The 72,089-nt window shown below is 33.8% G+C and overlaps 2 protein-coding genes and 2 long non-coding RNA genes across 5 annotated transcripts in view; 2 read left to right on the forward strand and 2 right to left on the reverse strand.

Moving 5' to 3' along the window:
* Positions 1-14,628: 14,628 nt before the first annotated feature.
* LOC112777206 (uncharacterized) lies at positions 14,629-15,599 on the reverse strand. The gene is made up of 2 exons (XR_003190339.2): positions 15,096-15,599; positions 14,629-14,891 (listed from the first exon to the last, which is right to left on the reverse strand). It is a non-coding gene; the product is annotated as an uncharacterized lncRNA (long non-coding RNA).
* A 1,014-nt stretch (positions 15,600-16,613) lies between these two features.
* Positions 16,614-40,522, forward strand: LOC112778184 (uncharacterized). The gene is made up of 8 exons (XM_025822534.2): positions 16,614-16,740; positions 37,490-37,875; positions 38,099-38,152; positions 38,258-38,273; positions 38,607-38,794; positions 38,879-39,169; positions 39,257-39,531; positions 39,700-40,522. Exons 1-8 carry the CDS (start codon positions 16,614-16,616, stop codon positions 40,520-40,522), a joined length of 2,160 nt encoding a protein of 719 aa, XP_025678319.2.
* A 1,523-nt stretch (positions 40,523-42,045) lies between these two features.
* Positions 42,046-43,493, reverse strand: LOC140182222 (protein MAIN-LIKE 1-like). The gene is made up of 4 exons (XM_072228362.1): positions 42,787-43,493; positions 42,612-42,702; positions 42,356-42,492; positions 42,046-42,205 (listed from the first exon to the last, which is right to left on the reverse strand). The coding sequence occupies exons 1-4, from the start codon at positions 43,491-43,493 to the stop codon at positions 42,046-42,048; spliced, it is 1,095 nt and encodes a 364-aa protein (XP_072084463.1).
* Positions 43,494-68,350: 24,857 nt separating this feature from the next.
* LOC112779857 (uncharacterized) overlaps positions 68,351-72,089 on the forward strand; it is a 4,715-nt gene continuing 976 nt past the window's right edge. For both annotated transcript variants that reach the window (XR_011877736.1, XR_003190895.3), the window contains exon 1: positions 68,351-68,733. This is a non-coding gene — a long non-coding RNA (uncharacterized lncRNA). The remainder of the gene's footprint in view (positions 68,734-72,089) is intronic.

A 72,089-nucleotide genomic window follows, 5' to 3' on the forward strand; every position in this document is an offset into this window, starting at 1 on the left:
ACGCCAGGTTGCTGCCCATTTCTAACATTTAACGCCAGCTTTTCTCCCCTTTCTGGCGTTAAACGCCAACTTTTCTTCCCTTTCTGGCATTAAACGCCAGTCTGGTGCCCTTTTTCTGGCGTTGAATGCCCAGAATGGTGCCAGACTGGGCGTTTAACGCCCATTCTGCTACCCTTACTGGCGTTTAAATGCCAGTAAGCTCATCCTCCAGGGTGTGCTGTTTTCAATGCTGTTTTTGATTTTAGCTTTTATTTTTGTGACTCCACATGATCATCATCCTAAAGAAAACATAAAATAACAATAGAAATTTAACATAGATAAGTAAAAATTGGGTTGCCTCCCAATAAGCACTTCTTTAATGTCAATAGCTTGACAGTAGGCTCTCATGGAGCCTCACAGATACTCAGAGCATGATGATGGCCTCCCAACACCAAACTTAGAGTTTGAATGTGGAGGCTCTGTTTGACTCTGCATTGAGAGAAGCTTATCATGCTTCTTCTCCATGTGTACAGAAGGAGATTCTTTAGCTTTAAACACAAGGTAGTCCTCATTCACTTGAAGGACCAACTCTCCTCTGTCAACATCGGTCACAGCTTTTGCTGTGGCTAGGAAGGGTCTGCCAAGGATAATATATTCATCCTTATTCTTCCCAATGTCCAGGATTATGAAGTCAGCAGGGATGTAAAGGCCTTCAAATTTTACCAAGACATCCTCTACAAGTCCATAAGCCTGTTTCCTTGAATTGTCTGCCATCTCTAGTGAGATTCTTGCAGCTTGCACCTCAAGGATCCCTAGTTTCTCCATTACAAAGAGGGACATGAGGTTTATACTTGACCCTAGGTCACACAGAGCCTTCTCAAAGGTCATGGTGCCTATGGTACAAGGTATTAAGAAATTTTCAGGATCCTGTTTCTTCTGAGGTAATTTCAGTTGAACCAGATCATTTAGTTCATTGATGAGCAATGGGGGTTCATTCTCCCAAGTCTCATTACCAAATAACTTGGCATTCAGCTTCATGATTGCTCCCAGGTACTTAGCAACTTGTTCTTCAGTAATATTTTCATCCTCTTCAGAGGATGAATACTCATCAGAGCTCATGAATGGCAGAAGTAGGTTCAATAGAATCCCTATGGTCTCTATATGAGCCTCAGATTCCCTTGGTTCCTCAAAGGGGAACTTCTTTTCGTTCAAAGGACATCCCATGAGGTTTTTCTCACTGGGAATCACGTCCTCCTTACTCTCTCCAGATTCGGCCATGTTGGTCATGGTTATGGCCTTGCACTCTCTCTTGGGATTTTCTTCTGTGTTGATTGGGAGAGTGCTAGGAGGAGTTTCAGTAATTTTCTTACTCAGCTGACCCACTTGTGCCTCCAAATTTCTAATGGAGGATCTTGTTTTAGTCATGAAACTGAAAGTGGTCTTAGATAGATCAGAGACTACAGTTGCTAAGTCAGAGTGGCTCTGCTTAGAATTCTCTGTCTGTTGCTGAGAAGATGATGGAAAAGGTTTGCTATTGTAAAACCTGTTTCTTCCACCATTGTTATTATTGAAGCCTTGATTAGGCTTCTGTTGATCCTTCCATGAGAGATTAGGATGATTCTTCCATGAAGGATTGTAGGTGTTTCCATAGGATTCTCCCATGTAATTCACCTCTTCCATTCCAGGATTCTCAGGATCATAAGCTTCTTCTTCAGAGGAGGCTTCCTTAGTACTGCCTGAAATCATGCCAGAAGGACACCTTCTGATCAACTGCTTGTATTTTTCCCAAGCTTCATAGAGGGATTCGCCTTCCTTCTGTCTAAAGGTCTGGACTTCCACTCTAAGCTTACTCAATTTTTGAGGTGGAAAGAACTTTGCCAAGAAGGCATTGACCAACTTTTTCCAAGAGTTCAGGCTTTCTTTAGGTTGAGAGTCCAACCATGTCCTAGCTCTGTTTCTTACAGCAAAAGGAAAAAGCATAAGTCTGTAGACCTCAGGATTAACCCCATTGGTCTTAACAGTGTCACAGATTTGCAAGAATTCAATTAAAAACTGATGAGGATCTTCCAATGGAAGTCCATGAAACTTGCAATTTTGCTGCATTAGAGAAACTAATTGAAACTTAAGCTCAAAGTTGTTTGCTCCAATTGCAGGAATTGAGATGCTCCTTCCACAGAGTCAGAAGAGGGTGCAATAAAGTCACCAAGCATCTTCCTTGCATTGTTGGCATTGTTGTTATTTTCAACTGCCATGTCTTCTTCTTTTTCAAAAATTTTTGTTAGGTCCTCTCCAGAGAGTTGTGCTTTAGCTTCTCTTAGCTTCCTCTTCAAGGTCCTTTCAGGTTCAGGATCAGCTTCAACAAGAATTCCCTTGTCCTTGTTCCTGCTCATAAGAAAGAAAAGAGAACAAGAAAGTATGGAATCCTCTATGTCACAGTATAGAGATTCCTTGAGGTGTCAGAAGAAAACAGGAATAGAGGGATGAGGTAGGTAGATAAGAATTCGAACATATGAAGAGAGAGAGAGAGTCCGAATTGCTAATTGAGGAGGAGTGTTAGTCCTTAAATAGAAATAGATGAAAGAGGTAATTTTCAAAAATTTTAAAAAGAAACAAAATAAAATTAAAATTTAAAACAATCAGTTAATTAATTTTGAAAAATGGTTAATGTTTTTTCGAAAATTAAAAGTGAGAAAGTGGTTAGGTGATTTTGAAGAAGGTTTTGAAATCAGTAATCAAAAAGATATGATTGAAAATTATTTTGAAAAAGGTGTGGTTGAGAAGATATGATTGAAAAACAATTTAAAAAGATTTGAATGTTTTTTTTTTTTTGAAAATCAAAGTTGATTACTTGACTAATAAGAAACTAAAAGATATGATTTTAGAATTTAAAGATTGAACCTCTCTTAATATGCAAGTAACAACTTGAAATTTTTTGAATCAAAATATTAATTGTTAGCATTAGTTTTGAAAATTATGAAATAAAAATAAGAAAAAGATTTTGAAAATCAAATTTTAAAATTTTCAAAAATATTAAGAAGGAAATTGAAAAAGATATGATTTGAAAAAGATGTGATTTTGAAAAAGTATGAAGATTTGAAAAAGATTTGAATTAAAAACTAACTTACCTCCCTTGTGTTGTCTTGGCGTTAAACGCCCAGAATAGTATCCATTCTGGCGTTTAACGCCCAAAATACTACCCTTTTGGGCGTTTAACGCCCACGCCAGTTTTCCTTCCTCACTGGGCGTTTTGAACGCCCAGCTTTTTCTCTGTAATTCCTCTGCTGTATGTTCTGAATCTTTAATTCTCTGTATTATTGACTTGAAAAGACATAATTTTGAAATTTTTTTGAATTTTTAATGATGAGAGAGAGCAACAACAAAATGAAACTAATCATGAATAACTAAGATCAAATAAACAATGCATGCAGGAACACGTTGAATGTCAAGATGAACATCAACACACATTTTTAAGAAAAGAATGACATACAAGACACCAAACTTAGAAATTTTCATTCTATAGACACTAATAATTCAAAATGCATATGAAAAATAAGAAAAGACACCAAACAAGAGAATTTAAAGATCAGACCCAAAAAAATCATCAAGAACAACTTGAAGATCAATGAAGAACATAATGCATATATTTTAGAAAAATGCAAGAAAATTACAAATATACAAGACACCAAACTTAAAATGTGACACTAGACTCAAACAAGAAACATAAATTATTTTTTATTTTCATGGTTTTAAAATTTATTTTTTTGTATTTTTTTCAAAAATTATTTTGAAAAGGAAAATAAAGAAATTCAAAATTTTTAATACGAATTCCAGGAATCATGCAATGTTAGTCTAAAGCTTCAGTCTAAAAAGATTAGACATGGCTAGCCAAGCTTCAGCAGGACATTACATACAACAGCCAAATTGATGGGAATCAACCAGCTCCTGTGATGATAAAAGCATCATCTGAAACTCTAGAATTCATTCTTAAAAATTCTGAGGAACTAAGAATAATTTATTTATTTTATTTTATTTTTTTTGAAAAGATTTTTTTTGAATTTTCGAAAATAAAAAGCTTAAAAATAAAATAAAATTACCTAATCTGAGCAACAAGATGAACCGTCAGTTGTCCAAACTCGAACAATCCCCGGCAACGGCGCCAAAAACTTAGTGCACGAAATTGTGATATCAATGGCGCCAACAACTTGGTACGCACAATTGTAATCTCAACTCTATTTCACAACTTCGCACAACTAACCAGCAAGTGCACTGGGTCGTCCAAGTAATACCTTACGTGGGTAAGGTCGATCCCACGGAGATTGTCGGCTTGAAGCAAGCTATGGTCATCCTTGTAAATCTCAGTCAGACAGATTCAAATGGTTATGAGGTTTTGATAATTAAAATATAAATAAAATATAAAATAGGATAGAAATACTTATGTAATTCATAGGTAGGAATTTCAGATAAGCGTCTGGAGATGCTTTGTTGCTTCAGAACCTCTGCTTTCCTATTGCCTTCTTGCAACCATGCGTTACCTCATTCCATGGCAAGTTGTATGATCCTCTCGGATGAAAACAAATCCATATGCGCTGTCACCGTACGGCTAATCATCTGTCGGTTCCCGCTAGCGTCGGAATAGGACCATTGTCCTTTTGCGCACTATCACTTGCGCCCCACATTCGCAGGTTTGAAGCACGTCACAGTCATCCCTTCCTGGATCCTACTCGGAATACCACAGACAAGGTTTAGACTTTCTGGATCCCAGGAATGGCTACCAATAATTCTAGCCTATACCACGAAGGTTCTAATCTTATATTAGAAACCCAAGAGATACGCACTCAAGCTATTGCAGATAGAACGGAAGTGGTTGTCAGGCACGCGCTCATAGGTGAGAATGATGATGAGTGTCACGGATCATCACATTCATCAGGTTAAAGTGCGAGTGGATATCTTAGAGAAGAAGTAGGCGTGAATTGAAGAGAAAAATAATAGTACTTATATTAATTCATGAAGAACAGCAGAGCTCCACACCTTAATCTATGGGGTCTAGAAACTCTACCGTAGAAAATACATAAGTGAAAGAAGGTCTAGGCATGGCCGAATGGCCAGCCTCCCAAAGAGGTTTCAATCATCAAAACATGATTTAAAAGATGAAAATACAATAGTAAAAGGTCCTATTTATAATGAACTAGTAACCTAGGGTTTACAGAAATAAGTAAATGATGCAGAAATCCACTTCCGGGGGCCACTTGGTGTGTGCTTGGGCTGAACATTTAAGCTTTCACGTGCATAGGCTTTTCTTGGAGTTAAACGCCAGCTTTGGTGCCAATTTGAGCGTTTAACTCCAATTCTGGTGTCAGTTTGGGCATTTTACACCAAAATTCCTTGGGCTGACTTTGAACGCCAGTTTGGGCCATCAAATCTCAAGAAAAGTATAGACTATTATATATTGCTAGAAAGTCCAGAATGTCTACTTTTCAACGCAATTGAGAGCGCGCCAATTGGGTTTTTGTAGCTCTAGAAAATCCACTTCGAGTGCAGGGAGGTCAGAATCCAACAGCATCTGCAGTCCTTTTTCAGCCTCTGAATCAGATTTTTGCTCAGGTCCCTCAATTTCAGCCAGAAAATACCTGAAATCACAGAAAAATACAAAAACTCATAGTAAAGTCCAAAAATAGGATTTTTATTTAAAAACTAATAATTATATACTAAAAACTAACTAAATCATACTAAAAATTACCTAAAAACAATGCTAAAAAGCATATAAATTATCCGTTCATCACTTGGCTTTTCCCAAGTTTAGCATGGAGAAGGCAATGTGGTTTTATGCGCGTTCCTTTAGGTCCATGCTGAACTTGGCTTTTCCCATGTTCAGCGTGGGATGTGGCGTGTGCTTCCTCTGTGCGTTGGATTCCACGCTGAACTTGAGAAACTCAAGTTCAGCGTGGAGGAGGCAGAGTGAAATGGAAAAAAAGGGTATACTATTATATATCGTTGGAAAGATCTCGAAGTTAGCTTTCCAATGCTGCTAAAATCACGTCAATTGGACCTCTGTAGCTCAAGTTATTCTTGTTTGAGTGCAAGGAGGTCAGGGTTGACAACATCATTCGCTTTCTTCCTTTCTTGCTATAAAACTCCGTCAAATCCATCCAAATGCTACCTGAAATATACAAAAATTACAAAAAACTCAAAGTAGCATTCATAGTGGCTAAAGGTAATTAAATCTTGATTAAACTAAACAATTTGAATGCAAATTCACTAGGAAAAGATAGAGAAGATGCTCACGCATCAATACTCTCTCCTTCTTTGTATAATCTATTGCACTTAGGTAGCGTTTGTTTTTAGAGACAGGACAGAAGATGACACTGAGACAGAGACAATAGGACAGAGATATTAAAAGTTATTCTTTGTGTATTGTATTTGGATACAATGTACAAGACAGTAATGTAATATCCAGTATTATGTTTGGATACATAGACAAGACTAAAATATTATATAAAATGACTAAAATAGACATGTGATTTCAAATTTTCTAGTACAAATTAATTTAATAGAGAATAAGAGTACGTAGGAATACAGACAATGGGAACTTAAAAAAAATGTTTGAATGGGCCAAGAATTTTAATAAAAAAGTATATAATAGTATTTATATTAAAATAAAATTTATAAATATAATTATTTTATTTTTAAATTTATTATTAATATGTAGGAATACATATGGTTAATATTAACAAAAAATAAATCTGAGTTTGATTAATAAAAAATTTCATTTAGGATAATAAGCTAAATTAATTTTAAATACAAAATCAGTTTTAAAAAAGAATCCGTTTTTACATGAAAAAAATAATTAGTTTTTGCACATAGAAATCTATTTTTATTTAGAAAACCAATTTTTTATCTAAAAATTGATTTTTCTTTTCAAAAAATTGATTTTCCTTTAAATTATATAAAATCAATTACAACTTATAAATTATTTTTTAGCATTTTAAAAGATCAATTTTACCTTTATAATATTTATCTTTCAAAAGTCTCAAGACTAATTATTTTTGTTATTATTTTTATTAAAAATCAAATAATATAATACAAGGTTAAAATGGTATTGAAGTAAGAACGATAAGAAAAAAGAAATTATCCAACCCAATAAAAATTTCTACAAAAAGGAGAGAGTACCTGAGAAAAGAGGAAGAAGGAGAACGTAGAGATAGAGAAAGAGCATGGAGAAGAAAGTACCTTTCTGAGAACAACGCAAATTAGTTTGTTATTATTTTTATTAAAAATCAAATAATATAATACAAGGTTAAAATGGTATTGAAGTAAGAACGATAAGAAAAAAGAAATTATCCAACCCAATAAAAATTTCTACAAAAAGGAGAGAGTACCTGAGAAAAGAGGAAGAAGGAGAACGTAGAGATAGAGAAAGAGCATGGAGAAGAAAGTACCTTTCTGAGAACAACGCAAATTAGGAAAAATAAGAAGGGATAATAGTGGAATAATAAAAAATATCTATGGACAAAAAAGAAAAAAAATCATAAAAAAGGTCCGCGTCCCTCTTCCAAATCACGTGTCCATCATTGTCTTTCGTAAAAGAGTGGACACAAAAGTATACAAAATTGTCTCGGAGACAATATGTTCCGTGTCCATGTCTTTACTTCCAAATACTTTTTAAAGATGTGCTGTCCATGTCTCCGTGTCCTGTCTCCAAAAACAAACGCTACCTTAGAGTTTATCCCTCTCTATAATTTATTGTTATTTTTGTGTTTGTGTCCTAGTATAAATATTAATATGTGCTTCTCTGTGTAATCTCCTTCTCTGTATAAATCTTAATCTGTGCTTCTTAATCATTGTTCTATTTTAGGATGAACCTTTGTATCAATTCTAGTTTACTAGGTTTGCTGATTTATTATGTGTTCTTTTTTATTTGATTTAATCTTATTTTTGTTTGCTAAAATTTTCTATGTCTAAAGTTAAGAATTTAATTTAGTGTTTCTGTATAAAATGTTGCTGTTTTATGTATAATTGATAGTTTTAGCTTTATTCCTATGAAAAATAATGATCAGACAAATTTAACACTCATAAATTATTGATTGATATAATATATAAGTAAATAAGGGTGAAAAATTCCAAGTCCCATTGCCATCCCTAGGTATTTCACTGCATTGTTAAGTTTTGTTAATTTTGTTGATTCTGATTTCTAAGTTGTTGGTTATTGATTTTTCTGATTCTAAGTTATTGATGGTGTTATGGTGTTGATTTTTTTTATTCTAAACTCGGGCAGAATAATGATGTTGCTGCTTCTGTTATGTTAAGTTATTTGTTTTTATAATTTTTATAAAACTGGAATAACTGTTGATGGTTAATTTTAATAATTCTGAAATAATTTTATTGATGGTGCTTTACTGCTTTGTTAAATTTTGATGGTGTGTTGCTTTGGATCTTTCTCTTTTCAAGTTTGGATTTTCATTATGACAACTATTGTAATGTTTTTATCTTGTGTTTTGATATGAACATTTCTATGAAATTTTGTAAGTGCAAAAGCATAAAAAAAAATTAAGTATATTATATTTGTTATGAGAATTTTGGTAGAATATTTTTGTTTTGTAGTGATTGTTTGACAATTAATACTTATGCAAATTTAATAAATTTGTTCACTAAGTTGTGATTGAATTGTGATTAATTAACTCGAGTTAATATTGCATTCTTGATTGGCTAGTTTTGAATTTTTAGAATAGATTTTCAAAGAATTAGTTAATTTTAACTTGTATGTTCTAGCTTACTTTTTATTCTAATGAAGATAGTGTTATGTGTTGTTTTTTAATTTTGATTTTTATTGTTCATATTTGCAGGGGTACAAAATTATGGGAAACATGCTAGACTTTATATTGACTAAAACGTGTTAAAAGAGTCAAAAATTATAAATCCTACATAATACAAATTTTATGTTAGAAAAAAATTATGTTTAGTCGAATTTATAGAACTCATTTTATTGTAAAAGAATTTTAATTATATCTAAGATATTTTAATTATCTATATGATTATATATTATATAAATGTTAAGTTAGCGCATTTAAAAAATTAATTGATATATCAGTTATTTAATTAAATGTTGCAAAATGAACCAAATGTTGCAAAATGAACCTTTTATTTTTGTAACTAAAACAATAAAAAATGTTACAAAAGTAACTAGTATTTTGTAACAAAATATTATGACACAAAAATCTAAATTATTACAAAAACAAAAGGTATACTTATCAAATTTGTTATCAAGTTTGTAACAAATTTCAGTTTTTGTATTAAAAAATATTATTATAAAATATTATTTTGTATTGTAACAATTTTATTTTTTGTTACAAAAACATTTTTGTAACGAGACATGGTATAGTGCATGAGATAATCCCACCATATTCTCCTGAATGATGAATGCATTGTTTGTTAGTTCAGGACTACCTCATTTCATGTGGGGAGAAGCTATTCTATATGCATGCTATATACAAAATAGGGTACCTCACAAGAAGTTTAGCAAAACACTCTATGAAGAACTTTTGTTTGATTAAATGCTTAGTTTAAATCACTTAAAAATTTGGATTGTTTGGCTAAGGTTATATAATAGGTTCAAGAACATGTGATTGTGTATTTATTGGATATGCTCAAAATAGTAGTACATATAGATTTTTTGTTATTAAAAGTGATATACACATAATACTATAATTGAATCTTGTAATGCATTTTTCTTTGAGAATATATATCTTAATAAGTCTAAGGATAAAAATGTTTCTAGCATGCATGCTTTGTCTGACAATATTGTTGATAAACAAGATAATGAAATAAGAAGTAAAAGAGCTAGAAAAGAAAATAATTTTGGAGATTATTATGTTACTTATCTTGTTTCTAATAATCCTTTGTCATATAATGATGCTATGTCTTCTCCTTATACTCCTTTTTGAAAATATGTTGTAAATGCTGAAATTGAATCTATTATATCTAATCATACTCGGAAATTAGTTGATTTACCTTCTAATGAAAAATCTATTGGATGCAAACAGGTATTTAAGAAAAAATTAAAACCAGATGGTAGTATTGATAAGAATAAAGCTAGATTAGTAGCTAAAGGTTACGAACAACAGAAAGATATATATTATTTTGATATATATGCTCCAGTTGCAAGAATTACTTCTATTAGAGTTTTATTTGCTATTGCATCTATATTCAAACTTGTTACGCATCAATTGGATCTGAAAACTGCGTTTCTAAATGGAGATCTTGATGAAAAATTTACAAGGATCAATCCGAAGGTTGTGTGGTAAAAGATAAAGAGAATAAGGTATGTAAACTTGTCAAATTTTTTTATGGTTTAAAGCAAGCTCCAAAACAATGGCATGAAAAATTTGATAAAGTTATGCTTTCTAATGAATATGTGACTAATGGATCTGATAAATGCATATATAGCAAATTTAAAGATGGTGTTGGTGTTATTGTTTGCTTATATGTTGATGATTTATTAATTTTTTTAGAACGTGCTTAGAGAAAGTAAATAAAACTAAAAGATTTTTATCTTTTCAATTTGATATAAATTAAAGGATATGGGTGTTGCAAATGTTACTTTTGGAATAAAGATAACAAGAAAAAATGATAGTTTTATATTATCTCAATCTCGTTATGTTGAAAATATGCTTAAGAAATTTGGATATTATGATTGCAAATCTGTTTCTACACTATATGATTCAAGTTTACATCTATTTAAGCATAAAGGTGACAGTGTATCTCAAATTGAATATACTCGTATAATTAGTAGATTGATGTATTTGATGAATTGTACTAGACTTGATATTGCATATGCTGTAAATAGATTGAGTAGATATACTCATAATATTAATAAAGATCATTGGATTACTTTAACTAGAATTATGAGATATTTAAAAGGAACTAAGAATTTTGGTTTATTGTATTCTGGTTATCCTTCTATTTTAGAAGGATATACTGATGCAAATTGAATTTCTAATTCTGACAAAATAAAATCTACAAGTGATTTTGTGTTTATATTAGCAGGAGGTGCTTGAAAATTCACAAAGCAGACATGCATTGTCAGATTAACTATGGAATCAGAATTTATAGCATTAGAGAAGACAGCGACTGAAGCTGAATGGCTAAGAGATTTATTAGTGGATATCCCACTATAAAGTAAGACAAAAACATTTGTGACTACGCATTGTGATAGTCAGGTTGTTATTGCTAGAGCAAATAATAAGATTTACAATGGTAAAAGACGACATATAAGAATGCGGCACAACATTGTAAGACAACTTATTGAAAGTTGTGTATTATCCATGGATTTTGAAAAGTCTGAAAAGAATTTGACTGATCCTTTGATGAAGCCACTTGCTAGGACGCTAGTAAGTGAAACACAGAGGGGATGAGACTTGTGCTTATTGAGTAAAAATGTACGATTGATACCCAACCACTCTGATTAGATCTTCTATAAAGATGATTCATTATGGTCAACGAAGTCATGCGGATTTTAAGGATACTGTCGCTTCTTTGTTTTCCGCCATACATATGAAATGTTTAGCGATGAGTTCCTCCCTAGGGTGAATGACAGTACTAATGTAGTTATGGTGCTTTATTGTTATCGCCATTCGTATGAGATGATTGGTGATGAGGTCTATAGCACCAAAATGTAGGGGTGGGGATGTTACTACAGCATATCCTTGATGGATAAGCACAAAATTGAGTGGAGATGAGGCTGTCTCCTATGAGTTTGGGCATTTAATCTAGAGCTCTCACATTACCAGAATATGGTGCATGGCCATTAAAGCACAAACTTCCAGGAGAAACATTACCTAAGAGAATGTTTTATGGACTTGTAAATGTGTTTCAATCGTTATCTCAGAAGTATAAGGTTCAAAGAGTTTACTCTACCACGCTTCTACAAGGTTGTCACCCATTCGACCTAAGGTGAAGTTCAAATTCTTTTGGATATTCCACTAATACAAAATATTCTCAATCTCCTTTAGTTCTTCTAGATTTCTCTAAGTTTGAAATATGTGGGGGATTGTTGTGTTTCTAAAGTTTGTGTTTCAAATTTAGTCTCACATAAAAGGGAGTTGTAAAACTTTAAGTGTTCATATATTGGAGTTGAATACTTGTAGCCAAATAAAATTCAATCAAATTAATGGGATTTCACACATATGGACTAAACTTGCTTATTCTAGGATTTTAATTTTGTAAAATAAATAATTGATTATTAGACTCCAATTTGCAAGAATAGCATTCAAATTGTAATGTTAATTAGTTTTTTAACGTTGCAATTCTAATTAATTAGTTTATGAACGTTTCAATTCTAATAATCACAAATATTGCAATTCTAATTAATTAGTCTGTGAACATTTCAATTCTAATAATCATAAGCTCTCTGTATAAGGGAGCAACATACACACACCATATATACATACATTCATCAGTCTCTCTAGTGCTATTATTTTTATTCTTTCAAATTTTATTCAAAAAAATTTTCTTGCCAAAAATTTTTTTAATTAAGAAGAATGAGGTTGTGCTGCTCTAAATGTTCCAAGAATATTAGTGTGGACCGTGTTCTTGATGATCCACGTCAAGTTCTAGAAGATTTTTGTCGAGGCCATTCCACCTAAAGGTATGGCAGTAATAAATCCTTAAACACAGTGCCTAGCACGATTCATGATAAACTCATTTTAATATTTTTTAATTTATTTGTATTTAAAAATAGCTAAAATATTATTTTGGAAGTCTATTTTTTAACAGAAAGCGTTGCTTAGCTAGCCAAGAATAACTAACCCAAATACTATGCACATAGGTGGCAGCAGACCCCCAATTTCCATTGCAGTTTGAAATGTGAAATGCAACCTTATAAATACATGTTTTACATGATTAAGAATAGGAGTTGCCAAGATATCAAAATTTCAAAGACTACTATTCCACACATCCCAAATTTTGAAAACAAATGCTGAAATGTGGACATATGAAACATTCTCCCCAAACTTTTCAAACGGACTCCATCCATCATGCCACAAGGATTGGTCAAGACTACTAACACATCAATAAAAACCATCCTTCAACATATTATAAACTTTAGAAAAAACAGCCACATACCACCATCATCTTTGAGACACGAAAAAACAGCGCCCCAGACAACTCAAAATGCATTAATCACATACCACATAATGCATTCTAAAGATAAGATTAGTTTATTTTGAATTTAAATTCTAGAATTTAGGCTATAAATAAGTGAGCATAGCTCACAGAAAAGGGCATCAAGTCCATGGACTACTTCTCTTCTTTTTGTTTTTCTTACTTTCTAATTGGTAACTAATTCTCTGTCAAAGGATTAGGAGCTCTGTTTATATTTTCTATGGATAATTAATCAAAGTTTATTTCATTTTGAAGTCTTGCATTGATCTATTTTATGATTGAGTTATTTGTTCTTCATTTGGATTAGTGGTATTGAAAGGTACTCTAATCTCTTTTTGAATTCTTTTATTATAATTGAAAAATTTGATATTTGAATTATAGCTTGAAAACTCTCTCACATGACCATTTGAATTTGGCTAGAAATAGTGGTTCAATTAGTGTGTGACACATGCATGATGTTTAATCACTCTAATTTTGAATAAGTGATATATAATTCAAATTAGAACAACTTTTGAAAATCATGTTTTTTTTTTTTTAGATTTAACTAGACAGGACTAGTTTGAATACATGACATATAGTTCGACCTAAGGATTACTTTTAAATTTTATTTGAATCTAAAATCAGTTTTTGTACTTAATCTCTTGATTAATTAATTGACGCCTAATTAATGCTTGAGAAACTAAGGGGTTAAGGAATTAGAAATCAGTTACCAAAAGTTTTGTAGTGAAAGATCCTTGCAAACTTCAAGATAAAAACAAGCTTGGTTTTTCTAAGAGCATAAGCATCTCCAAAGACCTTGAATCTCATCATCATTGTCTTCTCTCAATCAATATTCAATATCCATTATCCGAAGCATTCAAGCATTCTCAAGATTCTAAGATTTTCTCTTGCCCTACTCTCCAATCATCAATCAGGTATCACTACAAGAAAATAAGCCTTCTGCCACGCTTTAAAAGCGTGCCGAAAAGTGCAAAAAAGCGTGTCGATAGCTTTTCGCCACGCTTTTTGAGCTATCGGCACGCTTTTGAAAGGGTCACATCTGCCAGCGTGCCAATTGCTCTATCGCCACGCTTTTATGGATCTATCGGCACGCTTTTCTTGTTGGCACGCTTTCATCTCTTGCCACGCTTAAAAAGCGTGGCCATAGGTCTTAACCTATAGGTACGCTTAAAAGCGTACCGAAAAGTGCACATATCGCCACGCTTTTAAAACGTCCCAGAATGTATGCTTTGGGTACTCTTTAAAAGCGTGCCAACAGATGAGTATATGGCTACGCTTTTAAAACGTGCCGGTTGCCAAATTATGGCCATGCTTATTAAGCGTGCTTGTTGATCCCAAGATTAAGATATAGCCACCCTTTTTAAGCGTGCCCATAAATTTGGTCAGAATTTTTTTTTTCATTAATCTTCCTAGTATTTCCTTAATCTTCCTAATATTTCTTGCAAAATTCATATATAATTTTAAAATCATAGACCAAAATAAAATTATATCATAGACCAAAATAAAATTATATATATTGAACTAATCCAACAAATATAAACTTTCCCATAAAAAAAAAAACATACATATAAAACTTGTCACCACAAAAGTAGATTTTGATGACAAAGTACCAAAAAGTAAAGTCATAACAAGTAAATAAGAATTGCAATTCCAACAAGTGTCACATATCTACTTTTATATACTTAGTTACAAAATATCAAATTTCATGAGTAGTATGATCATCCATTATGATGAGCTCCATTGTTTTTATCACTGCCCTGCAGAATTTTAAATAATCTGGTGTTAGTACATGTTATAAAAGGAACTTCAATTAAATCCAACAAATCCAATTCCAAATCCAAATTGATTAAACATGAAAATGGCAAGGCAACTTTTTTTTCTCTTGTTCTAATATTGCAAAATTGAGCTGCCTTTAGAAATAGAATAGGATTTAATTATATTATTTTCCAAAACCAAACCACCTTGCTAAGAAGGAAGTGTTTTTCCCGCGAAAATTGGATTCCTTTTCAACACGTGCTGGCGCTGGTGCTGATACTGGAGCAGGAGATCGTGAAGGTGGCGTAATAAGTTTGGCTGTTCTTGAAATTTATGCTCCGTGTTTCCTTCGCTGTTCTCGTCACTTATAAAAAAAATTACTAATCGTAAGGATAATAATGCTCTAATTCTTAAAGACCACCACAAAATAATCTTATATAAGTTAAAACTATATTTATAGAAAAAGTATCCTTTGAACATATATGTACATATACAGATATTACTTGGATATTCCGTTAACTCACATAGTCACATACATATATATCATCATATACTTTTGAAAATACAGAAACTTGCGGTTATCACCATTATTATATTAACGGGCAACTACTTTGTAGTCTTTGTTTATTCCATATTGAATTTGTTGATTAATCTTCGAGTTGCTTTAACAAAATTAAGGTTCTATATTATGATGATGTCTTCATATTAATCTTTATCCAGTTGTAAGGAAGAAGGAGAAATTAAATATTACACAAGTAGAAGATGATGTCTTCATATTAATCTTTATGATGATGTCTTCATATTAATCTATATTATGATGATGTCTTCATATTAATCATACACCTTTTTCTCTTTCTTCTTCTTCTGTTGCTGCTGTGAAGTAGAAGAAGCAGCAGCATATGAGACGTACAGAGAAAATAAGCTACTTATTTTTCTTACAACAATTATCTTCAGTTCTCACAATTTCATCACACACAGCACTACACATTCCCATATGCAATAACAATTTAAGCAGATTATACCAAAAAAATGTAATGAATCATAAATCATTCTCCTCTAGCATTGTGTGTTGGTCAAAATACATGCCTGGAAACCAAACATGGCTTTAAGCCAATCAAGCATGTCTAAGTCTCCTGTTCTCTGTCTTTGTTGCTCGAAAGAACTAGGCTAGTTCAAGCCTTGTGTGTTCCATAGCGCAGAAACAGCAGCTTTAATCTAATAAGGAAAGAAAGTCCAAGAACTCAACAAAATCAGGCATCATTGCATATTTGCATCATGTACTCCACCAGGATAAGCATCTAAGCAAGTCTTATTTAGGTTATCAAACCTTATATGTACCACATTAAGACTTCAAAATAAGTATATAAAACACAAGAGTAGGAACATGTAATAAGTTTTTCAAAATAAAAATCATGTTAGTAGTAAAACAGCACAACTGAGCACTAACCTTCGAGCAGCACGACGAGCAGAACCGCGAGACCTGGCGAGCAGAACCGCGAGACAGAGGCGTGCAGAACCGCGAGACAGAGGCGAGTAGCTTTCCGAGCAGAACGGCGAGAGGGACAACAAGCCAAACAGCAAGGACGAACCTGGTTGCGATCTTGAGGGCCAAGGGTGGCGACGGTGAGATAGATGGCGGCGTGATGGAGGTTAGGGTTTTCTGAACCTTTCAAGGAAAAGCCATTCAAAGCAGCGTCGAGGAAGACAACGACTGCTCGACGAACATGACGGCGACGGCAAGCTCGAGGAAGACCATGGTGATGGCGACGGCAAGCTCAAGACAACGACTGCTCGACGAAGATGACGATTACAGCGATGAAGGCTGGGTGCGACGAAGGCGATGCAGGCTGGGTGAGATGAAGGGCAGTGATGAACGCGATGAAGGCTGAACGATGAACGCAATAGGTTGAACGATTACAACGATGAAGGCTCGAGGAAGCTGCTGGGTTCGAGAGTGAAGATGAAGTGACGGCGCAATAGGGTTTGAAAGGAAATTTTAGGGTTAAAAAGATTTTAGGGTTTGAAAGGGAATTCTTTAACTCTGTTCTAACTTTTATCAAAACCAAAGAAACCAAGAAATTCAAATGATAACATTTAAAGTTTTAATTCATACTTTGATATCAAATTTAGTTTAAATATGAATATTGAGTTTACATTAAATACTTTTAATTTTAAATTATAATTTGTTATATTTTTTAAGAATATTAAATGACTAATTATTAATTCAATGTACAAACTGCAAAATTAATTAAATTATCTTAAATTAATTTTATTAAGTATAATTTAGTAACATAAGAATTAGGTGTACTCTAACAAAATTATGTGATTTAAAAATAAATAAATTATAAAAAAAATATACATTTTGTAATGAAAAAAATACTGAAAAAAGAAGAAAAAATATTGAATGGTGAAAAAAATAAAATCACAAGTCATCTTAAAATTTAGGGTTAAAAATAAGTTAAGTGTGAAAATTTGAAAACTTATCATTTAGGGTTAAAATTTGAAAACTTAGGAAAAAAAGTTAAGTGTGAAAAAGAATAAGTGGGAAACTAAATTTTAGGGGAGGGAACTCTATCGGCACGTTTTTTTACGGTGCCAAAATAAATACACTATAGCCACGCTTATAAAGCGTGCCGATTTCCTTCTATGGCCACGCTTTTTAAGCGTGCCAAAAAAAAGTGTGACCAAATTTCAAATCAGTGGCCACCCTCGTAAAAGCGTACCGATTTCCTTCTATGGCCACGCTTTTCAAGCGTGACAATAAAAAAGCGTGGCCAAATTTCAAATAAGTGGCCACCCTCGTAAAAGCGTGCCGATTTCTCTCTATGGCCACGCTTTTCAAGCGTGGCAAAAAAAAGCGTGGCCAAATCACAAATCAGTTGCCACTCTCGCAAAAACGTACCCATAGACCACTTTTGGGCACGCTTTAAAAGCGTGGCAAGAAAAAAGGGTGCCGATAGGCCTTTTTTCTTGTAGTGTATAATTAATCTAATTAGGCTTTTAATCTGATATTTGTTTGTCCAATTCTTTAATTTTTGTAGGAATGATATCCACTCACCATGGTATTACTTGAGCGATCCGGTGCACTTGCCGGTATCTTTGAGCTTCGATTTTGGCTCATCAAGTTTTTAGTGCCATTGCAAGGGATTAATTGAGATTGACAACAGACTTTCTGTTAAATCCTATTTTAGATCTTGTTTATTGTCTTTATTTTTCTTTCACGTTCTTTCTTTCTTTTCTTTTATTTATGATTCTTTTTCTTTCTTTTTTATTTTTTTTGTTTAATCTTTTCTAAAAATTAAGATCTTGACTTGCTTTCTTTTATTTTCTTTGAAATCCGTTGGTTTAAATTCCTTTTTCTTTAATTTCGTTATTCCACAATTTTAACATGCCTTTTTACTTTTTTTAGTTTCTTTATCTTGTTCAAATTCTTTTTCCTCTTTATTTCTCTTTTATTTTGCAAGGTATGTTACGCTTAAAAAAATAATAAATAAATAAATTTTTTTTCCAATTACGTTATTAGTTTCTCTAATATTCTATTTCACGTTCTTTTTGAGTTTCTCTTCCGTTCTACTTTCTTTTTCTTCTATAATTCTTATTTAAAATTAAATCTTTTTTTTTTCTTTCCTTAGTTGGCCTAAAATACTTCTTTCTCCTCTTTATTCCACATTTTTTCTCTCAGTCCTTATTTTCTTTTAACATTTTAGTTTTTTATTCTATTTAAATTACTTATTTCTCCCCTTTATTCCACAAGGTGTATTTAATTTTGCTTTAATTATTGTCTTGCATGCAAAAAGGAGGAGATTCCACACTCCACTACGATTCCAAGATAGAATTAATTCTATTTTAACTAAAAAAGAAAGCAAGAGCCAGGAGACAAGAAGAAGAAAGAATGGCAGACGATCAAAATAATAAAAGAAGGACCCTTGAAAATTACAATATACCTATCTCTGACAGCTGTGGAGACAGCATAGTAAGGCCTATAGTTCAAGCAAATAACTTTAAACTCAAGCATTCATTCATCCAACTAGTACAAAGAGATCAATTTGGACGCAGTCTTCAAAAAGATCCAAACATTCACATAGTAAATTTTCTGCAACTGTGTGACATTGTAAAAAATAACGGAGTTATCTCTGAAACTATCCCACTAAGACTATTCCCCTTTTCTCTGAGAGATAGAACCACACAATGGCTCCAATCATAATCGTTAGGCAGCATCACTTCATGGGAGGATCTAGTTAGTGAATTTCTAACTAAATACTTTTCACCTCAAAAGCTGGCCTGGTTAAAGAATGACATCAATTTATTCTCCCAAAAGGAAGGTGAGTCACTCTATGAAGTTTGAAAAAGATATCAAGAGATGCTTAAAAGATGTCCACATCACACTTTTTTCGAATGGCTTCAAATCTAGACTTTTTATGATGATGTTTCTCAAACCTCGAGGGCAATGATTGACTTATCGACTGAGGGTTCTCTTTATAGAAAAATATCTGAAGAAGCACTAGAATTAATAGGACAGTGACGGTCAACAATTTTATGTATTCATCTGAAAGAACCACTAAAAGAGGTGTAATGACACTAGATACTGTAGATGCTTTCATAGCACGGAGCAAGGCAATGACCAAACAAACACAGTCACTCACAAAACAAATCGAGCAGAATCAAGTAGCAGCCATCAAAAGCCAAGTTTCATGTGATATGTGTGGAGGAGAGCATCCAAGTGAACAATGTGATTTATACACTGGGGCCATTCAGTCTATGAGTAAGTAAACTTCATGGGACATTCTTCAAGGGAAGAGAACGATCCTTTTTCAAAAATTTATAATCCTGATTGGAGGAATCATCACAACTTTGACTGGAGTAACAAAGGATAAAAAAAACTTTAGCAATCCGTATCAACCAACAAACCATCAAAAATTACCTCTTGAGCTTACGGTGGAGAAACTATCTCAAGCCACTGAGGCTTTCATGCAAGAATCAAGGGAAATCTCCAAAAACTAAGAAGCTTCCATAAGAAATCTGTAAGGTCCCACATCGGTTAGGGAGGGGAACGAAGCATGCCTTATAAGGGTGTGGATACTTCTCCCTAGTATGACGCGTTTTGACGAGTGAGTGTGGGGGGTTTTGGCTATCATCCCTATCGTCAAAGACAAAATCGTGTGGCCTTGTGTGCCAAAGCGAATAATATCGTACTAGCGGGTGGTCTGGGCTGTTACAGATGGTATCAGAGGCGGAGCCCGGATCGATGTGCCAGCGAGGGCGCTGGGCTCCCTTAGGGGGTGGATTATAAGGTCCCACATTAGTTGGGGAGGGGAACAAAGCATGCCTTATAAGGGTGTGGATACCTATCCCTAGCATGACACGTTTTGACGAGTGAGTGAGGGGAGCTTCGGCTATCATCCCTATCGTCAAAGGAAAAATCGTGAGGCCTTGTGTGCCAAAGCGGACAATATCATGCTAGCGGGTGGTCTGAGCTGTTACAGATGGTATCAGAGCCGGAGCCCGGATCGATGTGCCAACGAGGGCGTTGGGCTCCCTTAGGGGGTGGATGGTAAGGTCCCACATTGGTTGGGGAGGGGAACGAAGCATGCCTTATAAGGGTGTGGATACCTTTCCCTAGCATGACGTGTTTTAACGAGTGAGTGTGGGGGGTTTTGGCTATCATCCCTATCGTCAAAGGCAAAACCGTGAGGCCTTGTGTGTCAAAGCGAACAATATCGTGCTAGCGGGTGGTCTGGGCTGTTACATATTTCATGATTGAGTTATTCGTTCTTTATTCGGATTAGTTGTATTGAAAGGTATTCTAATCTCTTTTTGAAGTCTTTTATTATAATTGAAAATTTTGATATTTGAATTATAGATTGAAACTCTCTCACATGACTATTTGAATTCAGCTAGGAATAGTGGTTCAATTAGTGTGCGACACATGCATGATTTTTTATCACTCTAATTTTAAATAAGTGACATATAATTCGGATTAGAACAATTTTTGAAAATCATGTTTTCTTTTAAGATTTAACTAGACAGGATTAACTTGAGTACGTGACATATAATTCGACCTAAAGACTACTTTTAAATCTTATTTGTGTAAAATCCGGTCAAACCGTAAATTAATTAAAAAATAAATTAAATATGGAAAAAAATGGTTAGAAAATGTAATAATCATGATTTGACAATTTTGATATGATATTTGGACTCAGTGGAATTTTCTGAGTCAAAAAAGATAATTTTCTGCATAAAAATACGAACCGAAAATTCAACCAGCAGTACCGGCTGAGATCTCTTCGGTACAGCAGCTTAGAGGTGGCAAACGGGCCTAAACCCGCTAGACCAACCCGCGTAACACGCTAAAAAAGACAGACCGGGCTGGAAAATTAGGACCGCCAACGAGCAAAAGCCCGCCTAACTCACACCGCTTAAATTGCGAGCTTTGGCGGGGCAGGGCGGGCTTCCCCATCGGGCTTAGTTTTTTTTTTTTTAGCAAGGGGGTATTTTTGTATTTTTTTTGCCAAAACCCAACTTCTCCCAACCCAACTTACAAGAGTATGATGATGAAAATTGAGTATTTTGGATTATGTTTATGTTGCTTTGGAGACAATATTTATAATTATGTTTTGGATTATATATATTTTGCTTTGGAGAGAATATTTATAATTATGTTTTGAATGAAAACTTGGTTTATAATTATGTTTATTAGATATTTATAATTACAAAAACTTTAATATTTGTGAATATAAAAAATATATTTTTTATGCCTTTAGAAATTAAAAATTTATTAATATAGTTGTGAAATTATATATATTATTTAGTAGTTAATAGTAAAAAAAAAAAAAAGAGGAGCTTTGGCGGGCTTAGCTTGCCAGCCCGCAGTTATGTGGGGTGGGGTGGAATTCTAGGACCGTCTCACTGGGCGGGGCGGGGTAGGGAGGGCTTCTGGCGGGGCGGACTTCCCCGCTTGCCACCCCTACTGTAGTTGAGAAAATTAATTTAGTGAGAAATGTTAAAAAGTTAAAATTTGTAATTGAGATGGTAAAAATAATTAAAAGGCACATTAAAATACTAATCTTAAAGGTTTTGGCTCAAAAGTAGGCCAAACGGGCCATATATGTGAACCGGGCCCAAGTTGGGCCCAAGTCCAGCATATATAAGCTATAACTAATGGCCATTTCAACACACACACACTTTATTTGATGAAATGTGCTGAAATGTGAAGAGACAGAAATAAGAGAGAAAATCCTAACTTTCACTTTAAACCACTATAACTTTCTCTATAGAGCTCCAATCGACGAGCCGTTTATGGTCACGCATCGTTCTCGACGAGCTCTTCAAGTTTATCTAGGTATTGTGGTAAGAAATTTCGAAACTCATGCCTAGTTTTTGTTTCTCTCTAAAATTCGAGTTTTGGCTTTAGATTTTAGAAAATTTTGTGATTTTGGTTCTTTAGGGGTGCTCTAGTATGAGTCGTTGGTGAATTTTATCAACTAACTTTGTGAGTTAAGGTAAAAAAATTCTCAAACCCTTGTGATTCATGAATTTGTAATGCCTAAGTTGAATTATGTATGAAATTGTGTGTATTAGATTGTTGAGTACACTTTTGGAACTTTGATGTTGCTTGTGGAAGTGTTGAGTGGAGCTTAGATCTAAGACTTGGTGAAACTCCACAAGTTGAGAGCTTGATTTTGACTTCTATGAAGTACGATTTTAGTTTCATTTAAGTACCGTATAATGTAGTATGAAATCCTAGACTAGATGCCCCTAGCATTATGTTTGAATTGTGTATTTTGATGGATTTGGTATGTGTAGAAGATATGTTTTGATAATTGATGATTTTGATTATGCATAGCTATTTTGTTGATTGTAATTGGTGTTGGATGGTAACATGTGCATTTATGAGTTACATATGTATTGATTTGATTAATATTGGGCCGGAGGCCATGAATTTCGGGCCAGAAACCGGAAAGAGGTAAGGACGGTAAGTGATGATTGAATTGTATGATAATGTATGAGATTGAATGAAGAATTAGTATGGAATGTATGAGAATTTAACTGATTGATGGAATAGTAGAAAATGAGGTTTCTGAAATGTTGAATTGATGTATTTGAGTTGGAATGTGTAGATGGAGTAGGTTTGGACTTGGTTGAGTGTAAATATATGGATTGAGTTAGTTTGGGTTCATTTTGTTGGATGAAAATGATTGAGGCTTGTGAATCGTTGAAAAACTGGTAAATGTGTATTTTTGGTAAAAACAAATTTTTGACCAACTTTGGTGGGTCATAACTCGGTCCTCGGAGTTGGAAAACTTTCAAAATTATATTTTTACGAAAATTCATTTATCGATCTTTCCAAATGTTCAAGAATTGTTGAAAAATGAATTTTCTACAAAAAGATATGAATGTTTAAATTTTGGGTTCAAAAACTGAAATTTTTCACTTATAAGTTTTTTGCTATTCTGCAACACTCGCGTATGTGGAAGGAGACGTGCATACACGGAAGTGTTAAAATTGCACACTCGCGTACGCGGACGTAGTATGCAATGCGAGGGAAAGCTCTTGTCTTCAACACTCGTGTACGCAACACCCAAATTTTCAACCTTGCATACGCGAGCCACATGCATGCCTACGCACAACCCCCAAAATTTGGAAAAGTGTGATTTTAAGTCTTTTAACAATTCTTTTGGCCCTCTAAACTTTTATAAACCTCGATACGAGTCTAGAGCTTATAGAATTGAGGATAGAAGAGTTAGGGATAAAGCCAAATGAATTGAGTTAGTAAAATTGAGAGAAATAAACAAGATGTTGAGTGATATATGATGAATATGAATGAGATGATTGATGATAAAAGTGAATGGATAATGATGAATGAACTTAATTAAGATTGAAGATGAATTGAGATGAGATTGATAATGAGAATGATGATGATTATGAGACTGATGATGAGAATGATAATGATTATGAGATTGTTATTGAACTTGATTCTGATTTTAATACACCTACCTGGGTAAATGCAGTGGCCTTGATCCACTTGCTCGGAGTTTGGTTCGAATCTCCTGGGGTAGATGCAGTGGTTTGCCCCCACTTCCTCCCAGTCGAGAATGATTTGAGATTTGAAATATTATCTAAGTTTCGGATTTCCTTGGGTAGATGCAGTGGGTTGTGTAATACCCGGTCTAATCGAAATTTAGTAAATAATAAGTTAAATAGGAGCGAATATGGTTGGAAGATTTGACAATCGGAATTTGATAATTTAAATATGATATTTGGATTCAGTGAATTTTTCCGAGTCGGAAAATATAGTTTTCTGCGTAAAAGTGCGCAGTGGAATTTTGACCGGCAGTACCGACTGAGATCTGTCTGGTACTACAACTGAGGAAATTGATTATGGGTAAATAAGATTAAGAAATGAGGAATTATAATTAGGGAAGGTAGAAATATTTAAAGTGCGATTTAGAGCGCTAATCTTAAAGGTTTTGGCCCAAAATTGGGCCAATGGGCAAAAATAAGTGAACCGGGCCTAAGTGGGCCCAAGACCCAACATATATAAACATTAGTTGTGAGCATTTCAGCTCATTTTACCCTAAAAAGAAGGGTTGGGGCGCTGATTTGAGAAGAGAGAAGAGAAGAGAGAAAACCTAACTCTCTTTGATCTTCAAACCACCATAACTTGAGCTACGGAGCTCCGATTGACGAGCCGTTTGCAGCCACGTGTTGCTCTTCTCATCCTCTACAATTCTATCTAAGTTTGGTGGTGAGTATTTCATTCATCTCTACCCAGTTTTCGAAATTCTCCACTGTTACACGTTTTTGGGTAGTTAGTGTTGAAATCTTGTGATTTTGGGTGTTTAGGGATACTCCAACATGGATTCTAAGTGGGTTCTATCCCTACTTCATATGGGCTGAGGTAAGAAGTGCTCAAACCCTTGTGATTTGTCATTTTTATGAGCCCTAGGTTGATGTATGTATGTGACATTGGTTATGTTAGTGTATTTGGTGATGTTGGTGCACAATTGGGAGATTGGTATTGCTTGAGGAGCTTTGGTAAGGCTTGGAGCTAAGGTTGGTGAAGAATTCCAAAGAAGAGGCTCAATTGGTTTGGCTACAAGAGGTACGGTTTAAGTTTCATTTAAATACCGTGTGTTGTGATGAGAATTCCTAGGCTAGATGCCCCTAGGATTAAGTTTGGATTGTGTAAATGGTTGGTGCTAATATGCATAGTTGATATGTAATGTGAATTAATGATTGGGTTGAGAATTGTGTGACCTTGTATGCTTGGTGTATTGAGAATTTGATGTATTGGGTAATGAGTATTGATTTGTGGTTTATGCATTTAAATTGTGAAAATTGGGCCGGAGGCCGTGAATTTTGGGCCGGAGGCCGGAAAGAGGTAAGAAAGGTAAGTCAATGTGTGCATTGTATGATGGCACAAGTGATTGGATGAATTTCAGATAATGAATATATGAATGATTAGGTTGGTTATTGAATAATAAGGTTTGAGAAGTTGAAGTGTGGAATTTGGTAATTTTGGGTGAAATTATGTAGACGAGGTATGTTTGGTTCGGTTGAGATATATTATGTGATCATATATGTGATTATGATTATTGATGCCTTGATGGTATGATGATGCATTAGAGATATGTATGTTGTGATATATGCTTGGGGAATGATTAAGGTTGATTTGTGGGTGAAATCACGTGATAGTGAGTATGATATTGATTACGTATAATGATGGTTGATTGGAAATGGTATTATTGGAAATTGGGATGAGGAAGGATGTATGACATGATATTGTGTTTGTCCTTTAGCCATTTGATTGAGAAGTGTTAAAATGGTTAGATGTGGTTTTGGGAATTTTTGGTAAAGTGTCAATGTGTGAGTTGAGGATGGCTTGATGTGGATTTTGGTACATTTTGATTGATTTCAAAAAGGGTTGAAATTGGCATGTTTTGGTTGATTTTGAAAAGAGTTGAAAATGGCTTGTTTTGAAAATGGCACCTAGTGGTTTTGTATGAAAACATGGTTTTTGGGCATACTTTGACGGGACATAACTTGGACTACGGATCTCTGTTTTGTACCAAATCTATTTAGAAATGAAATTGGATCCGGGATGTCCATGCCGTTTGAAGAACGGGTGAAAAATGATTTAAAATGAGAAAGTTATGTCCATCGGAAGATTGGGAGTTGAATTTGTAAATTCTGCAGCTTTTAACTTAGAAAATTTTTAGCTGAATGACCCTCCACGCGTAGGCGCACTTGGCGCGTACGCGTCGTTCTTCAAGAAGGCACTATCCACGCGTGCGCGTGGTGTGCACGGGCGCGTCGATGCGCTGCACCAAATGCCCAGCTATTTTCCCGAGAGTTGTGCCAGTGTTGTGCCAGTTTTGTGCCTAGGGCGCAAGAGCACCCACGCGTACGCGTGGCTGACGCTTGCGCGTCGTTTGGCTATTTTTCAACCCGCGCGTCCGCGCGTATGACGCTTGCACGTTGATGAGTTTTGTGGCCATCCACGTGTGCGCGTGGAGTGCGCGTACGCGTGGCCCTGTTTTCATGCCAAAGTTGATTTTTGAGTTTTAAAAGCCAAATCTCATACTTCTAAGCCTCCGATCTCACCTCTTATGTATTAAATCATTCTGATATGCCTAGCAATGAGCTAGGGGATGTGGTAACTTGCGAGTGAAGCAAGGGGAAAAGTTATGATCAATGATGATCAAAGATGATTATATGAGATATGGAGGATGACGGTGGAAGTACCGTGTATGCCATGAGCCGGAGGGCTATATTTATTGATAAATGGCCCGTTCTTGATTGGACCATGATCCGGATGGCTGAGTTATTGCCGGGTTACGGCAAAGCCATTATTGTTTATGGCTGAGTATAAATGCATATATGATTAATGAATGAATATGTTAAATGGATAATAATGAAAAAAATATTGAAATGTGATGTGCGACCCCGGGTAGTAGGCAGTGGCGTTGTCCACTTGCTCCGGGTATGAGACGGGAAATGAGGATTATGATAAACGAGTTTAATCGTGGGGTTTTGAATAAATGTGTATTTGTGATACCTGGGTAGTAGCAAGGGTCGTGGTTCGTCCCGCTTGCTCCGGGTCATTGTCTGAGGATTGATAATAATGAAGGGTGATTATGAATAAATGTTTATTTGTGATACTTGGGTAGTAGCAAGGGTTGTGGTTCGTCCCACTTGCTCCAAGTTAATGTTTAAGATTTGGTAACAATGAATGTTGATAATATGAATTGAGATTGAATGAATATATGTTTGAGATGCCTGGGCAGTAGCAAGGGTTGTGGTTCGTCCCACTTGCTCCGGGCCAATGCTTGAGATACCTGGGTAGTAGCAAGGGTTGTGGTTCGTCCCACTTGCTCCAGGTTAGAGATTGCGACGCCTGGGTAGTAGCGGCAGTAGTGGTGAATCCACTCGCTCCAGGTTGAGCTTTTAGACACCCGCCTGGGTAGTAGCCGCAGTAGTGATTATTTCACTAGCTCTGGGTTGAGCGGGCAGTAGCAAGGGGGTTGTAGCTCAAACCTACTTGCTCCGCAAGGGGTGTTTCTGTCCAATGGTTAGCTACCAGGACATGTCGGGTTGGCTATATAACCGACAGATGATATCATCAGCCATAGGGCAGGCATTCATCATTTGCATATGTTTGAATTGTTTGGGTTTGCCATTTGTCTTGGATTTCTACATCATATATGCCATGTTACCTGACTATATGCTACTTGTTCTACTTGTATCATGTTTGTGTATTACCTGCCTGTATTGCTTGTGTTTGTACAACTGAGAGGCCCCTCATGCTGGTGTCGGTGGGTGTGAGGGCTGTTCTTGATGGGATGAATTGATGATGCGATTGCATGATGATGTATTGATATAGAACTGCTGAGGCAGAACAACTGGTGATGGTTTTGCTTATGATTCTGAGTCTGATTCGTGGAAGAGTCAGCGAGTTGGGAAACATGTGAAACATGAATTGAATTTAGCACTCCCTTATGACAGTTGCCTATTCATGGATTAGCGAGAACCTAGGATGAATAATTGGTGAAGAAGTTTAGGATGCTTAGTGAGTTTTTGTTGCAGTACATTGAATTTATTTGGCACTTTTACCGTACTGGGAACCCATGGGCCCGGGGTTCTCATTCCGTATATATCTCTTGTTTTTCAGATACAGGTCCAGATGCTCAGAAGTGAGTTGTGGGTCGTCTGAGAGACGGCGAAGATCTTTATTTCCTCTACTTTGTGTTTTGATTAGAATCTCTCCACCTTTGTTTTGGAAAGTTTATCTTATGTATTGAACTCTTTGAATTTTCCTATAGAGGCTCTCATGTTTCCTTCGGGAGAGATTAGGATATACTGTTGTCAACTAATTTCATAATGTACTCTAGCCGACCTAAACTTCGCGGGTCGCGACTAGTAGCTATTTACTTATGTTATATATATCTATCTGTTATCTATCTCTTAATCTCCTCTACGCCTTGTCCGTATATCGTTTTCGGCTTCACGGTTTATCTTTTGTTGTCGAAACGTGAGAGATATGTCTTCGCGATTTTATTTCTACTCTTTTCAGGCTTCTCGATTAATACTCCTTTCGAAATTACCTATATTTATTTATTAAAAATCCACCTGAGAGTCGTACCACCGTAATATCATTGACTTATGACTCGAGCATAAGGATTTGAATATTAGGGTGTTACAGGTTGACTCCACTTGCTCCAGGTTGAGATCCGAGATTCTGTTGACCCTACGTCGTAAGTGTGGTCGGACACTTATACCTTTTCGGATGAGCTCTCCCCATGTGCGTGCGTGCGTGCGTGCGTGTGCGTGTCCAATGGTTAGCTACTAGGACTTATTTGGGTTTGTTTACTTGTTTTGGATTTCCTAATTGTATATGCTATGTTACATGACTATATGCTACTTACATTATTTGTATCTACCTGTGTATTACTTGTCTATTTTATTTGTGCTTGTACAACTGAGAGATTCTTCATGTTGGTGTTGGTTGACGCTGAGGGCTGGTGCTGTTTATGATTATGATTATGTTGAATGAAGAGTTGAGAAAAGGTGAAAAATGTTGACGTAGACTTAGAATCCCGTTATGTTAGTTGCTAAGATTATGGATTAGAAATAACTTAAGATGGACATAGTGATGTGTGGAGAATTAAGATTGCTTAGTGAGTTCAATTGCCTTATGCAGTATTTATTTGGCACTTTTACCGTATTGGAAACCCATGGGTTGGGGGTTCTCATTCCGTATATATCTCTTGTTTTTAAGATGCAGGTCCAGGTGCTCTGCAGTGAGTTGTGCTTTATCTGAGAGATGGCAAAAATCATTAGATTTCTGCTTTATTTTGTTTAAATTCCATCCGCTTTTGTTTTCAAAAATTTATGTTATGTATTTAAATCCTTTTGAAAACTTGCCTATAGAGGGCCTTATGTATCTTTTGGGAGAGATAGGAGATATTGTTGTCAAACTGCTTTTTTCTATGCCCTAGCCGGCCTAAACTCCGCAGGTTACGACTAGTGGTTATTTACTCATGTTATATATCTATATTCTATCTTTATTTTATTCTTCTTTATGGCTTTATCTTTATATCGCTTTTGATCACGTTTTATCCTCTGTTTTACTGATGCGTGAGCGTTACGATTCGTAATTTTATTTTACTATTTTTAGGCTTCTTGTTAGTACTTCCTTTCAAACACTTATATATGTATGTATTATAATCTACCTTGAGAGTTGTACCACCTTACTATCATTGATTTATGACTCGAGCGTAAGAATTTGAATATTAGGGTGTTATAATTTGAATCTAAAATCAGTTTTTGTACTTAATCTCGTGATTAAATATTTGACACCTAATTAATGCTTGAGAAACTGAGGAGTCAAGGAATTGAAAATCAGTTACTTAAGGTTTTATCGTGAAAGATCTTTGCAAACTTCAAGATAAATAAACAAGATTGATTTTCCTAAGAGTATAAGCATCTCCAAAGCGCTTGACTCTCATCATCACTGTCTTCTCTCAATTAATATTCAAAATCCACTATCTGAAGCATTCAAGCATTCTCAAGATTCTCAGCAAGATTCCAAGATTTTCTCTTGCCCTCTCCGATCTAAAAACTTGATGAGCAAAAATTGAAGTTCACGGATACCGAAAAGTGTACCGAATAGTTCAACTAATGCCATAGTGAGCGGATATCATTTCCATGAAGATTAAAGGATTGAACAAATAAATATCAGATTAAAAACTTAATTAGATTAATTATACCTGATTGATGATTGGAGAGGGCAAGAGAAAATCTTGGAATCTTGCTGAGAATCTTGAGAATGCTTGAATGCTTCAGATAGTAGATCTTGAATATTGATTGAGAGAATACATTGATGATGAGAGTCAAGGGCTTTGGAGGTGCTTAATTATGCTCTTAGGAAAACAAATTTTGTTTATTTATCTTGAAGTTTGTAAAGATCTTTCACGACAAAACCTTTAGTAACTGATTTCCAATTCCTTGACTCCTCAATTTCTCAAGTATTAATTAGGCATCAATTAATTAATCAAGAGACTAAGTATAAAAACTTATTTTAGATTCAAATAAGATTTAAAAGTCGTCCTTAGATTGAATTATATGTCGCTTATTCAAACTAGTCCTGTCCAGTTAAATTTTAAAAGAAAACATAATTTTCAAAAGTTGTTCTAATCTAAATTATATGTCACTTATTCAAAATTAGAGTGATTAAAAATCATGCATGTTTTGCACACTAATTGAACCAGTGACGGACCCAGAAAATTTTAGGAGTGGGGGCAAAAATATATACACTAAAATAAAATTTGTTAAACATTATTAATTATATATGGAGATATAAAAATTTAAAAAAGTTAGTGAACACTTTTATTCTTAAAATACTATTCATTATATATAATTTATAAAAAAAAATTTTTTATTTCTAAAACTTGAACTTAAAATATTTTAATTAAATTATAGAAAATTTGTTATCCTAACTAATTTTTTATACACATTTAATAATAAAAAATTGAATCAATTAGCACATTAACGACTAATGGTACACTAGTATTTATAATTTGAAACTAGAATTATATATAAATACTAGAAAAATTAAATTTGTTTATAAAAAGTATGTTTATATAAAATAATAAAAATATAATTTACAATTTTTTATTTCTTTCTTTTTAAAATAATTAAATTTATTATATATTTTTTAATTTAATTTTAATATAATGTTAGATAAAAAATTTTATTTCTTTCTTTTTAAAATAATTAAATTTATTATATATTTTTTAATTTAATTTTAATATAATGTTAGATAAAAAATTTTATGCATCTATTTAATTATGTATTGTAATTTAAATATTTTTTATTACTATATTTAAAAATAAAAAATATATTCTAAATTAGTAAATTAATTAATTCATTTTAAAATTTTATATGCAACATAGGTACATATAATAGAACAAAAAATATAAAACAAGTAATTAGGATGAATAAATTGAGAATAAAATAAAATATATAAATTCATGAAGAGAATAAAAAAATAGATTAATACCTAAACTATAATTGTTTGAATTAAAATTTGCAATTGAAAATATCAAAAAGAGAAATAATGAAATTGAAAGATATATAGAGTCATAGAGAGTTATATAAAACAAAATAGAGAATTTAAAATTTACCTTTTGATGAAGAGAAGATGACCACTAGACAAAGAATAGAAAAAGAAGGTTGAAAATATGAAACTAAGAAAGGGGTTTAAGAGAATAAATGAGTGACGGCGGGGATTTAAAAATAGAAGAAGACTAAATTTAATTAGGTTAATTAATAATTAAAATCATAAAAAGATAAAAATGGGCTTAAACTTTTAATAATTGGGTTTAATTTATTTGTAGTGGGATCATTTAAAATTTAAAATGAAAGCATATATATATATATATATTTGGTTTAAAAAAATCAAATGACACTGGGGCAAGTGCCCCCTCATTCATAAGCATGGGTCCGTGCCTGAATTGAACCACTATTGCTAGCCAAATTCAAATAGTCATGTGAGAGAATTTTCAAGTTATAATTCAAATATCAAATTTTTCAATTATAATAAAAGAAGTAAAAAAGAAATTAGAATACCTTTCAATACTACTAATCCGAATGAAGAATGAATAACTCAATCATGAAATAAATCAATACAAGACATCAAAATAAAATGAACTTCGATTAATTATCCATAGAAAACATAAACAGAGATCCTAATCCTTTGACAGAAAATTAGTTACCCATGAGAAAGTAAGAAAAACAAGAAGAGCAGTAGTCTGTGGACTTGATGCCTTCCTTTGTGAGCTATACTCACTTATTTATAGCCCAAATTCTAGAATTCAAATTCAAAACTAAACTAATATTACCTTTAGGAGAGATAAGATAATTACTTATATTTCGAAGAGAAAGATAAGCTATTGACTTTAATTCAAATTTAAAAACGATAATTCAAATCAAATCTTAACAACCAAATCTCTTATGCTTCTAGAGAGAATTAATAACTAATTTTCTAAATCTTCAACTCTTCTGAAAGTGATTAAGGCTTTTGATGATGTGGATAATTAAGCTTGGGCCTTAATTGTTGCATCCTGAGAATTGAAATACATCGGGCTTGCATTTTGAGTTGGTTGGGACGTTATTTTTTTCGTGTCCCAAAAATGATAGTGGTACGTGGCTGAAACTAAACGTTTACTATAAAAATATGCATATCATTCTGAAACTCTGGACATTAGCTTTTTAACGCAATTAAAACCAACCCATTTAGACTTCTGTAACTCAAATTATGACTGCTAAAGTACAAAAAGGTCAATGAACATGTACACCGGACATATGTATTTTGGGCTCCAGTTTTCCTTCCTTCGTTGTTTTTTTGGTCGCTCTAGCATGCCTCAGATTAACCCCAAATACCTCCCCAAATCTTGAGTGAATCGGATGCTGGACACCTTATAAGAACCTCTTTCCTTTTTTTGTGAAACATTTTTGGAATACTTAGCTTTAGACTTGTTAATATTAACTTTGAGACCAGAAGTTTTGGAGAAGTTGTTAAGAATATTCATTACCATCTCAATTTTTTGCTTTCTTGTTTTGCAAAATAAGAACAAATCGTTGACAAACATAAAATGAAAAATCTTAGAACCGTTCCGCAAAATAGTAACCAAAATCCAAAAATCAACGAAAACTATATGAAAAATAGAGCAAGCTAGCCTCTCCATTCAAATCACAAAAAAAATACAGTGATATTGAATCCCCTTGCTTCAGACCTCTCAAAAAGAATTAAAACCATCTAGCCTATTACCATATATTTATTGTCTCATAAATCATGTTTCACAATTTTTTTCCATAAAAATTAAGTACTGTTTTAATTTGTTCTTTCTAGTTGTGGTTAAAAATCGAATTCATACTTAATGTTTTTTTTTTCTTTACAAAATCGTCCTAAACTTCGTAATAAACTATTAAAATGACTCTTTAATTAAAAAACATTATTGGTTCAACAAATTTATCCCTAAAAAATAATAATCATAAAATAAAAAAAATCGTATCCCCATCTTCAGATCACATACCACTACTACCACTTCTGGAATCATCCTCTCACATTCTCATCCTCATCCCTACATCACAATCCCCCTTCCCCCTCTTCGTTTTGCTTTTCTTGCATAGACACGGCGGTGTAAGCAATAATGGCCTTGCTCACAGCCGACGTCATCATTGCTAATAGCGAGAGGTGAAGTTTGATCCGATTTCTAGAGATGCTAATAGTGTGGCTAACCAATTAGTAAAGATGGGGATCGAAAAGTTGATTAAGTTGTTGAGTGGTTGTCTTCACCACGTCTGGTGTTCTGGCTATTGTAGCAAGACCTGTGTTAGGGTGTTCTTGTTTGCTTTCCCTTTATTCTTTTTTTGCTTTCTTTTGTACACCAAAAAAATTAATGATAGTGGAAAAAAAATTTTGATAGTGTTAACGATGATGAAATTAGTGCTACTGATGTGATAAATTAAATGGTTGTTGCAAGTTTAGGGTTAGGGATAGGTGTTGGTAGGGGTTGGGGTTGAGGTTGAGGGTGGTGAGTTTTGTTGTTTAGGGCCTTGCGAGGAGAGGAAGAGAATTTTCTTATGGCTTTGTTTGGTTGGAAGGAAAGAAATAGAAAGAAAAGAAGAAAAAGAAAAAAAATTGGGTGGAATTTTATTTTTCTTAAATATGTTTGGATGAAAGGAAAATGAGAAAGAAAGAAATAATATATAATATTATAAAAAAATAATTTTATCTTTAGATATTTTAAAATTTATTAAAAAATAGAGGATAATATTAAAACATTAATACTAAATACATTTTTCTTTCATTTTCCATCCATTATTGGAGGAAAAAAATTTTCAATGGGTTTTACCTATTTTTTACATTATTCATTATTTTTCTTTAACTTTTTCATTCAACCAAATAAAGAAAAATATTATTTTTCTTTTAATTTATTTCCTTCCCATTTTTTTTCCTATTTTCACTTTAAACAAACACACCCTAAATAAAATTTTTGGTTTAATTATTATTTGATCAATATAAATATTAAATTATTTTTAATTAATAAATTTTATTAATTTATATGTATAAATTTTGTAAAATATGAATATAAATTATATTAATTTGTGTGTAAAATTTTAATAAATATTAAAAAATATTTAAGTTAAGAGTGAGATTCGAACCTATAATCTCTAGGTGAGTATAAGAAGACTATGTTATTTGAGTTATAATTCATTAGTATAGTTTTCTCATACTCACCTAAAAGATCGTGGATTCAAGTTTCATTCCTAGTTTTGAAAAAAAAAATCTAATAAATATAAATATAAATTATATATTTTTTATGTATAAAATTTTTAAAAATATAAAAATAAATTATTATTAATCAAGTGCCGGCTAAACATAATAATATTTACTACTCATTGTTCGGTCAAAAAATAATTATCTTCTTTTAATAATTTATTAAAATATAAAAATATTTTAATTTAATTTTTAACTGGATTTATCCTATAATTTTTAGTTAACGTTAAATTTTTTTAAAAGAAATATATATTAATAATGATGTGTAATTTTTTAATATAAATTTTTATTTTATATTTTAGATTTATATATTTTATGTGTGGAACGACATTAAAATAATATTCTTTGGCTTTATATAAGCATTTTTTTATATAGCCAAAGAATAATTATATAAAACCAAAGAATTTTATTTTAATGTCGTTCCACACAAAAAATATATAAATTTAAAATATAAAATAAAAAATTACATTAAAAAATTACACATCATTATTAATATATATTTCTTTTAAAAGAATTTAACGTCTAAAAACTATAGGATAAATCCAGTTAAAAATTAAATTAAAATATTTTTATATTTTAATAAATTATTAAAAGAAGATAATTATTTTTTGACCGAACAATTATCACATTTTTCAATATTTATCTATATATAATTTAATTTGATTTTCTCATTTAAATCTGTATGAAATATAAATTGTCATCAATTAAAAAAATATATTATTAATTTTTAAGTAATTTATATAAATAAATAATTTAAGATTAAAAATTATCTAGATATCTTAAACATGAATAAATTACACGTCTTATTTTAAATACCTTAATATAAATTAAATCAACTTGTTTTAATTTATGTTATTTACGTATAAATCAAATTAATTAAATTTAAATTAGTTAAAAATACAATAAATCAAATTAATTAAAGTTCATTATTAGGAGAAAAATCGAAATACTGCTAAATAAAATCAATCATATTCAATTTATAGTAGCAAGTATTTGGCAAGGGTATATAAGTTGAATCCATTAGCAGTTTAGCACTACAATATTACCGATGTGACATATCTTTGTCCAATAATGGATCTAAAAAATTTTAGGAGCGGGGGCAAAAATATATACACTAAAATAAATTTGTTAAACATTATTAATTATATATGAAGATATAAAAATTTAAAAAAGTTAGTGAACACTTTTATTCTTAAAATACTATTCATTATTTCTAAAAATTGAACTTAAAATATTTTAATTAAATTATAGAAAATTTGTTATCCTAACTAATTTTTTATACATATTTAATAATAAAAAATTGAATCAATTAGCACATTAACAACTAATGGTACACTAGTATTTATAATTTGAAACTAGAGTTATATATAAATACTAGAAAAATTAAATTTGTTTATAAAAAGTATGTTTATATAAAATAATAAAAACATAATTTATAATTTTTTATTTCTTTCTTTTTAAAATAATTAAATTTATTATATATTTTTTAATTTAATTTTAATATAATGTTAGATAAAAAATTTTATGCATCTATTTAATTATGTATTGTAATTTAAATTTTTTTTATTATTATATTTAAAAATAAAAAATATATTCTAAATTAGTAAATTAATTAATTCATTTTAAAATTTTATATGCAACATATATACATATAATAGAACAAAAAATATAAAACAAGTAATTAGGATGAATATATATAAATTCATGAAGAGAATAAAAAAATAGATTAATACCTAAATTATAATTGTTTGAATTAAAATTTGCAATTGAAAATATCAAAAAGAGACAATGAAATTGAAAGATATATAGAGTCATAGAGAGTTATATAAAACAAAATAGAGAATTTAAAATTTACCTTTTGATGAAGAGAAAATGACCACTAGACAAAGAATAGAAAAAGAAGGTTAAAAATATGAAACTAAGAAAAGGGTTTAAGAGAATAAATGAGTGACGGCGAGGATTTAAAAACAGAAGAAGACTAAATTTAATTAGGTTAATTAATAATTAAAATCATAAAAAGATAAAAATAGGCTTAGACTTTTAATAATTGGGTTTAATTTATTTGTAATGAGATCATTTAAAATTTAAAATGAAAGCATATATATAGGCTCAATTTTATCGAAATGGAAACTAAATGTGTGCTTTTTTTGGATATGGAAGCATGGTGTACTAGACGTATATGTGGGACAGATTTTTGGCAGTGTCACAGTGAAGAACTCGGACCGTGGGTTTTCTTTGTTTCTGAATTTTACATAAGAAATCTCACGGTCCGATTTGCATGGTTTAGGGAAGCAAAATTTGGGGTGCACTAAATCGGACCCTCAGTGTAGTGCAAGACGCATGGTATGCTATAATTTTGAGAAGAACTCGGACCCTCCGTTTTTAGTGCATATGGAAATTGTTTTGGTGAACTGCGAGCTCAAGTCGCAGGTCCGATTGCATTTCTTAAGATTATTTTAATCATGTTAACCTAGTCGAAGGGTGCGAGTTGTAATAAGTGGTCTATATAAAAGTGAGAAGTGAACTCATAACTTACTCGCATCTTCGTCCCGAACTTGAGCGGCTGCCCCTTCTGTTCTTCTTTCTCGTTTCTTTATTATTTGCTGTTTTAAAGTTGGAAATCTAGTAGCTATTTCTATGTTTTTTTTGGGGGATTCACAAAAATGAGTGATAGAGTGTTACTAAAAGTGTATTATTTTGGTCAGATTTTACTACAAACATCTGAAGGAATAAAATTTATTTGTGAAAATCCGCTAGATGTTGTTATTCCTTTTATCATCACATTTGAAGAGCTCAAAGGTGTGATCTGTGAAAAGATTGATTCTGAGAGGGCAAGAAAGATATCCTATATTCTCTACAGATATCCCGTACAGGTGTTTGGTGGATTCATCCAGTTTCAAACCAAATATGTGACGGACGAGGCGAGCATGCAAGAGATGTTTTCAATGTATATTGAAAACCGGACTCAGATCTCGTTCATCGAGTTGTATGTTGAGTTTGAACAATCTGAGGCTGACTGGAATATTGTAAGGGAAGATTATAATAGTGACAGTGAAGAAGAGTTCGAAAGTAACTACGAGTTTGTTGGTCCAGATGGAGATGAAGATCAAGGTGATGGAAATACGGCTCCAGATGTGACAGAGGTGGCAAATGCACTCGCAAACGAAATGCCGTTTGAGGAGCCATCATTCATGCGAGTTTTGGACTTGGAAGCCATGCATGTTCTGGAGTTTCCGGAATATATGACTGCAGGTACGTAAGACGTCGTATTTGAATTTTTTTATTTAGTCAGATATTGATTTAGTTATGAATAAATTAGTATTTATTTGCCATTATATAATCATGCGTTGATGTCATATTTCTCAGCATCGAACCGGCGGTCGAGCAGTTCAGGTGACTGAGTCACTGGTTCAACCGCTGGTTCTATGTAAATAACAAAATAAAAATAGCACGAATGTTAAATAACAAAGTTGAAATGTATGTGTTTTATAACAAGAATTATTTTTTTCACTTATATATGTATAGTATAAGTACTTATTAGGTAATAAGTATATTCTCTCGAACATGATTAGTAACTATTACGTGAGTTTCTAATTATCATTCGCAGTTGATCGATCCCTTCAATGGTTAAAACCTAGTGAAACCGGATCGGTTAGGTTCCGGTTCATTTGGCTTGGCGGTCGAACCGGCATCTCCGGCCCGTTTTTAATATCTTCTGCTGTTGTTCTTTTTTTAACTAGAGTGACATAATAACATGTTGTCAGATTTGGATTTATATCATACTAGAGGCAGTGACTGTAGATTTGCCCATATTATTGGTTTTGAAATCTCTGTGTCTTTATTTGATTTTTCCTATGGTGGTTTTCAATTACAGAGGTTCCTATTGTCGCAGATGGTGAATTTGTCGTTGGTATGGAGTTCAGTTCCAGGGAAGCTGTTATTAAGGCGATAAAGGATTATACCATACGACGAAGTGTTGACTACTGGGTGTATGAGTCTGAGCCATTGACATTTTATGCGAAATGTACGCAGTATGGGTCCGGGTGTGATTGGCTTATCAGGGTTAGCATGATCAGCAGGAAGTACTGTTGGGTTATAAGGAGGTATAATGGTAGTCACACCTGTACCAGAGCCACTATTTCACAGGATCATTCGAAACTGGATTCTATCACAATTGCGGAAGTGATAAAGTCATTGGTTGAGGCTGACCCCTCCTTGAAGGTAAAGTCGGTTATAGCAGAAGTGCAATCGAAGTTCAACTACACCGTCAATTACCGAAAAGCACGGTTGGCTAAGCAAGGGGTAGTGGAAAAAATATTTGGAGGTTGGGAGGCATCGTTTGAAGCGTTGCCTATATGGTTCCAGGCCATGTGTCATAAGGAGCCATCAGCTGTTGTCCATTTTGAGACTGTGCCTGCATATCAAGGCGATGAGTTGGTGCGTGATATTCAAGTACTGCATCGAGTATTTTGGAGTTATTACCCCTGTATTAGGGCATTCAGACATTGTAAGCTAATTGTCCAGGTGGATGGGACTCACTTGTACGGAAAGTATAAGGGTTGTCTACTAGTGGCAGTTTCACAGGATGGCAACAATAATATCGTCCCAATTGCGTTTGCTATTGTGGAGGGAGAGACTTCTGATGCATGGCACTTCTTCCTTAGTAACCTTTGTCAACATGTTGTCACTCGAGATGGTGTGGGTCTAATATCCGACCGACACGAATCCATCAATGCAGCTGTGGAACGCAGTAACGGAGCTTGGTCACCTCCTAGAGCTTTTCATATGTTCTGCATCAGGCATATAGAGTCGAATTTTCTGCGAAAATTCAAGGCACCGTACCTCCAAAAATTGGTCGTCAACATTGGTAACCAATTACTAAATTTAAGTAACTTATTTACAGACATAACCTTCAATATTTGTTTTGACATCTATAATTATTCTTTTTTTTTGTTGCTATCCTCTAGGATATTCGAGGACGGTGCGGGAGTACGAAGTGCGTTACCAGCGATTACGGGAACGGGGGGAAGCGTACACAAACTGGTTAAACCGAATTCCTCGCGAACAGACGCATTGGCATTTGATGGTGGATACCGATGGGGTCACATGACAACGAATCTAGTGGAATGCATCAATTCAGTGTTGAAGGGTGCACGCAATCTTCCCGTTACTGCTCTTGTCAAGGCAACATTCTACGGGCTAAACGAGCTGTTCACCAGAAAAAGAGCGGAGGCAGAAGCGCGGATTAATGCTGGCCATGTGTTCTCCGATGTCGTGACCTCGAAGTTGCATGCAAACCAACTTGCATCAGGAAACATTCAGGTCAGTTGCTTTGACCGGCAGAATGAGGTCTTTGAGGTGCGTGAGATGCCAAGCGGACTGGAGTTTGCAGTCGATCTACGTGGCCTTCGATGTGATTGTGGTGAGTTCCAGGTGGACCGGATCCCCTGCAGACATGTGTTCGCATGTTGCGCCAACCAGCGACTGAATTGGAAACTGTATGTGCATGATGTGTATAAGATGGAGCAAGTTCGGCGGGTGTACCGAGCAAGATTTAGGCCACTAGGTAACCCGACGACATGGCCTGCGTACAACGGTCCTCGCTTCATACCGAATCTGTATCTGAGACGCGTCTCGAAAGTTCGCCCCAGGATGACGCGCTTCTTGAATGAGATGGACATGCGAATGTTACGTCGTCCTAAGCGATGTACGCTATGTGGAGCTGAGGAACATAGTCGTAGCAGATGCCGTCAGTCAGCTGGTACAAATGCCGACGGAGATGCTCAGTAGGTTCACAGTATGGTAGGTGTAGCACGGCACTAGTATGGCATGGGTTGTCCATTTGAGGTAACTTGACCTGATATATGTAACATTGTATAAAATCACTCGAAATATCACCACTATGTAACATTGTATAACGTTTTTAATTAGTTTTTATTTTAAAATAGTTTTTATGTTTGAGTTTTTATAACTTATTTGGTAGTTTATATCTATTATTTTAATATATACTACACGTACGTATTAAAAAATAAAACTGATACGTTTCACATAAATATATTATAATTTGCATCCTTGTTGAACCGGCCGATCCGGTTCACAGATTTTCTGATTGAACCGACCGGTCCGATTCAATTTTTACAACACTACATCCTGGATACCTGTAGCTTGTTATAATATGATCTCAATTTTCCAACTGAGGTATATTGACATGATATCTATAGCAATATTCTCAGATCTTATGTACCCAAGATACATAGTCCAGATCAATAATACCTGAATAGGGTCATTAATGCATAAATACTCTAAACATACAATAGAACTCTTAGCATAGTCCAGCTCAGTAATTCATAATGTCCAACAGATACAAATTACTCTAAACATAGTCCACGTGATTAATACTTAAGTTAATAATTTACACCACAACTACTTTCTCATGGCCCACTTCACATCCTTGACAAAATTCTTGCATTTCTTGGCCGCCTTTTTCAAGACAGATGGAGTGTAGCGATTAGCGCTGCGACGTGGTGGATCAATCCTCAGATTGTAACCTTTGGATGTTTCATCCGGAGTGCGTGCCTGACCTGTATACAAGTTGTAAAAAACAAGTAAAATTAAGTACATCAGGTAATCAAAGCATATACCACATATCATTTAGTAAAAATCAAACAGAGATGCCAATTATGAACAAAAAATAAATAACTAATCGAACATGTAAAGTAAAATACACGACATAATATCATCATTACGAGATTCTTCATCCTCATCGAACTCCTCTATTTCATCATCCTCATGATCGTCCTCGTCATCTGGCTCATCTACGAGATACGCATCGGTCTCTTTCTCGAGTGTGTTAGCATTTTCCTCAATGAGTCCCATGGAAACACGGTTAGGGTTCTGAGTAAAAAAGCTCCGCGTCCACCGTCACTCCTACTAGAGTCAACCGACACAAACCCCCCAGAAGCAACCGATGAGGTATGGCCCGGGTACCTCACATCCAATGAATACCTACCTGCCATGAACTCAGGATGATGGCCATATTGTGATAGTCCAGGATCTGCAGACATGAACCCAAGCAACTGGCTAAAAGAACCTCCTTCTCCTGTTTCAAACTGTGAGGTTCCCCAATATTGTTGACTTATTGGAACTGATGGGGGGAATTGTGTCTGAGGTACATACTGGCTTGAGGACTGAGGTTGTTCTTCTGGAATCGGGTTTGGAGGTAACATATGCGGCGAATGTGGCTCTTGTCCTTCATTGTCATCATCCATATCCTGACTACCATCATCGGTTTCCTGATTATCCTCATCCATATCCTAATCACACTCATTCATTTCTTGATCACCTTCATCATTATCTTGACCCACAAGATTTGACAAGTTCAAGTGGTCCCCATATTTTGTTCGGTACCAATGCATGTAACTATCTAATGGATGCTGTGAAGGCATGGGAAGCTCAGATAGAACGTAGTTATACCTGTTTGACCAATGCATCACCCAAATTGAATGACTTGGTGCCGTGGCCCAATTAAGATTCTTGGGACCAGTCAGGACTTCTCCATGCGCCTTGTCTAGATTCCGCTCCTGATTAGGTTGTCCCTAAACAAGACCAAACTGTCACCTAAACCTATCGGTAGCATGCCACTCGATACATTCAAATGAAACCAACGGAACTGTAGCGCTCCAGACAACCGACTGCATGTAGATTTCAGGAGGAATGATGTTCGGATCCACGCGATCCACAGCATAAGCAACCCAAACAAACTGGAAAAAATAAAGGAACCTCATGATCACAATCCACAATGCCAATTACAATAACAATGCTTTATAATTATGTCTCAGACCCTAAACCGGAAACTAATACTTCTTTAATTAAAACACACCTGCCCTTCCTGAAGTTCATCAAATGCCTTCCTAAAGTGAGCTAACTTCAGATATCTATATCGTCGGTCACCACGCTCCCAGTTCCGCCACCTAATATGATATATTCAATTAGCTCAACTAGCATTAACTAAATCTTAAATATCAAGATACGGGCACATTGTGACAAATTATTACCTGTTTGCTAGCGAAAAACTTCGTGGTTCCCTAGGTAGCGGCGATAGATATGGCAGCCTGATCCAAGCCCAATAGAGTAGAAGTGTTAGTGGACCATCTATTTCCTTGCAGTTATAACGAGATGCCCGACATAATGCCCTGTAGAGGTATGCTAGGCATGCCGCTCCCCAACTATACTGTCCAATACTAACAAAATCACGCAGCAAGGGTAGAAATTTCCAATGCACACCTGCCCCAGACTTATCCCCAAACAAGATAGTCCCGATCAGCAACATAATATGGCACCTCACATACCTTTGTATACTGATATCATCAGTCAACTCTAAATTTTCTTTTAGATCCCGCAACCAGGTAAGTTTTATGCAACTACCTCTACAATCCGACTTACGCGGTGCAACTCCAAATTGAATCAAACACTCCGCATCCAACGCTTCAAAACTACTCATTGTCATCCCTATGACTGGAAGACCATCGGTGGGAAGACCAAGAATTAGAGCCACATCTTCAAGAATCACGGCACATTCACCAATGGGAAGGTGAAACATATGTGTTTCCGGGTGCCAACGTTCAATCAGAGCATTCACCAATGCTTTCTGACACTGCACTACCCCAATCTGCGATGCATGGTAGAAACCGGTAAGTCGTAAAAGGTCCTCCGCCCTATCATTGTACCGGTCCGGAGGAACTGGGTGATTACAAGTCAACATTCTTAATTTCTACAAAAAAGATAACAAATTCATAGTCAGCTCATTAACAATTAATATATGACTATCATGAATCATTTTACTAAATCCTTTTAACTCTAATTATTCTTACTTCTAAAATTAATTATTAAGCCTTGATTTTATTCAAAACTCACAACTAATGAAAATAATTATCAATGCAAAAATTTCTAATCAAAATTCTGAAGTTACAATATCTATCATAATATCTTATAGTAATTACTAATTTACTATCATTCAAACATTATTTCCTCAACTATCAAAAAATATTACTAATCGGTATCCTTCATATTTCGTCAACAACGGTAAGAACAATTAACTTGCTAATAATGATGATTAGAACTAACAAAATTTAAATATCCTCATACTAAAACCTAACGTGCTTTAATAAAAATAATTCCACTAATCATTCAGTAACCAGTAACAATTTCTCACAATAACAATAATGTTTAACTACATCCATAACAGTTATAGTAACAAAATTTTAAACTTTTTTAAAAAATCTTTAAAAATTTACACGGTTTTTTCCAATTATAATAATAATAGAATTTAATCAAAAATACCAAAATTTCAGACTAATATTTATAAATATCTAACAAATACGAAGATATCCTAATAATCATTCTATTTATATTTCTAACTTGCGTTTCTAATAATAATCATAATAATTATATTTCTAACAATAATAATTATAAATATAAAAAATTTCTAAAATCTAAAAATAACACTTACATACCCTACATAAATCAGATAATAATAAAATTTAATAAAAAATTACAAAAAATATTACATTTTCTCTTAAAAATTAACTACCGCCGTTCTGTTTACATTTTTCTAATAACAACAAACCAGCAAGCATAATAGTAATAACAAATTTTCTAATAATAATATTCATAATAAAAAATTAGAAAAAAATTTCAGACTAATTTTTATAAATATCTAACAAATACGGAGATATCCTAATAATCATTCTATTTATATTTCTAACTTGCGTTTCTAACAATAATCATAATAATTATATTTCTAACAATAATAATTATAAATATAAAAAATTTCTAAAATCTAAAAATAACACTTACATAACCTACATAAATCAGATAGTAATAAAATTTAATAAAAAATTACAAAAAATGTTACATTCTCTCTTAAAAATTAACTACCGCCGTTCTGTTTATATTTTTCTAATAACAACAAACTAGCAAGCATAATAATAATAACAAATTTCTTAATAATAATATTTATAATAAAAAAATTACAAAAAAAATTTCAGACAAATTTTTAAAAATATCTAACAATTATGGAGATATCTTAATAATCATTCTATTTATATTTCTAACTTGCATTTCTAACAATAATCATAATAATTATATTTCTAACAATAATAATTATAAATATAAAAAATTTACAAAATTTAAAAATAACACTTACATAATCAGAATGACTAAGATAATGAATAATGTGAAGCTCAGGTTGATTAACATCTTTAAATTTATTTTTCTTTGGCATGTTCTTCTTTCTTCAAGTAGTAGCTTTCAGAACTATGGTGAAAGGAAGAAGAAGGAGCTAGGAGTGAGTAAGGTTGAGAGTGAAATGATACAATGAGTTAATTCGGATGGTGAGAGTAGGTAAGTTGGCTTCGTTTGCTTTTCAGGGCACCGCTTCTGGGTGCCAACCCTGTGCGACGCGTGTCCAGACAAGAGAAGAAATCGGACCGTGCGTTTGGTTAAACGCAAATCGGACGGTCCGTTTGGGAATCGCATGTCGCAGGGTCCGAGTAGCTACTCCTTCCCAACTTGCACGGTCCGTTTAGCTAGTCATACCCAACTCGCAGGGTCCGATTAGTTTTGTCACTGACACCACAAAAATGTTTAGCACACCCCTCTTCCATATCGACGCCAAACTTCATTCATGGAGCCATATATAAATTAAAAAGCGCATATATATATATATATATATATATATATTTGGTTTCAAAAAATCAAATGACATTGGGGCAAGTGCCCCCTCATTCATAAGCATGGGTCCGTGCCTGTCTTTGTCTATATAATCTTTAACAAAAATTATTTTTAATATGAAAATAAAAATTATATTTTAGTTGAATATTAATATTTGAAATGTATTACAATATTATAGAAGTGTAAAAAAAAGATATTTAACATGTATCTTGCGTGTTATTAAAATGATGACATGTATTCAATACCTACTTTATATATTGTTAGGATGATGACATGTATCTAGTACGTACTATGTGTATTATCATAATGATAATATATATTTAACACGTATTCTACGTATTACAATACATATTTTATTTATTGATTTTTTATCTACAAAATCTATTTATATTATGTAATTATACTAAATAATTTTATTTTTAATAAAAATATCAATATTTTTTTATATAAAAAAAATTAGCCAATCTTTAACGTCAAGGAAAAAAAATATATAATTATTTCAATCAGATGAACATGAAGTCACGTTTTTATAGCTTCTAGGTGTTTTTTTTCCTTTCTTCCGTTGGAATTCCCTTTCCATTATAGCTAGTAGCTTCTAACTTTTTATTATAGCTAGTTTCTTCAATCATATCTGAGGGTCTAATCACACAATAACACACATGTATAATTTTTTTTTCCCTATTTCTGCATAGACCACTACATTTTCTGCATAAAACAGCTATAGCATGTACGATTCGAAATTTTTATTTTACTATTGGTAAAAAGATAAAATTTTATTTAAAAATATCAATAAACGGTATTTAACAGGAGGTTGGAAACCGTTCTAATAAAACAAGGATCTGCCTCTTCCTCCTTATATTGTTTCTAACAATCCGTTTTCTATGGAATGCTTGCATAATCGACACCTGACAATACATCTTATTACACATGTTTTACATATATAAGGCAATTTTTTGTGCCTATAAATTTAGTGTTGAATTTACGAAACTTGTAGATAAATTTTAAATATTTAAAAATAATTTATTTTTATATTTTTAAATTAAATATTAATTTTTATTTTTTTAATAAATTAAGTAAATATATATAGATATTATAACAAACACCTTTACATAAATCGTTATGTTTATAGTGGTTTATGTGTAAATTTATAAAATTCTACCTCCTATAATAATTTATATAGATTAATTAAATATAAGATTAATAGTCAATAAATTATAATTTAAATGCATAATTTTTTCATACTCATTTAAAAACTGTGGGTTCAAATCTTTCTATTTTTAACGAAAAAAAATACAAGATTAATTAAACTATGACTATCTTTTAATTATTATATTTGACAGCAAACGTTTTTGTTTTGACTTTTCTAACATATAGGTCATTGTTGATTATTTTAATCATGCTTTCCCACGCTATACCCGCGGTCGCAGAAACTGCTAATAAAGATTTGGGGTAAAAAACTCAAATAAGCCAGGCTGAAAAATATATTACCCAAATCAGTTAAAATAAAAATTTTTTCGGCATTTAACCAAAGATCACTTTAATGTAATTCGAATCAATATAATTTGAACTATAATTGCAAGTAATTCGAATTAACTAGCTTCGAATTAAGAGCATAGAAATTTGCATGTAATTCGAATCAAGTTCTCTCGAATTACAATAACATAATTCGAATCAAATCGATTCGAATTAGTAGGGGAAAACGAGTTAAACATAATTCCATACATGTCGATTCGAATTAGTAAAAAAAATAAATCAAACCATAAAGTCTTTTTCTTATAGTTGCTAACATGGATAGCCCAATGTTGTGTCCTGTCCCATATACTGATATACCTTCCATTAGTTTGAATAATAAAACTTATTTTGAAAATAATAATAATAATAATAATAATAATAATAATAATAATAATAATAATAACGACGACGAAATTTTTTTAAAATATTAATGAGTTATCTATTCGAATTCCATACAATACACTTTTGTCCAATTTTAATAGCTCATAAATATTTTTTAATAAAATTTTTTAATAAATTTATTTAAATTATACTACAAAAAATATTTTATTCTATGCAAAACAATTTTAAAAAATGGCTTAAAAAATGTTAGGAGTACTATAAAAATTTGTATGTTCTAATGAATTAGGTACTCAAATTTTAAATAAAGTACTCTACATAGTCATTAATAATTTAGAAATTAAAAAAAAATATTTTATTCCATACAAAACAATTAAAAATATATTTCATTTATTTTTTCACACATATTTCCTGTCATTATGTTGCCATTGGAATCCTCATATATTTCTAATTTCTCAACCCAACCTTCACAAATTCTAACACAATCTTCATATAATTTTACTTGAGATATATGTCTCATTTTTTGTGATTTGTATAAGTGAGTCAATATATATAAATGGGTAATAAACGTATCAGTACAAATTTTATTATTGACTAATGATAACTCTATTTATACTAATATAGAGAGTAAATCAAATAAATATTTAAATTATTGGTCTCTAAAATTTGAAAAAAAAATATTATTCTTCGTTATAAATATGTTTATTATATTTTTTTTAATTTTTAAAAGTTGTTTTACCAAACACACTTATAGTACTTGTGCTTATTAAAAAATATTTATGAGCTATTAAAAATGGACAAAAGTATTGTATGAAATTCAAATTGATAACTCATTAATATTTTAAAGAAATCTCGTCGTCGTTATTATTATTATTATTATTATTATTATTATTATTATTATTATTATTATTATTATTATTATTATTATTATTATTATTATTATTATTATTATTATTACTTTGTTCAAAATAAGTTTTACTATTCAAACTAATGGAAGGTATATCAGTATATGGGACAGGGACACAGCGTTGGGCTATCCATGTTAGCAACTAAAAGAAAAAGACTTTATGATTTGATTTATTTTTCTTACTAATTCGAATCGATTTGATTCGAATTATGCTATTGTAATTCGAGAGAACTTGATTCGAATTACATGCAAATTTCTATGCTCTTAATTTAAAGTTAGTTGATTCAAATTACTTGCAATTATAGTTCGAATTATATTGATTCGAATTACATTAAAGTGATCTTTAGTTGAATGCTGAAAAAAATTTTATTTTGGCTGATTTGGGTAATATGTTTCTCAGCCTGACTTATTTGGGTTTTTTACCCAACTATTTGCGTAGATAATCGCTAGCCGCGATTTGGTTTCTCTTACTGTTGGTCCTGTAGTTTTTAAAAGGAAAGTTCTGCATGGTTAAAAGAATGAACAACTATTGTTACACACAGAAAATTTGAATAAAGTTTTAATTTTTACCTGACGTTAGGAATGTTTCTGCTCCCTTAATTAATTTTCGTTCTCACTCTGATTTTCGTCAAGGAGAATAATTATTTCCATCTTCGTTTTTCATATTTTTTGTGTTTTCTGCAGTCTCATTCTCCATCTCCCTATATTTAATATTTATATAAAAATTATACTAAAAAAACAAAAAATAAATTATAAAATATTATTAAGTACAAACACACAATTATATTTTATTCAAAATTATAAGTTTAGAAATATAATATAGTAAATCATAGTCTATAAAACAAAATTTTAAAATAAAATTTTCATTCTAAAAAAAAGCAGTAAAATAAAGTCTTCAATATCAAATATTCTTCTATTGCCATAATACAACTTTCAACAAACATCTCTATGTTCTCTGTTAAAACAACACAAACATAAATATATTAATATATATCATAAATTAAATCAGAAATTCAAAGTTATTAACAAATTAGAGTTAAAACAACATAAATAAACATAAATATGTGAACCCAGCAACTCAGAATCATAAAATTAGAATTATTAACAAATTAAATCACAAAATCAACTCAAAACAAGTAAAAATAAATTGAACCCATCAGCTCAAAATTACAGAATCAAAATTATTAATAAATTAAATCACAAACTCAAAACAAGTAACTCAAATTAACAAAATCAGTAAAAAAGCACAGTAATTCATCAATATTATTAACAAAATTTCAAAACAAGCAAAATAAGTGCAGAAAATAAAAAATCAATTCAAAATCACATAATCACAGAATCAGAATCACAGAGTTTGAACTAAGCAAAACAAACAAATTTGAACCCAACAACTCAGAAGCACAGAATAGAGTTATAAACAAAAAATTAACAAAATCCTAAACAAATCCAACAACTCAGAATCACAGAAATTATAATTAACAAAATCAAACCTAAGTATTTCATAATTATAAACCCTATATGTTTAGCACATAATCAGAGTTAATAACAAGAAATTAACAAAACTCTAAACAAATCCAGCAACTCAGAATCACAGAAATTATAATTAACAAAATCAAACCCTAATTATTTCATAATTGTAAACCTTATATGTCTAATTGCTTCAGATACATAGGAGAGAAAATCAAACCTGAAGTCAAGTGAATGGGAAGGAGGAAGAGCACTCGAAGAGGGTCAACCGGTGGCTGCTGCAGCGTTGACGAGCAGTGAAGAGATGGCAGAACAGTGGAATGCGACAACGGAGAGCGAAGAACGGACGCCGCGAAGCTATGAAGAGAGAGGGGAGAATGGATGCCGCGAAGCCGTGAAGAGAGAGGGAAAAACGGAGAGGGGAAAGACGCCACATCTGAAGAGAGAGAACGAGACGGTGAAACTGTGACAGTGACGGCACAGGAGTGGCCGGTGGCGAGTGGTGAGGGGTATTAGGTATGGAGTATGGACGTATATGGTGATGGGAGTTTTGAACAAGGTGGAGAGTTAGGGCTTGGGGAGTGGAGATGGCGCAGTAACAAAGAACTGGAGTAGTAGGAGAGGAGTGAAGACATTGAATAAGGTAGAGTTAGAATTTTTAACATGTGAAATTATTAAAAAACTCCTTATATTAGAAATAAAGTAAGATATTTAAATAAATTTAAGAATTCGAACAATTATCGGGGACGGGACGGGAATCTCCGTTCGAATTTTCGCGCTTGTCTCGGGAGAATTTTACTCCCCATCTCCACGGAAAAATTTTTTTGCCTTCAGGTCCCCATTCGAGATAGTTTCCGCAAAAATTCTCACATTTCGAAAAATTTTGACACCTGACTTTATACAGAAAAGAGAAAAAAAATAGCATTTTTTAATTTTAATATGATTATCAAATGGGTGTAATATTTGAAAATGATGATAGTATAGTGTAATACACAAATTTGACTGTTTGATCTGAAATTATATAAATCGTGTTCCACAATTTATGATAGAGACGAGTATTGAAGAAATCGTGATCTACACTAAAAGGGAGCAATTTGAGATGTTGGATTAGAAATCAACAGTAAATATATTTCAGACAAAACGATATACACGATTTTAAGGGACTTCGACGTGTGACATGCATACATAGAGAGAAAGCAGTCTGTGATCTCCAACCTAATCTCTCTCCCATCACATTCAATTTTACTCTCTTTCACTTTTACTCACAACGAAACACACTTCCTCAGTTCCTCTTATCTCAGCGTCTCAATTTCTCTCCTTTCAACTCCATTTTGAATCTCAAAGAAGCAAAAGAAAATTTGCAAATGGAAATGGTGGATGAATGTTTCGTTATATTATTTTTAGAGAAAATTCTATTCTCCTCCGATACGAGATGCTAAAATGTATATTTCTTCCCTTATAATTTAAAAAAAAAATTTTTAATCTATTTTAATTTTTTTTGTGTTAACTAATTTTAACTTTATCCATTTTTCAAGTAAAAATAAATTATTTTTTTATAAAAATACCTTTTAGCAAAAATTTTATTCTTTTGTCATTAATTTTGGGGCAAAAAACCCATATATACCAAGGAGAGCTCAAAATTACCAAAATCAGCCAAACCAGAAATTCATACCTGAATCAACCAGGACGAATTATTATATAATTCGAATCTATAAGATTCGAATTATACTCTCAAGTAATTCGAATTTATATAATTCGAATTATCTCCATGCAACAAATGAACGTAATTCGAATCAATATGATTCGAATTATAGATATCCAAAAAATTATGTAATTCGAATCAATATGTTTCGAATTTACATAAACTATTTCGAATTTAGTTAACTCGAATTACTAGGAGAAGTTTATATTAGAGAGGTTCGAATCTAGTTGATTCGAATTAGGGTTAAAACGGATTTCCATAGTAATTCGAATCAAGTTGATTCGAATTACAACTGTTTCGGCTATAAAAGGAGTTCGAACCAAGTTCATTCGAATCAGTTTGTCTTTCTCTAACCCCACCAAATCCCAGAGAAAACGACCAACCTTTCGTACGAGTAAGAGGAGATCGCCTTTTTTTGTCGATGGGGGACGATCCGGGAAGGCTTTATCGTTTGGATGGAGTTGCGCATATCGCCGGTGTCATCAACGACGAGGTTAGTGGTTTATGAAAGCGTTTTATGATAACGGTTTTTGTTAATGGTTTTTGATAATGGTTTATGTTACTGTTAGTGGTTTAGGATAGTGGTTTAGGAGAGTGGTGCAGGCTAGTGTTAGCGGTTTAAGCAAGCGGTTTAGGCCATTGGTTTTTGTTAGTGGTATTTGAAATTGGTTTTTTTAAGCGGTTTGTGGTCTTTGATTTGGATAGTGGTTTTAGTGATGGTTAGCGGTTTAGGGGGGTGGTTTGAGTTGGTGGTGTATGGTAGTGGGTTTTGTTAATGGTCTTGTTATAGCGGTTTATTTTAGTGTTAGCGGTTTAAGCAAGCGGTTTAGGCCAATGGTTTTTGTTAGTGGTATTTGAAATTGGTTTTTTTAAGCGGTTTGTGCTAATTGTTTTGGATAGTGGTTTTAGTGATGGTTAGCGGTTTAGGGGGTGGTCTGAGTTGGTGGTGTATGGTAGTGGGTTTTGTTAATGGTTTTTTATAGCGGTTTATTTTAGTGTTAGCGGTTTAACTAAGCGGTTTAGCGGTTTAGTGGTTAACGGTAGTGGTTTATGATAAATGTGATCATGCATCTGTTTTTGTTAATGGTATTTGCACTAGGTTTGAGTGAGCGGTTTCTGTATAAAATGTTGGTCGTTTGTTTCGTTTATCTTTTACACATGACGATTTATTTTCTGGTTCCTTATGAAACATATTGTATATGTTAGTGGGTTGTGCATCTGTTCTAATTATGCGGTTTATGTACTGGCCAGCCTCGTCGTTGCATATCCAGCGTTAGGCGGCAGCAGGGGATGCGTCTTGATGAGAGGTACGTTCCGTACCTGTAGATGGCCGGATTGTACCATCTTGCGAGACTGAATGACAGATGGTTCCGACTAGACGAGCCCCTAGTCAGCGCATTCGTCGAGAGGTGGCGGCCTGAGACGCACACCTTCCACATGCCGTTCGGAGAGTGCACCATCACTCTTCAGGACGTCGCATACCAGCTGGGGTTGCCAGTGGACGGAGATTACGTTAGTGGTTGCCTGACAGACTTCCACCTTTACATTGAGGGTGGGAGACCTGCTTGGCAGTGGTTCCATGAGTTGCTCGGTGTTTTACCTCCCGAGAACCAGGTGCAGAAATTCGCAGTCAACTGCACCTGGTTTCAGGAGACATTTGCAGAGTGTCCAGACGGGGCTGATGAGGAGACAGTTAGGCGCTTTGTCCGGGCCTATATCATGATGTTATTGGGCACGCAGCTCTTTGCCGACAAGTCCGGCAATCGTATACACATCAGATGGCTACCTTATGTTGCTCGGCTTGAGGAGATGGGTCGCTACAGTTGGGGGTCGGCGGCACTTGCATGGTTGTACAGGTGCATGTGCCGAGTCGCCAACAGACATGTGGTGAAGTTAGCTGGCCCTTTACAGTTACTACAGTCTTGGATATTCTGGAGGTTTCCCACTCTTAGACCATCTGGGTATGATGAGATTAGCTGGCCCCTTGCCTCGAGGTACCGTTATTGTTTTGTATTATATATTCTTCTCGTATTTATTTTCGATTATGAAACCAATTTTAATGTTTCTCGTACGCAGATGGTCTGGTTACAATCCTGGGATTAGCAACAAGGGACCTCGGGTACAGATGGCTCGCCTGAAGATCGACTTGTTACAGCCTCGGCAGGTAAGTACGCAGAACATGTGTATTTCAAGTCATTGTTTCAGTTTATATTGTAACAACCCTTTTAATTTTTATTTTTCCAGTTCATATGGATGCCCTATAGCGCACTAGACGTCATCCAGGTTGTACATCCGGAGGTCTTGGAGCCTCGGCATACGATGTTATGGCGGTGCAGAACGTCCCTGATTTACTTTGCGGTTGTGGAGTGGCATCAGGTTGATAGAGTTTTACCTCAGTTCGGCGGCGTTCAGCCCATACCGTCTCCCGCCTTGAACATCGACTTCTTGATGTCGAAGGATGGGAGAGGAGGTGACCGTTGGTTCCCGGCACAGTACGCTGACTGGCATGTTCACTGGCAGGAGCGTGCGGAGCACATTCTACAGTTTGACATCGTCCCCGACCCCGGTCCGTCACACGATTTCTTGACATGGTGGTATCAGCACGGAAAGAGGTTTCTGTCGCCGGAGATGTTATTGGGGGATCCGAGAGGTATTCCTATTCCAGATGAGGCTATGCAGAGGGGTGCAGGTCGACTTCCAGATATGGACCGGGTCGAGGACGTTCCCGACAGACGTCGTATTGAGCGGAGAGCTCGAGTTGGGACACGTTGTAGCCAGCGGGAGTGGATCGGGGCGGATCTTGCTATGGATGACGTCGAACCCCCAGTTAGGGGTGGCGGGAGAGTTCGTGGTCGTGGAGGCAGGAGGAGAGTGGGTGCTGCTAGAGAGGGTGCCCAGATGCCTATGGGAGGTGATGTTGCGGGGGTTGATAGGGCCCATCGGGGCGGGCATGAGGGTGGGTCGCGTGGATCTGGTATGGGAGATCCGACGACTCACACTGATGCTGGGCTTGGTGGTGGAGGTCTTGGAGATTACTTCGTAGGTGTTCCCGGTGATGATCATACCCTCCAGGAGAGTACTCCATGGGTGAGTCCGAGCTCGATGTTTGGAGACTTGCTTGCTAGTGATGGCATTGTGGCCGAGTTTGGTGGACCGCATTTCCTTGATGATATCCGGACCATCATGCAGGAGGATGAGGCTGCAGCCGGACGGGTTCAGACGACAGGGACACAGGCACCCCTGGATGTAGATCTGAACGAGCCTGCCACGGTAGCTCCCCCGCATCCTTTTGCCATGGGTGGGACCCCAGCATCGGCCCAGACTATTGGGTCACATTCAGTTGCCGGCCCGTCATCATCCAGACCCGTGCATGCTGCGCGTGTGACCCCGAGACAGCCAGTTCCGGATGACAGCGACGAGTCTATTGAGGATGAGGAGCCACTTATACGGAGGAGTTTCCGGACACGGGTGCCACGCTGTTGCGGCACTGGATCGCACCTATTTAGATGATTTATGGATAGTGGTGTATGTCATGTTGTTATATTTATATTGTCTACCTTATTGGTTGGTTATCATTGTTATGGTATGTACGTTGTAGTTATGTTATTTGATGTTATGGTTTGTACTTTGTTGTTTTGTTATGTCATTTACTATGATGTATTCCACTTTTCTGTTATGATATATAGTTTCATGTTATGTTATTCATTATGATTCATCCCTCGCGGTAATGTTGTTTGTTTTAGAAACTAATTTCAATCATTTAAAACATATTCAGCAGAAATATTTGGTACGAATAACAAGTTTCATTACTAATAGGAAACAACTTAGTACAAAGGAGCACAATGGTTGCTAACTTACGTAGAAGACAAGTGCTAATAGATTAAGAAATCTCCTATTGATTTCCAGCAGTCCCGCTGGGGCCAGCGCCTTGTGGACAACTATGCCTGGTGTGACCTGGCTGCCTGCAGAGGCCACATCTCTTTGGCTGGTTCGGATCTGCTTCATCCGTGTTGGTGCGGATTCTTGTGGATCTAGGACGACCCTCCCGCGCACGCCTCATATTCGGATCCGGTATAATGGTTGGCCCTGCATAAGGTGGCCAGAAACCCTCTGGAATGGGAGGTGTAAATCCCATCTGATAGACACCGAAAACGGAACTCAGGCGATAGACCTCGTGGACGTAGGGCTGCCATGTAAGTCGTGAATAAGCACAACATGCCAGTGCGTGTGGACAGGGAAAATGAAGTGCTTGGAAGTATCCACAATCACAAGTCTTAGACCCTAATGAGACCCTGTACGTACCAAGGGAGAATGAACCTGTCGGAGTCGTCTCAGCAACGGTGTATTCCGAGTTATCCCTGTCGTAAACAGTCACCGTGAAGCACCTGGCTGTCTTCAGGTTGGCCTTGATACACTTTACTAGGTATTGACTGAATTGTTGTCCAGTACCCATCTGAGCCTCGGCCTCCCTTCCCTTACGGACAAATAGCTCAGCTAGCCTTCCGTATGTGGCCTTCACCAGCGAGCAAACAGGGAGGTTTCTTACCCCCTTCAGGATTGAGTTGACACATTCAAAAATATTGGTCGTCATGTGCCCGAATCTCCGACCCGCATCACAGTACTGTGTCCACAACGAATACTCGATTCGGTTCGCCCAGTCACACATTGCCGGATTCTCAGAGCGCATAATGTCAAACCAGTAGTCGAACTCCACTTCAGTCTTCGCATATGCGGCGTTAACAAGAAGCCTCCGGGCATCTTTTCCCTTGAACGTCAATGCAAAGTTCGATGCAACGTGTCGAATGCAGAACGCCCGGTACGCAGCTGGGGGTAGCCATCCCCCATCCGGAGCCTCGAGTGCTGCCTTGATGCCATTATGCCTATCTGAAATAACTAACAGACCCGGCTGAGGTGTCACGTGCTCACGGAGGTGGGAAAGAAAGAAAGACCATGACTCAGCATTCTCACCCTCGACTAGTGCAAATGCCACGGGGAGGATGTTCGAGTTTCCGTCCTGTGCAATGGCGACTAGCAGTGTTCCCCCATACTTCCCATATAGATGGGTCCCATCAATACTCACCAGAGGCTTGCAATGACGGAATGCCTGGATACAAGGGGGGAAAGTCCAGAACAGCCTATGAAAATAAACCTGAGACTCGTCAACCTGTCCCCCAACTCGAACAGGGCAAGTCCTAAGGACGGCTACAGTGTCAGGCATCGTCAGCTGAACTCCTAAAACCCACCTAGGGAGCTCGTTGTACGACTCGTCCCAGTCCCCATATATGACGGCAACGGCCTTCTGCTTCGCCATCCATACCCTCCTGTACGTTGGCCTGAACCCAAATTGTGCGGCCGTGGTATTTTGAAGCACCTTGATGTTCACAGCTGCATCAGCCCTAACCATCGGCATAATGAAGGTGGATATCACATGGTAGTCCAGACTCCTATGGTCGCTGGAGATGGAGCTGGCGAGACATGTATGTGGACCGTTGTATCGCTTCACTTCCCAGATACCCTTCCGCTGTCGGAGACTCATCCGAATGAGCCATGTGCACCCATTCCCAAACTCAGAACACTTTCCCACATACCTCCGATAGTCAGACTCAACGACCTTGTACTGGACCCCTCGGCGGATACTGTACGTCTTCACATTGAACAGCGCCTCATCTTTATCCTGAAATTGTTGGCCAACCTGAAACTCGTTCACACCGGCAGACCCCTCGGTATCTCTAGCGCCAAATCCTGAGGGCAGCAGAGCATTTTCGTCCTGCCGCATGGCATCCAGGTCCAACGAGGAAAAATGGGGTGGATACTGCTGTGTGCCAGAACTAGATCCACCTGTAGCCCTTCTCGGAACAGTAGTTCCAACATCATCGCCGCTTTCATCAGCGATCAAATCCGGCTCCAGGTCATCGTCATCTGGATCATCAAACAAACCATCACCAACACCAGCCGGTGTGGGACAATGTACCTCGGTGGGAATATGTTCCCCATGCCGAACCTCATCTCCAACATTCCCGCCCAGATCGACGGCAAACGAAGGGGACGCAACAGGCTGCATCGGTGGCTCATACACAGGAGCAGAGGACGAAGCAACAGCAGGTCTCGAGCTCGACCCGGCAACCGCGGCTATAGTATTCGCATTCCGGTTTGAACCACCTGAGCTAGATACCACATCAACCAACTTAGCCAACAACTCTGGTGTCCTTACCTCGGGAAACTGCCTACGACAAAGAAACATAACCTGCAAGTCCTCGTTACTGCCGATTGTGGAACAATCAAACTTCACGGTGTCATGGAGCACCGCTGTTGGAATGCGGTAGAAAAACTTCTTGACCCTTTTAACTCCTTCGAGACCAAGCTTATCCAGCACACAGCTAACAAGAGCATCGTAGGTGGTTGTTGGCGTCACGATAATACATAGTGGATCCTTATCAGTGAACTTCACGCCGGATCGAGTTTTTCTCTTAATCGACCCTCTATAATGTACCAACACTAGGAAACTCTCCTCACTAGCCATCTCCCCACTTTGTTCACAGCATCATGAGTTCACAGCATATATATATAGCCATGGTTCGTGCTATATATATATAATTCGAAACAATTTGTTTCGAATTATCACAACCTATCCTAGTAATTCGAACTAACTAAACTCGAATTCCTTACTTATAATTCGAAACAATTTCTTTCGAATTATGTTGAAACACAAACTAACCTAGTAATTCGAATTAATAAGACTCGAATTCTTCATATATAGTTCGACACAAGTTGTTTCGAATTACGTTATGTTGTTACCTTCATAATAATTCGAATCATATTGATTCAAATTACTTTAACTCGTTGCATGCACATAATACGAATGAAGTCAATTCGAATTACTTGTGATCATAATTCGAATCTTATTGATTCGAATTACATAATAATTGGTCCTGGTGGATACAGGTGAAGATTTTTGATTTGGCGGATTTAGGTAATTTCGAATGCTCCTTGGTTTATTTGGGTTTTTTGCCCTTAATTTTGCTTACTAAAATATTCTTTAATAAATTTTTTTTATTGATTAAATTGTATTTTTTTCAAAATATTTTTAAAAAAATTTAATAATTAAATTATTTTTTTAAGATACTTTTTAATAATTTTTTAATTATTAAATTATAATTTTACTAAAATTTTTGTTAACAATTTTTTTATATTTTACAATTAATTTTTTTATATTAATATATATTATTTTAATATTAAAAAAAGATTATTTTTGAATATCAATATATATTAATTATTAATTTATTATACATATTAATAATGGTAAGATTTTTTTATTTAATGTTAAAATAATATATATTGATATAAAAAAATTAATAGTAAAATATAAAAAATTAACAAAAATTTTGGTAAAATTATAATTTAATAATTAAAAAAGTATTGAAGGGTATTTTAGAAAAAATAATTTAATTATTAAATTTTTTAAAAAATATTTTGATAAAAATACAATTTAATAAATAAAAAATAATTTATTAAATGATATTTTGGTAATCAAAATTTAATGATAAAAAAATAAAATTTTTGTTAAAGAGTATTTTTGTAAAAAATGATTTTTTTTTTTGAAAAATAGATAAAGTTAACATTAGTTAACACAAAAAATTTTAAAATAGATTAAAGAGGAGGTTTTTTAAAAGTTATAAGGGAATAGAATGTACATTTTATAAATAGAATAGAGAGAAGTGTCATTTTAACATCTCGCAAGAGAGGAGTAAAATTTTCTCTTATTTTTATTAAAAGTATGATTATTATTGTTGTTTATTATAATCAAAGGTTACATTTTAGTCATTATTATTGTTGTTGTTATTATTATTACAATAATGCTAGGAACCAAGATGGTTCCGGCCAAAAACCAGCTAAATGTCTTTGGGTGAATTCAAAATCTTTACGTGGATGGTGCTTATGCTAGGCATTAGGATGTTTCTTTTCTTTGTAAATTGGATGGTTCTGAATCTGTTTTCTGATTTATTATGTTTTAGGCATTTGGAGAGGGAATGAGGGTGAAAAGACAGAAGCTAATTGAATCAGTTTCCGTGATTCACTTTGCAATGATACTGAACGTATCTCCTCCTAATTTGAATGTGGTGAAACATTTAATAACTAATATTTTAAATTATAAATAAATAAAATTAATTACTATATTTATAATTAATTAAATTGTTCTATTCTTGACTGATTTAGAGTTGTTCCATATATTTTTTCTTATTATTAAAAAATATTTATTTAATTATTATTGGTATTGTATATTAGTAGAAAAAAATAATTATATTAGAAGCATTATCATTAAAGTTGAAAATTTGGATAGAAAAATAAAAGTGTTGGTCACGATTTGAGAAAATGTGACTCATCACGACTTCTAGACGCAGAAATTTATCTCTCTTTAAAATTGTGATCTATATTTTTATTCTGCCATGTTAAAAATTTATCTTTGATAAAGTCGTGATCCACGATTTATTTTCACTCTCACTAATATTACACTAAAATAACTTAATATTAAAGTATTACACTAAATTACATTCTGTAACCCAATATTGAAAAAAATTAGCCGAGATGGTAAGATTATGGTTGAAACTCTCGAGTGACATAACCATAGAGAACATTTTATATGAACACTATATCAGCTTTGCAGTAAAAGTTAGTCGGTTATCAACTACAATTTTTTTTAACCAACGATTAGTCAAAAACACAACCTTTGTTTCTTAAGTCAACAATCATAAAAGGAAGAGAAAGAAAAAGAAATTTTTTATTAAAAAAAAAAAAAGAAAAAAGTTAGTCGTCGGTTTACAAATTTTTCCTGCTGTATTGAATTACCACCAAAACTTGGATAGGTTTGGAGTTTGGATCAAAAGACAAAGAAGAGGAAAGCATAAGCTCAGCTCTTATGTGGTTAATTGCAATAACAAGGATATATATAATAACTCTGAAGTCTCAAATTAAAGGAGAAATTAAAGATTATTATTCATTCATATTAACATACATATTGTTGTTGGAAGTTGTGGAAGGGTAATGAATAAGCTAATAAAGTAATTACAAGTTACAAGTGATGGAAGGAAGCGCAAATTATTGAACAGGTTGTCGAAATTCTACTACTGCTGAGCCTCTTGGTAATGAAGCTCGGACTCAGAGAAACGTTTCTTGTACTGAGCAATGAAGGTTGTGGCCTTGGTGTCGATGACAGGATCGGCTACTCCCCACCGGCCTCTGTCCTCGTCACTGGGCCACACCTTGGTCCACGATGTGGCCTTGTTGGGCCCGTCGTCGTAGTAGTAGGCATCTGATGACGATCTGTGCCTACTGCTGTTGGATTTGAAAATGTTGAGCACCGACTTGAAGGCGGACTTCCTTTGCCTGTTGTTGCCTCCTGCCATGGAAGAAGCTAAGTATGCAGTGAGAGAGGATATTAATTAGTGAGTGTTAGTTGTTTCTTGACTTGGTGGCTCTGAATTGTGTTTGTTTGTTTGTTTGTGTTTCAAGTTGCAAATGAAGCCTCGGAGGGGGGTTTCTATTTATAGGACTATGCATGCCGCCTCATTTGCTATTCTACGTGGGGTCTTGGACACTGGACACTTTCTCTTTATTTTTTTTTCTATGTACATTGGTTAATTAATATGATAAATAGTTTTAGGGCAAATATAATTTGTATTCCTAATATTTGTGGTTTTTTTAAATATTTTTAATATTTTTAATTTATGTTAAAATTATCTTTTGTTAGCTCCATGTAATATGTTAGGAATAAAATTAAAAATATTTAGAAATAGTTTTAATATAAATAAAAAATATTAAGAATAAAATTAAATGAAATTAGCCGTGTATTTTAAAAAAATTTATAAATATTTAAAAATATATTTTTTACCTATATTTTTATTATGTTATTAGAAATATGGAGACTCATTTCTTTTTATGATATTTTTGTATAAGACCTTTGTAATAATTTCAATTATCAAAATCTAAATAAGTAATTTTAGATGTAATTATAAATATTATGTATATAAAATTATGAATATTAAATTAAATAAAATAATTTTGATTTATTTTCTAAGAAACTAAGTTCTCTAACTATAAACCTCTCTGTTTCGACACACTCTTAAGAATCAACTGAGCTAGACCTCATGATTGTACTTATGAACATAATAATCTAATTTAAAGCAAACCAAAATTATATTATTTTTTACTCAACTACTTATTACTTAGATGATTAAAATTTATCATTATCAACACATACATAGTCTACTTTAACTTCCTTTTAAAAAAAGACAATTGAGAACTAACTTTTTTAAACCAATAATAATCAACCAACATTTATCTTCTTTTCTTAAGAGAGAAACATTATTGATTGATTGTTGACTAAAACAAATTAAATTCCCAAACTTTTTTTTAAAAAAATATATCATTTATATATATCTCATCACTAAAATGTCCATGTATTTATACTTGATTCTATGAAAATACGTAGAAGATCATTATTTTGTAATACTAAAAAGTAGAATCTTGTTCAAATCAGGGGTTAAATCCCAATATTCATGGTTCAAATAAGCTCACATGGATGAAACAGTAAACCATGTTTCAACTTTTGGTATAAATAGGCACATTTTCTATGGTCCGCTGGTTATTCTTGCTTGACTCAAGAAAACAACTTGATTAGTCATATGGTTGGTTTTGGTTTTATTTCTCCTTAATGGGATGCTTAATTGTTGGTTCTTCTCTTCACGCATGAGTTCTAGATTCATGTTGTTGCCACTCTTGTTTTTTTCTTCTTTTTTAATTAATTTATTGTGAGACATATTCTACTGTTTTTGCATGAACTTTTGTACATGTTGAACTAGACAGATACCTATAGTGATTTGATTTCCCACTAATTAGGGGTAATAACATTCCATAATAATTTATCTTTATTTTATTTTCAGTGTTCAGTTCAATCCTCTTCAGTCTTCACCAATAGTAAAGTGGCAACTATTGAAAATTAAATGTCACCTTTTTACTAAGATTTACCAAATCAGCTAGATGTGTGACCTTACTATAACTTTAATTGCCCTAAAAATTATTCTAGGGCTAAATAGATAATGATCTAGATTGATCTTTAATAAACAAGACTAGACATATATATAATCTAAGGTTGATAATAACCACAGAAGAACATTCTCACAGCTATATGTAAAATGAGATTATACTAGACATTCATAAGGTTAATCATAACAGCAGAAGAACATTCTCACAGCTAAGAACGGAGTATTTAGATAATTGTTGTAGTAATTTTTTTTTAAAAGATAAACTAAAAAGTAGTATCCGATCCCTAGTAGTTAATAGAGTAAGAATCCTCTAATCTAAAATGAAAACGATTTTTGTTTTAAGTTTTATTGATTCAATATTAAACCTATTTTATTTATTTTCTAAAATGAAACTATTTCCTTAAAAAATCCGAATTCTTTTTGACAGGTGTTTTAATAATACACTTTATTTATTAAGATTTCTAAATAGACAAGTTCAATTTCAAAAATTTGTGTAACTCTTTATACATTTAATGATATATTAGAGTCAATATTTAAATTAGACCCCAAAATTATATTTACATTTAAATTTAATCTCTAAATTAACATGTGACTCTCGTCAGCTTTTGATTCTGTTTTCGTTACAAAACTATTAAGGCGTGTTAGATTGACAGTCGCCACGCTGAACTTTCTAATTGTTATATAAGGTGGTAATTAAAATTTTTTACCTAATTAAAAAGAAGTTTTTAAAATCCTTATTAAGTGAAATTAAGATTTTTAAATGTTTTATAAAGAGTAAATTGAAGTATAAAATTTTAATTATCAGGTCAGATCATCATTTATACCACGATTTTATTACAAAAATAAAGTTAGGAACATAAATCATAAATGCTAAGTTAGAAGATCAAATTTAATAAATAAAAATTTTAGAATCTAAATTAAAATACGAGTATAATCCTATAAATTTAGAGACCACTCTAAGTGTTAATTTCATATTAAATTAATGTAAAATCCTATTTAGGGCTGGTTATGTTGTACAACAGGTGGCGTTACTAACCGTTCTTGCTACTGCCGCCAGAATAAAATAAACAGCAGAACAGCATATTATTTAACCCAGTTACTTATTCATAAATGCAAACATGCTTGAATAAAATATGTTAATTAATTTAGTGGAAAGAATATAAGTAATGGATTATTAACTAATCAGTGAAGAATGAAGAGAGGTAGTCAAAAAATAGCTTTATAGATTTGGTGCATGCACAACATGGGTAAGGTGTAGGTAATTTTTTAAACTTTTCTTCTTTCTTTTTCACTATAAATTATAAAGAAAGAGTATGATTTAGTAGGTGCTTTGAATTAAATAAATATTTTTGAAACAAAAGTTATTCTCCATTTCTTCTACGTTATTCCCCTCCCATAGAAAGTGTCATTAGTGGCCACAAACCAGTGGCTCAAACTAAAAATATGCATATTATGCTAAATGGACAAATCCGATCCATTAGAAGTCTTAGCGTAACGAGTATTAAACTCTAATTAACAGTAAAAAAGGGGCATTGCTGTTGCATAAAATATGAACTTTCCCTATTCTTCTATATATATATTACCTGCAAGTTGCAAAGTTGGGGAATCTGAAAACAAAACATTAAAAATAAAAAAAAAATCTAAATTTAAAAAATTATTAATTTTGATGGCCAGAGTTTGGCATGCCAACCTTGCACAATTAGACACGGACCTCTTTGTATTATATTATTATTTCTTTTCCATTAGAACTGCTATTTTAATTCATTGTGATTATGTTCCCTAGCTAGCTAGCTGTAATCACATTTGAGATATTTTAATTTTTTTCTTTAATTAAAAGCTAATTTAATTTCATTATATGCATCAACGTGTGTCTTGTTTAATTTCATAATACTTAAATCACACGCTTTGCATATTTATAGAACAATATAGTATTACTCTCCGTAGTACCAAATTAAATTCAAAAGTAATTGAAGTTTCAACAAAATAGAGTTTGAGTGGAATCTACTTAATTAGATATTATATATGATCAAGAAAAGAAGGTTGTTGTCCACTTTATATATGTTGCCTTATCTACTTAGAAGCCAATAATGAAAGCACTGTGTATAATGTTTGAGGCTTTTCCTTTTTGGGGAAAGTTACATATTCTTGTAATATTCTCTTCTTTAACCTTCCACCATAGAGTAAATAAAAATTGAAATTCTATCCCCCCTTTTTTTTGTTAATGCGGTTTTGTAGCATACTTGCACAAGTAATTATTCTATACCTATCTAGTGCTGTAAAAATAAGCAGAGTGTTAGTTACTATATGTACCACAATTTACATATAAAAAAAAAAAGACAAATATATACACATAGTACAATTTATTTTAGAACAGTTAGATGATAAATATGATTTTTATTTATTTTATTCATGTAAATTATCCAAATTCAAATGTTCATTTCGGTTCAATTGCGTCCCCCAAAGGCAAAAAAATTCATTTTGTATGTATTCCTGCTTCACTAACTTGTTCAATAAACAGGACGAAGAAAAAAAAAATAAAATTAACTCACCTTTGAACTTACTCATCAACTATAAACTACAAGAAATTTAATCACTAAATCGGTTACTAATAAATTAAAAATTAGTGACTGATTTTGCGACTAATTTTTTTTATTATGAAGAAGTAACTCAGTCAATAACGAAATTAATCATTATTTTAAAAGTTTCTTGTAGTGCATACATATAATATTATATTTGTTCATAAAACCTACCATTAACCATAATTTACCAGCAAGAATTTTCATCAAATTTACCTACTAAATTTTGGTATGTCACCATAAGATTGTAAAATTATAAAATCAGATTACCACAATTCACGGTAGATTGTACCAACTAAATAAATCGTTAGTAATTACCACGATTTACTATGAACGTGAATGAAACCTAGAAATGTCTAATAGCAGGGTGCAGTTTCATAACATGCTTGCTTTTCCAAAAAAAAAAAATGTCAGCTCTATACATCACATTAATGGAGGAATTAAGAAAACTTGGGAGGGAGAAACATTTTCAAACAAAAATTCAACTGATATTTTTATATAAATATCCACCACATTTGCAAAATTGCAAAACATTTTACAAAAAAATATACAATTCTGCTAGGAAATCAAGAGGGGTTCAGCCAACTCCTGCCAACTTTTTAATGGGCTGGATCTTGAAATTCATCTTAATAAAAATAAGTTAATATACATGGATGTTTCTTTTACTAAGTATTAGAATGTTTCTTTTTCATACTAAATTGATGTTCTTTTATATATTTTTTGAATTTTTTTTGTATTGCAAATATGAATGTCTCTATTTCTTTAAGAATTTCATAATTTTTTCTTTTAAAATTTATAGATATCTAATTATTTTTACCAAAATATAACTAGATATTTCTTTTGTTAAGCATTAGGATATTTTTTTTCCATATTAAATGAATATTTTATTTTTATATTTTTATAATTGTTCATGATCTCAAATCTTCATTCACTTGAAATTATGGTAGATTATTTCAGCTGCTTGAAACCTTCACTCGCCATGGAGGAGTCAACACCTTTATTATGAAGTCTTTTATATTCCAACCTATCTGCAATGGTGTATCTTCTAGCTAGTTTCAAGCAAACAATTTCTGTAAATATGTGAAGAGAACAAGGTTGAATAAATACAAAATAACCTTCACTGTTGCAAATGAACATAGGTATATAGATGTGAATTTATATAAACATGAGAGACTGAAAAAGGTGAGTTTCAATGAAAAAAATACCATCAAAACTAAAACAAAATCTTCTGGGAACTGATCTTCAAGCTGATAGACTTCAAGAAACTCACTGTTAGCTTTCATAATTAACTGATAAAAAATAGCAACTAAGAAGAAAACAACCAAATCAGCTCCAAAGATATAGGCATACAGATCAATTTCCCTTTTTCCACCACCAATGATGGAAACTACCCGATACAAAAAATCAATTTCATTAAAAATGCTCACTTCCAGCGAAGAGGGTCTGACGGTGAGAGAGAGGAGTCTGTGTGTGTGGTTATTGGAGGTGGATAGGTTAATGTGGAAGAGAAGAGATAAAGGTTTTTATAGGTTTTAATTAGGTTTATTTAATCAATTTTAAATTTTAAATTTAAAAAATTTAAAATTAATTATTAATATAATTATAATTAAGTTGTTCCATTCTTGGCTGATTAGGAGTTGGTTCCATATACTTTTCCAAAAATATATAGTGGATATGAAAAAAAAAACGAGTAGCCTAATATTGTACAAGATTCCAATTGCACTTCAGTATGGATTTATGAAGTTTGATTCATTTGTGATACAAAACAATGCTGAAATGCGAATATTGTTTCATTCCTATATAAGAGTTTTCCTGAGGTTTGAGTGACAAAATTGTATGCCAAGATTGAAGATGTGGCAACTAACTCCGAAGGATCAGCACCTAATCCTCATTTTGTTGGTATGGAGGAGCTTCTAGTTCAGTTTCTTTTGTTGCACCTCCTGGAGTATTGTGGCGTTTTCTTCTTTTGCAGCAGATTTGAATTGTGATGCTGATGTTGCATGTAACATGGGTAATAATTATACATTCGGTATCTTGTGGTTGTAATGACCTCACCCCGTTGTGTAGTCAAAGTCTCTATGAACGTCAGGGACCCGGATAGAAGAAGCACTTGGCGAGGATTATATATGACAATGAAGAGCCTCCCATGCACGATAGACAGTGATATCGAAGAGAATGTAGGAAATATTCTGGTTGCATAGGCAGAGTTCAGAGATCAACAATACTTATTTCGTCACTTCTCAACTCTCAATCTTGATGTCATGATTAAACAAGGGTTTTTGGATTTAGAATTTAGAATTGGACACAACAATCTATATGAGATTTCTAGACCCAATGAGTTTTAAATTAGACAATGTTTTCAAAATAATGAAGCTAGCGATTCTTAGTGTGAAGAACTCTAGTATCCAATATAGGGTTGAGTATAAGGTGTCGAAGTCAAGATCATCTCAGGTATCATGGAAATTGTAAAGATTTTGAAAATGGTTACAACCAGTGATTCAGGTTACACTGACAAATAAAAAGTTATTGGAGAGTTAGAAGTTGGTATAATAGACCTCACACATGCTTTGCAACCTATGTTTCGAGCTTGTATGAGTGTTTAAAAAAAAATAGTAATAGCCAATTAATTGAGAAGTAAAACTTTATAGTCATAGAGTATTAGAGCTTATGAGATTGTGTATGAATTACATATAAGTTATAGAGTATGCAAAGCTAGAATTTTTTTTTATTATAACTTATTCTATAGAACTCATCCCTATTATTAAGAGGTAACTAAAAGTATCTTGTGACATATGTTGCGGCAATTATGCTGGTTAAATTAAGGATATTGTTTAAAAAATTAAAATAAATTATAATATTATAAGGTAATAAAGCTGAGTTATAATTGATATAGAATAATGGATCAAAGACCATGAATTAAAGTACCAAAATACTTATCACGTCTACAAATTCCAATTTTATATAACTGAAAAGAATCTCCCGATCAAAGACCATGAATTGATATAGGCTTGGTAACACTGATAGCTCATATCAAGATTAATTGTAATAATATTGTAAGAATGTAAGTAAGAAATTATAAGAAGAAGAAATAGTGTATGAATTATTATTACGGAATGAAATACAAAGAATAGAAAATATGGAAAATGAAATTTCCTTCTTCGAATCAGGGATGACTTCTTACAAAACTTTACAATTTATGCATACGTGAAAATAAAATATCTTTTTTTCACTCTATAAAATTTCCATAACTAACTCTCCAGCTCATCCAAGAGAAATAATCCCCTACTTCGCACCCTCATCATCACTTTCTAACAATACCTTATATTCAGCTTTGCTGTTTGAACTGGCCCAATACTTTGTACTGATCCCATTTCCTCTTCTGTAGCTTGGTCATTGTTTGGGTTTATTGGCATGCTAACAACTAGCCTACCCTCCAAAACGACCTTGTCCTTAAGGTCAATTTTAGGGAACAATCTCATCAACTCTTCCAGATTCTCCCACATGATTTCATCCCTAGAAGCTCCTTCCCAATCCACCAGAACTTGTGTCCTCACGCCACTATCAGAAGTCACAGAATGACAGCCGAGAATAGTAATTGGGTGAGGCTGGAGCCACGGTGGAAGATCAGGTACTTCGATTGGTTCAGTTGGAGGTTCTCCATGAAACGCCTTCAATACAGCCAAATGGAACACCGGATGCAAGGTGCAACTAGTCGGTAAGGCTAAATGGTACGCTACCTTCCCTATCTTGTAGGTAATTTGAAATGGACCATAGAATCATTTCTTTAATTTGTTATGGGCACTATGTGTTAGGAATTTCTGGCGGTAAGGTCTAACTTTTAACAAAATACAATCCCCACTTCAAAAATATTCTCTCAGCGGTGTTGATCCGCTTGCTTCTTCATTTTCTCTTGCGCACATTGGAGGGAATAGTGTAGCTCTCAATGCAACGCTTCCCGCACCCTTAGAAATTTATCTACGGTTATGACTGTGATGGAACCCGGTAGGTAACCAGGAAGGATTCGCATCGAAAATCCAAAGAGGGCCTCATGTGGTGACATATTAAGAAAGGAATGATGAGAATTATTATAATAGAGTTCAACCCAAGAGAGAAAGGAAGATCACTGATTCAGGTATGAGTGAGTGAATACCCTCAGGTATTGCTCCAAAGTACAATTGACCACCTCTGATCTGTCTGACCATCACTTTGAGAGTGATTGACAGTGCTGTAATGGAGTTTAGTTCCACCAAATTCAAAGAACGTTTTTTTAGAATTTGCTTAGGAAGGGATCTCTATCTGAGACCATAGTGACAAAGAACCCATATAGCTTGACCACCGAGTTAATAAAAACGTTGGTCGCATCCTTTGCATTAAACCCATGTTTAAGAGTTGTAAAGTGACCCACTTTAGTGAATTTTTCCACCACTACTAAAACGGTCGTGCATCCCACATATTTTGGTAACTGCATAATAAAATCGAGTGAAATCTTAATCCACAGTTGCTCTGGAACTGGAAGAGGTTGCAGTAGTCTTTGTGGACGAGCTGGAACATACTTAGTCATTTGGCAATCCAAACATTGTTCTATAAATTTCCGAACAACAGTACCTAGCCAAAAGAACAATTCCACTAATGATTTGTAAGTTTTGAGTAATCCACCATGGCCCCCACGTACCAAGTTGTAAAACTCATATAAAAGCAATTCATGAATTCCGTTATAGTTAGGAACCCAGAATTTTCCTTGATATAGCAGCAGATTGTCTCTTACCCTATAATCCGCACTAAGCTTACCTTCATTAAGTTGTTGATGTAACTGTACCATGGTAGTGCAGTGATTATTAGCCAACTTGAAAGACTCCAAAAGAGATTATTGTACTGTAGAAAGGCTACAAAAAATAAACGGAGTCTTAAAATTAGGATGGCGTGTGAAAGCATCAGCAACTTGATTTAATTTGTTAGTCTTGTATTCAATTTCAAATTCGTAACCCAACAATTTGGCCAAGTCGTATTGTTGCTCCAGTGTTAAAATCACCTATGACATTAGTTCCTTTAACCCCTGATAATCTGTCTTTATAATAAACTGTTTGCCAAGGAGATAGTGACACCACTTAGCCACAGCCTGTGTAATAGAATAAAGCTTCCTTATGTAGGCTGAAGTAAAGCTCATCCTCGGGGTCAGTTTTTTATTAAAATAAGCCAGAGGGTGTGCATTTTACATTAAAATTACCCCAATGTCCTTGTGAGACACATCAGTCTCCACTGTAAAAGGCATAGAAAAATTAGGTAATGCTAGGACTCGTGTGTGAATCATGATAGTCTTCAGTTGCTCAAACACTTTATTCGCAGCCTCACCCCAGTGAAAATTATTTTTCTTAACCAACTTAGTCAAAAGCTGAGCAATTTGGGCGTAGTTGGCCACAAATTTGCGGTAATAATCTATTAATCTGAGAAAGTCATGTAATTGTTTGAGAAGAAATAGGTTTTTACCATGCTTGAATCACCTCTATTTTAGACGGATCAACAATTACCCTTTCTGCCCTCACAATGTGTCCTAAATACTCTACTTTCCCCCAGCCAAAGAGGCATTTTGACCTCTTAGTAAATAGCTGGTGCTGGAAAAGGGTAGTGGATATGAAGTCCAAGATGATATAAGTGGTCATCTCAAGTCTTACTATAGACTAGGATATGATCAAAGAAAACAGCAACAAACTTTCACAAGTAACAATGAAAAACCTTATTCATTGTAACCTGAAAAGTTGAAGGAGCATTAGTGAGACCGAGGGACATCACTACAAACTTATAATGCCCTTGATGCGTGCAGAAAGCCGTCATGGGAATAGAATTCTTATTCATTCTAATTTGGTGATAATTGGACCGCAAATCAATCTTAGAAAAATAAGCTGCACCAAAGAGTTCATCTAATATCTCATCAATGGTGAGAATATGAAATTTATTCCTAATAGTGATTACGTTTAGGACCTTATAATCGGCACAAAATTTTCAACTCCCATCTTTCTTCTTAACCAACAAAATTGGGCTGGAAAAAGTACTCTGACTCTCCCAAATTATGCCCGTCTCAAGCATCTCTGCCACCAAACACTCAATATCCTCTTTCTGAAAATGAGGATACCTATAAGGTTGAATACACACCGGTTGTGATTCCAGGTCCAGAGTGATGGTATGATCAATATTGCGGTGAGGGGGCAACTGAGTTGGCTCTTCGAAACCTGGCTGTACTCTCCTAATAATTGTTGTAATTTGGGCTGCAGCAAACTTTTGCCTTTCTCATTGTCAGTCACCACTTTTAGATGGTACAAAGTAGTGAAAACCTCTGAAGAAACTATCCTTTGGAACATTTTGTTGCTAATAGCATCAGGTTGGAGCAACCGCTCACCTTGAAGCTTTACCAAAATATTATTCACCATGAATTCCATCATAAGCAACCCATAATGCATAGTAACATAACCTAGGCACATGATCTGTTGAATCTCTAGGACAATGTCAGCCCCTTGGAGAACTATCACAAAGGTGCTAATGAAAAATTGATACCCCTGCATTACTAGAGGGATATTTTCACAATAAGCCTTGCAACCAATCATATATCTATTATCAACTAGAACCTAGAGTGGTGTGATTTGCTGAATTGGAAACTCCAGTCTCTCTGCCACACTTGCCTTCACACAATTATAGAAACTTCCCCTATCAATCAGCACTATAATCGGTTGTCCATTATAGGTCCCATACTTGGAGTGATATTGATCCACCATGGCACTAAAACTAACCTCCGGTTGGAGCACCTCTATCACAATTGGCCCTTCCATGCCTGGTTTATAAACAACCTCTGGTTCGAATTCTTTTAAGATCTCATGCATTTCTTCCTCTCCGATCAACAAGTAACAAGAGGTTATACATTTATGCCCAGATGTCCACTTATCCTCACACTAGTAACATAGGTCTTTATCCCTCTTCATCTTAACTTCAGTCGAAAGTTTCTTAAAGGGAGGGTTATATGGTGGGTGTCTTGTGTAGTTGTTTGGTTGTATGCGAAAGAGAGAGAATTGAGAATGACTAATTTGTTCCAAGGGCG

Source organism: Arachis hypogaea, chromosome 19, assembly GCF_003086295.3.
Source record: "Arachis hypogaea cultivar Tifrunner chromosome 19, arahy.Tifrunner.gnm2.J5K5, whole genome shotgun sequence".
NCBI classification, from domain to species: Eukaryota; Viridiplantae; Streptophyta; class Magnoliopsida; order Fabales; family Fabaceae; genus Arachis; species Arachis hypogaea.

Excerpts from the sequence above, each read along its gene's own strand:
- LOC112778184 (XM_025822534.2), top strand. The coding sequence starts at position 16,614 with ATGACGGCGACGGCAAGCTCGAGGAAGACCATGGTGATGGCGACGGCA. Across the intron at positions 39,170-39,256 it reads CATATCAAGGCGATGAGTTG|GTGGATGGGACTCACTTGTA; the intron begins GTGCGTGATATT and ends CTAATTGTCCAG. Across the intron at positions 39,532-39,699 it reads TTTCATATGTTCTGCATCAG|GATATTCGAGGACGGTGCGG; the intron begins GCATATAGAGTC and ends GCTATCCTCTAG.
- LOC140182222 (XM_072228362.1), bottom strand. The coding sequence starts at position 43,493 with ATGTTGACTTGTAATCACCCAGTTCCTCCGGACCGGTACAATGATAGG. Across the intron at positions 42,493-42,611 it reads ATGAACTTCAGGAAGGGCAG|TTTGTTTGGGTTGCTTATGC; the intron begins GTGTGTTTTAAT and ends TATTTTTTCCAG. Across the intron at positions 42,206-42,355 it reads GAGTGGCATGCTACCGATAG|GTATAACTACGTTCTATCTG; the intron begins GTTTAGGTGACA and ends TTGGTCAAACAG.